Genomic DNA, 71,468 nt, shown 5'->3' with positions numbered 1-71,468 from the left:
AAAGGTTTGTGCATTGCAATCCGAATTCGGTGTATGTCATTAGTGGGTTTATTTATTTATTTTTAAATGTTATAAAAAATTGTATGATTTCCACAGCTATTGAATCAGAGTTTAATTTGACTTCATAATTTTACTGATATTTTATTTCTTCTTCCAATATTTATATATAACTAGTAAGTTTCCCGTACGATACACGGATACTATTGTAATGTTTTATGTAAATTTGTTTTTGGAAATTTGGGGATTTCACAATCGGAAAAGGGAATGTTAGAGTGACGAGGCCGAACACTGGTATTTATCACGGTCACAGAGAGAATCGGAGCTTTGGAGGAAGTTACAGGGATTACAGAGGCTCTTCCAAGTTTGGTGATCGCAAAGAGGTACAGAAGCCCTATCTTCTGTCTTGAAATTTATTACGTGCAAGCAAAAGTTGAATGATTGGTGCTTCAAGCTTGACTAAATTTATCATTGTTGTTGTTGTTGTTGTCACTAATCTATCCATAAAGACATGCATTTGAGTTGGGTAACGCAGAAAAGTGATTGAGAAGGTTCTGTATAGTTTTTGAACTGTGTTTATTGAATTTATTTGTATAAGTTTCGCGTTTTGCTATGATTCTGAGTATATTTTTTAAAATAAAAGTCGTTTTGTTTTTTTTTTAAATATAAAAAAATTAAAAGTCCTTATGGTCTTTTCCTTTGATAAAGTCCTTTTGGTCTTTAAAAATTACAATAATTTTCTAAGGTTTGGTCAAGACCTTTTGTAGAAGTTTGTAGAAGTTGTACGTGTACCAAATTAACAATGGAGTAAAAAAAAAAAAAAACCAACCCAACACGCATTCCCCACTTGACTATTTTCCCTTTTTTGCAACGTTGAATTCTATGATTGCATTAAATTTAACTATCCTTAAAAAAGAAACACTAATTTTGTTTTATTGGACAATGCATTCAAGTGTTTGAATTTAATTAGAGAACTTAATACACTGCATCTAAATTATTGTATCTAAATTTTACTCTAATTGCTGGAAGTGACAAAGAATGAGACTAGAGGATTCAAAAATGGTAGGGGTATTCCCACAACTGATTTCTCAAGTAATAAAAATGACTATTACTCAACTTTCTTCTCCAAGTGCAGTTTATAACTCTAGTGATACATTGAATTCTGTTAGCAGTAACAAACCTATGGTGAATTACATGGATATCTATTGGTTTTCCTTAGCAATTCTCGCAACATTCTTTCACCCTATGGATGGTAATAAAGGAAAAGCTACTCTCAAGACAATCTAGTAAAGCATGTGATGGAGAAATTAAAGGGCCACGAAAAATACAAACTTTATTCGTAAGTGGTTATTCTTGAAATTAGTCTGATTTCAAGGCTGGAAAATTTCAATAAAAAATAGTCTATAGCAATAAAGAGTTTGTTTCTCTCTTGCATTCTTCTTATGTACTTTCATTATACCCCCTTGTTGCGTTTATGTCCCTTTGACTATATATGATTAAATTACCAAGCAATATATACAAAAGGATGGAACTTGCTGGATTTAAAGATTTGAGGTACTTTGTAACTTTATAATTGCTCGAATTTGATCTATTTATATTCATTTCAGCAACTAGTCTGCAAGGTTTTGTTTAGAAGGTATAGTTATTAGTCTGGGTCAATTTTAAGCTGCAAGATGCTTATTCTTTTTTTCCTCAGAATTTTTTATTATCAATTTATCACTAGAGAGTAGAGAGCTTGAGTTGTGTTGGGGCAGAATTTGAAAGAGTGGGTGGGCTAAATGATGCAGAGGTTTAAGGCTGCCTTGTTGCTGAGGCGCAACAATCTTCGCATTCACAGTCTTTGTTTCCTCAACCAATACCACACAAGAGCTCTCTGTTCTCTTTTGGACACTACTATTACCGATGAACTTGACAACCAAGTCAGTTTCAACTTTCAAGAATACCCTTTTGTCTATTCTCTTTCTTTAACCCCCACACGCTAACTCTCTTTCTCTCTCTGTCTCTCTCTGCAGGTATTGGTTGAGGGCAAAGCTTGGTCTAGAACAGCAATTTTGAATAGGCCTTTGGTTCTCAATTGTCTTAGTACTGCAATGGTGTGTGTCTTTTACTAGATACTCTTTGTTACTCTGTGTGCGTGTTTGTGTTTTTGGCTATTGGGTTGGCACCCAATTTGTAAAAATTGGCTCAGTTGAAACATTTATTGTCTGGGTCTTTGTTTTTATGGTGTTTGGTTGAGAATCATTATGTTTAATTGGGTTTACTCCAATTGTGTAATATTATGTATTTGTGTTGTTGTATACCCTCCATTTGGTTCAACTGAAAACATTACTTGGGTTATTGTTTTTATGGTGTTTAAATTGACAACTATTGTCATGCATAATTATATGGCTTGAGTTTGCTCCGAGTAAAGCTAGAGACAACCAAATTCACAACTGGTTGAGGTGGCAAATTATGATTTGTACATTACAACTTGCAAACTCAACTGTTGTGAAAAAAGTTGTGGACTTTATTGTGCAAGTAGACTTATTGTTTCTCTCTCTACTCTCTAGTGATAATTTGTAGTAATTTTTTTTTGTAGATATATATATATATATATATATATATTTGTGGTATTGTGATAGTAGAGCTAAAACTATTATAGGTTCTTTGTAACAGGTTTGAACAATGTATTTGATGCAAAACAGGTTCTTTGTAATGGGTTTGATGCAAAGCGCATTGAAAAAAAAAAAAAAAAAAAACCTATAGCGGCGGTCAAAAAGCGCCGCAATAGGTCCACATTTTATCTATTAAACGTGGACCTATAGCGGCGCTTATAGCCCGCCGCTATAGGTTCAAACCTATAGCGGCGGTCAAAAAGCGCCGCTATAGGTCCACGTTTAATGGATAAAATGTGGACCTATTGCGGCGGTTTTTGACCGCCGCTAAAGGTGAACACAATAGCGGCGGGTACGACCCGCCGCTAAAAGTCATCTGAAACGAATTTGAACGTTGTATAGCGGCGGTTTTATGCCCGCCGCAATAGACTAAAACCGCCGCTAAAAAGCGTATCTACAGCGGCGGGTTTTTGTACCGCCGCAATAGAGATATTGCGTCGCGACAAGCCTGGCGGGTAGAACCGCCGCAATAGCCCCCGCCGCAATAGGTGAAATGGACCTATAGCGGCGGTTTTTGGGGCTTTAGCGGCGGTTTTGGCCCGCCGCTGTAGGCCAGTTTTTTTGTAGTGATAGAAGGGTATCGCCCAATACACTAGCAACCCCCATCATATGAAATGGGTTCAATGTCCAATTATGAAACCCTTGGAAAAAGAGAGAATCGAAATATAGCTTGAGTTTAGTACCTGAATCCTTTTAGAGGTTTGTTGGAGCCAAGATTGTTGAGAGAGTTTGACCCAATCATAGCCACCAATATATTGATGAATGGAGGTAAATATCATATTCTTCTCGGTAGGGATAGACCCAGGATTTCAAGTTTGGGGGGGGGGGAAGTGGAGATAAGCGAACAAAAAAATTCAAATACGCATCCATATAGGATAAATAAGCTATCAACCAAAACAAGTACCCAAAAATCATTGTTTCTTAATATATTAAGATACAATCATCTACCAACAAAAACAAAAGACACGAAACACTATTGTTTCTTAATACAATCATCTATGAAAAGGGAACTCGACGCTCTTTCAAATCTTCAAAATCATCTACAACTGAATCCAAACTAAATGTCAAAACTATATCATTTTCAATGTATAACATCAAAGAGTCTGTCAAAAAATCATTTTCCATTTTGTTTCGAATGTTAGTTTTGACAACTTTCATAGCTGAAAATACTTGCTCTGTAGTACTAGTAGAAACTAGAAGAGTAAGCACAAGTCTCACAATTCTATAAACAAGTTTGTAGTGTTCTGAATTTCTAGTTCTCACTAACCATTGACACAACTTAGATAAACTTTTCAATTTTTTGAACTCTGGATCTTGGACTACATTATACTCAAACGGTTGATTTTTTCATGATCTACAAATAAAATAAGAATCATATATATTATCGCACAAACGGTTGTTGTTACTAACTAAAGACAAATACTAGAATCTAGGTAATATGCATGATACATTTAATTATAAATTTAGTATTTCTCACTTCTTTTCAATTTATAAATTTATCTAATTTAGCATTATGAGTTAACAATAGGCGCAAGTAAATCACTGTTATTTTCTTAAATTTATTTGACAATTTTCTATATTATATGATTTGTTTTTTTCTTTATGTCTTTGGTCTGCCTTTATTTATCAATTTTATCTCTGTCTTTGTGTTGTCTCCATCTTTCTGACATTGACCCACTAACCCAATCCCACTACTGACATTATGACACTATAAATTTATTTAGCACTACTAACAAAAACTTTTCTTAGCTTTACTCTTTTTTTTTCCCTGTCACTTGTTCCTATTATGCCCAACTACCAGTCAACAAAGAACAAACAAACAGTCAAACAAATATTCTCTAATCTAAGTAATCTCTATAAACTCTACTCTCTCTCTATCTCTCTTATCTATATAATACAAGAGAAAGAGTCACAAACACAGAGTGATAGAGAGTCACAAACACAAAAAGCCAAAAAAAAACACCACAAGCAGCAGCAGCAGCACAGAATCACAAATTCAATTCACAATCACCAACATCAGTTCATCACTCATCAGTAAAAACACAAACAATCCACAAGCACAGATTCTGAGATTCACAGTTCACAAGTATTATATACATTTTATTAGGTTCTGAAGGAAAGGATAGATTAAATACCTGTGAATTGTGAAGGCTGGAGCAACGAAGCTAGGCTGGGCTACCTGGGCAGATTGAGCGACTGGCAGACCCTTTCCTACCATGTTGAAAGGTCTAGCCAAAGTATGGTTTGGTGAACTACCACCAAACACCATAACCTCGTTCCAGGAGTTAAGTAAGTTGTTTGTCAACAACTTTGTTGGGGGACAAAGGTAGAAGCGATCCTCATCTAGCTTGTTAAACATGGAACAATGAGAAAATGAAAGTTTGCGTAACTTTATTACTCGTTTTAACAAAGAAGCCCTATTGGTAAATGAGATGGATGACAAGATCCTTTTAGCAGCTTTCTAGAATGGAGTCAGTTCAGACTTGTTCATCCATAAACTGTATGACTAGGAGCCACAGATGATGGCTGAGTTGATACATTTAGCCCAAAGTTTCATGAACGTAGAAGACGCGATTATTGCCAAGAAAAAGAAGAAAAGTGAACGACTGAAAAATGGTTATATACACCATCTAGAGCAAGGTCCTTGTCCAAAGAAAGCCAAAGTAGGGGAGAAAAGGGATTGCGACAGCAAGAAAGCAGGGTCGTCCTCGAGACGATGCTCTAACTACACTCCCTTAAATACTCCGCTTGACTAAGTGTTGATGCTGATCAAAGACAATCCATCCTTGAAATGGCCCGAGAGGATGAAAGAAGATCCTAGCAAGCGGAACAAAAGCAAGTACTGTCGTTTTTACTGTGACCATGGAAATGATACGGACGAATGTTATTACTTGAAGTAGCAGATTGAAGCTCTCATTAAAAAAATTTCTTGGGCGAGACCATAAGGACGAGAGACAGCCAATGAAGGGCAAAGCAAAAGAACCAGCATGTCAACCGCTTGGAGAAATAAGGATCATTGTAGGGAGTACATTAATAGGAAGCTCGTCCAAAGCCAGGAAGATCTACCTGCAAGAAGTCCAGAATGTTCAAATATCTGGACGACCACCAAGGATGATCAGAGAAGATGAGCCGACCATTATTTTCATGGGCGAAGATGTAAGATGACTGCACCATCCTCATGACAATGCGATTGTCATTACTTTAGCGATTGCAAATTATACAACTAGAAGGGTGTTAATAGACAATGGAAGTTCAGCAAACATCCTCTACTATTCAGTCTTCCAGCAAATGAGGATTAATAAGGAATTACTTCATCTAGTGAATGTGTCATTGATCGAGTTTAGAGGAATAAAGGTTCTTCTAGTAGGCACCATCTCCTTGCTAGTCATGGTTGGCTCTTACCTACAACTGTTGACACCCCATTTCGCAACCTGCATTTAACCTCACATTAAGAATAAAAGGGTACTTTCACCTTGGAAATATACATCTTGATTTTGGTCAGTAGATCCTTAATCTCATTTCACCAAAATGATCCTGATGTTGTAACGATTAAATTAACTGGTCATAAGCCCTAATCGAACCATCAGATTGAAAGTTATCATCAAATCAAGTTTTAATGGTCGAGATGCACTATCACAAATTAAGTTCGACTATATGTGATTATAAACAATTGATTTCAATTGGTTATAATTATAATCAATTTGAGATTAATGACGTGTCGTAATTTGATTGGCTAGGATGACATTTTATGATAAGGTTGCACACACTTAAACAATTAGATAGTCAAACATTAATTATTCAATGATTAATTTGTACAATTATCTTTTAATTAGGGTAAATTTGGAATTAATTAAGTCTGGAATGGGAGTGATTGGAGCCTATTAATGTTAATTGGAAACTAATTTGGGACTTATTAATGTTAATTGTGCTGAAATTATTTTCTACAAATGACCTCTACTCACCATTTCGTTGATAGCTCTCAAAATATTTTGAATCTATGAATAAGGTTAATATTTCCAAAAATTAGACACCCGAGGCTTCAATTTGAACACAAGAACAAGACAACTCCGATCAGAATTGAGTAAAATATGATTTTTTGAATTTGGCTCTACAGGCTGTTACAGTAGTCACGGGAAAACCGAATTTTGCTTGCTCCTCACTCTCACCAATCTCTAAATTTAATGCACTTATCCCCAAAGGCTAAAATAAGGTCTAGGTTCATGATTCTTTGTCAACCCTCAATAAATGACATTTCATTCATATTTTCTCCACCACTACAATATAAATCCCCCACTCTCCTCCATTCCAAGACACACACAAAAACTCCTCTCTTGAGTTCCAGTGAAGTAGAGTAGTCTTGTCATATCTTGGTCTTCCTGAATCTTAAGATATTGAGTGAGACTGACTCTCCCTCTCCTAACTCTTCTTTTCCTCCACCCTTAGGATCTCTACTAGAAGTCTCCTCGTCCATCGTATGGATCTTGCATGAAGGTATAATCTATTTCCCTAACTTGTTTTTTGTGTTGCCATGATGAGAATTTAAGATTAAAGTATGATAGTAATTATTTAAATTCCCTTGAATATGTTTGGATGTTCTTAAATGTTCTTATGTGTTCTTCATATGTTCTTAGTTGTTCATCGCATGTTCATACATAATACTAGCTTTGATCTCAAATCCATATCAAAAATATGAAAAAGATGTTTGTTTCACCATTCTTTCAAATCCTTAAATCTAGGATATCACCATCCACGCACATTCACTAGAACTTATTTTTTAATCAAAATGCAATGCTTAATAAATTGAATTAGGGTTTATCACACGCACACACATTAAATTCAACATGCAAATTGATTGACATATTGGATGATATGATATGAATGTTGGCCACCATAGTCTAAAAGACCGGTTTCACCGGGCAAGATGGGTGCCTAACACCGTCCCACCTTATAACATAGCCTCGAATGCTTATTTATTTAATTTTCAATTTTTAGATTGTAACTAGGAAACAAAGTCATGTGCTTTATCTTAGATTGTATCTAGGACCAAAACCATGTATTTTCCTATGATCAATGTAAATTCAATTTCAAATTAATAAAATGAATAATTTTTCAATTTTGGTTTTCTTATTTTTTTCCAACAATTAAATAAGTGATGACTCCATTGTAAAACCCTTAATCTAAAGGGGTAAATATAATCAGTCAAACCTCAATTTTGAGAGGCAATAACACCACTCCACCCATTCATGTGGGTTTAGCCCAACATCCAAAAAAATGGGCCGGGGGCGCGGTCTCTCATAACAGCAAATCAATAAGGAAGTGAAGATCCTTGTTTTAGACTGTTCGTCCTTGTATAATGCCATTATTGGATGACCAACTTTGAATAGGTGGAGGGTTGCAATGTCCACCTATCAATTGTCTGTCAAGTTCCCAACGGAGTATGACATTGGAAAAGTACAAGGAGATCAATTACCTACTAAAAAATGTTACTTAGCAATGTTGGCTATAAAAAAGCAGATGCAGACAATGAACATTGAAGAAAGAAGAACATTGGCTGAGCCAATTAAGGTATTGGAAGATGTACCATTAGACGAGTCCAACCCGGAGAAGTTTACTAAGATTGGGACGAGTATAGGGGAGAAGACGAAGCAGGATCTCGTTGGATTCCTAAAAAAGAGCACAGATGTTTTTGTTTGGAGCCATGAAGACATGCCTGAGATTGACCCAAGTGTGATTACTCATCGTCTTACAAGCCCGTCTGCCAAAAGAAGAGAGTGTTTGCCCCATAATGAGATAATGCTATCAAAGAAGAAGTTCACAAGTTAGTCACCGCAGAGTTTATCCACAAAGTTTACTACCTTAATTGGTTAGCTAATGTAGTGATGGTCAAAAAGGTTAATGGCAAATAGAGGATGTGCGTAGGTTTCACAGATTTAAACAAGGTGCGCTCCAAAGATAGCTATTCTCTTCCACGCATTAACCAGCTAGTGGACTCAAGAGCTGGACATCAACTGATGAGTTTCATGGATGCATTCTCAGGATACAACCAGATTAAGATGGACAGGGTAGATCAGGAGAAAATATCCTTCATTATAAGCCAAGGTTTGTTTTGTTACAAAGTAATGTCTTTTGGTCTAAAAAGTGCAGTAGCTACCTATCAAAGACTGGTTAATCACAAATTTCGTCCACAAATTGGGCAAAACGTTGAAGTGTACGTGGACGACATGTTGGTCAAGAGCGCGAGGGAGACAGATCATTTGGACGACCTTCAAGAAACTTTTGATACGCTTAGGCGATATAAGATGGAGCTGAACCCAAGCAAATGTGTCTTTGGAGCTGCATTAGGGAAATTCCTTGGTTCTATGGTTTCACGGAGAGGGATTGAAGCAAATCCTGATAAAATCCAAGCGATCTTGAACATGAAGCCCCCGAAGAATGTCAAGGACGTCCAGAGCCTTACTAGACGAGTAGCTACCCTTAACAAGTTTGTTTCAAAAGCTACTGACAAGTATTTACCATTTTTTAAAGTACTAAGGAAAGCATTTGAATGAACGGACGAGTGCCAACGAGCATTTGAAGACTTGAAGGCTTATCTTGCTTCAACTCCACTGCTAAGCTCGTCCAAACCAGGAGAAGAGTTATATCTCTACCTAGTGGTGTCCCTTCATACAGTGAGTTTGGCCTTGATCAGGGAAGAAGGAAATGTACAAAAGCCCATTTACTACACCAGTAAAGCTTTAAGGGGAGCTAAAGGACAATATCCGCCCATGGAAAAGCTTGCATTTTCATTAGTGACAGCAGTAAGGAAGCTCAGACCTTATTTTCAAGCACATTTAATCAACATCCCAACAAATCATCTGCTAAAGAAGGCCATGAACAAGTTAGAGGTCGCTGGATGACTAATCCAGTAGGCAGTAAAACTTAGTGAGTTTGACGTGCAAAACAAACCAAGAGAAGCAATAAAAGCACAAGTCCTAACGGACTTCATTGTCGAATTCACTCCTACTAGTAGTTAGCAAAATGAAGACTAGGGGCAAAGTAGTGGGTCATCCGTATGGATGGTTTGTCCACACAGCATGCATAAGGAATTGGGATAGTTTTGTGCTCACCAGAAGGGGATCATCTAGAGTATGCAATCCGTCTACAGTTCCAGATAACCAATAATGAAGTTGAATATGAAGCCTTGCTTCAGGGCTGAGAGTTAGCTAGATCACTTGGAACAAATTCAGTCCTCGTCCAAGGAGACTTACAGTTGGTGATAGGCCAAGTGAATAGAAAATACGAAGCCAAGGAAGAGCAGATGAAGAAGTACTTAGGTAAAGTTAAGCAATGCATCAAAAGCTTAACAACAACTCAATTTCAATAGATACCAAGGAAGGATAATGTGGAAGTAGACATCCTAGCTAAGACAACATCTACAGATGAGATGGTGAGTGGTCAAATTAAAGTCCAGTACATCCCAAGTTTTGACATTCTACAATTACATCAGATAGACGGAGTAGCCAAGTGGACCACTCTAATCATGTATTGTCTTAAAGACGGGCTCCTCTTAAAGGATAAGGAAGAAACAAGGAAGCTCAGGGTGAGGGCAACGAGGTTCGTCCTTATGGAAAATGTGTTGTACAAGAGGGGTTTTTCCCAACCCTATTTAAGATGCTTGACTCCGGAAGAGTTTCATTACGTCCTGAGAAATGCCCATGAAGGAGCCTGTGGAAACCACTTGGGGGTCGGGTCCCTCGTTCATAAGATAGTTCGCATCGGATACTATTGGCCGTCCATGCAAGCAAATGCCAAAACCTATGTCAAAGTGTGTGACAAGTGTCAACGCTATAGCAATGTGCCTAGACGACCATCAGAATACCTCACCTCAATGGTGGCCTATTGGCCCTTTGCTCAACGAGGACTTGACATCCTTGGTCCCTTTTCCATGGGAACAAGGCAAATGAAGTTTTTGGTGGTAGGGATTGACTATTTTTCTAAATGGGTGGAAGCAGAACCATTGGCAAATATCGAGCGGAACGTCAGAAGCTTTGTCTGGAAAAACATTATCTGCTGCTTCGAAATTCTTAGGGTGCTCGTCTCAGACAACAGATGCCACTTTGACAATACATCATTCAGAGAGTTTTGTGAGTAGTTAGGGATCAAGAATCACTACTCCTCACCCTCCTACCCACAGGCTAACGGACAAGCTGAAGTTGCAAACCAATCCTTACTGAAGATTATTAAGACTCGGCTTGAAGGGGCAAAAGGGATATGGCTGGATGAATTACCCAGTATCCTTTAGGTATATAGGACGATAATAAGAATTCCAACTAGAGAAACTCCTTTTAAGTTAGCATACGAAAGTGATGTAGTGATACCCGCAGAGGTTGGTCTAACTAGTTATAGGATGGTTCACTATAACAATGAGGAGAATGAGAAATATCTTCATCTAAACCTTGACTTCATTTACGAGGTGAGGATGGATGCAGAATAAAGGGTGGCGAGTTACAAGAATCTAATGACCAAGCACCATATCGCATTGGTGAAGCCAAGGTAGTTCAACATTGGAGATCTTGTCTTAAAATGGGTGTCCCTGGCTACTAAGGACCTCGCTCATGGAAAGTTGGGACCTAACTAGAAAGGACCATATAGATTTATCAATTCCAAAAGGCGAGGTTCGTATTACTTAGAAGCCTTGAATGGACGAAAACTGGAGCACCCATGGAATGTGGAGCACTTGAGGAAGTACTACCAGTGAAGATAACTCATTAGGAAGGTCAGCATAGATGAGATTAAAGAATATTAGTAATCACTAGTAATTTATTTATGTTATCTTTCAGCATTTATGTTTTTCAACAGTATCTTATGTTTTCTAGCATTTGAATTCCCTAAAAATCACTAGCTACTAGCGTGTACTATGGACGATGTCATGAACAAAGTCCTTTTGTATATAAAGCAATTTGAATTTCCTAAAAAAGGACTAAGTACTAGCATGGATGATGTCCTCGGGACGAGGCTACGTACTAAGTTTTCTGATGTTTATGTACGATGTTATGTACGATTTTAAGTGTTGATGATTCTATGAAATTAATGTCCATATGAAATTAAAGACGTTTAAAATCTCTGGACGCAGAGATGTATCTTCATAAGTCTTCCTTGGACGAGGAAAAGGAAAATTGCCATAAAACCTAAGGCAATAACGTTAAGTACAAAGGGAAAGAACAAACACTTCCTAGTACACTCATCCAAAAATAAAGGGCGAAGAAAAGCATGCATGCAATACACTTTATATGGACAACACATCCAATCCACTGGGCAATCCAAGCTATGGAAGAAAAGAAAAATAGCCAAGCAAAATTCCAAGAATTAGTCTAAAGACGAGGAAAATATTCATCTATTCCAAAATAAAGTCCTAATTATGGATGAAGGACACTTGGAATTAAAATTGGCAATAAAAATGAAAATGAACGTTCAAACATGGATAGAAATATGTTCATAAATAAGAGGGTAGACGATTATCGCCCAAAACCCTTAAATGTGTCAAACCTAAAAAAGGCAATTGTATAAATGCCCGTCCTTAAAACTTGGAGGAGCTAATGTACTTATATAAATCTAAATGGTCCAAAACAACGGATCCTTTAAAAAAAATTAAAAACAAAGAAAAAGAAGAAGAAAAACAAGGAAAGTGAATGAAGACGATTACAAATTCTTTTACAAACCACTGGGGGCATTATCCCCAGACTTTGGATCGTCCTTGGCAGGTTATGTGGAGGCATCGTTTTCAACGTTTATATCTTCAAAACTCATCTAGAGAAGAGAACTCTCAGTAGCGACGTGAAGCTTGATGGGGCTGAAATCCACTCCAGGGAAGTGTTCAAGGGTGTCCATACTGAAGTCCTTAAACCCAACAACATAGTTTCTATCCAAAAGTTCAGTGAACTCGCTGGACACTTTGAACTCCCTGATAGCTGCTTCTCTAGTTTCTCCCAGAAAAGTGTAGAGCTCGTCGCTTCTCTTTTGGAGATGATCAAGATGAGTATCCTTCTTGACGACATTTGCTTTTAACTCTTTGACGAGATTCTTCAGCTCCTTTACCTCGTCCTCCAGCTTGGCCTTCACTTCAGCTCGATGACTAAACTCTCTCTCTATCTCGTGAACCTTCGCCTCCAGCCTAACCCTTTGTTGGTCCAATTCACAAGCTTGTGTGAATGCTACCATAAACTTAGTCATAGCCTGTATAAGAAGAAATGGATGTGAGACAAGTGGACGAGTATATTAATTTATGAATGACTAAGGACAAGAAAAAGTACCTAGAAGAGATTATGAACTGTAGAACGCTCAAATTCTTTCACAGACATGTCATAGCATATGACAACATCCTCCTCAGACATAGCTTGTTGAAACCTCTCCCAAGCAAGGCCTTTACTCCTGAGAAGAGTCATGGGACTGCCACTGGAAGGTTTGGATGGGGTGGCTTCAAGAGGGTTTGATAAAACTAAGTCAAGGATCTAAACTGAGGGTGGTTGTTTAACAGGAGAAGGAGGAACGACAGAGCCATTCTTAACGATCCTAGATTCGGAAGACCTTGCTTCCTTATGGCCTTGACGACTAGGAAGACTCCCCATATCTATCGTCTTGGATAGAGTCTTCATTTTCTCTAAACTAGATGGACGAGGTTGGGAATGGACTTCTTCCTCTTGCATGGCTTCCTCATCAACCAAATCCTTCCTCTTATTCTCCTTCATGGTTGTCATTCCTACAAGAAGAAAAATGTGTTAGAGTTTAGGTAAAGTAAACAATTAGGACGCAATGTAGGCAACTCACATCTGTGCATGGTAAGCTCGTGGGCAAGTGCCTCAATTGGTTAAGGTCCAAACCTCCAAGTAGCTAGACGACGTAAAGTAACCAAAGAATGGAAAGCCCTGTTCGTGAATAAGCGTGCCTGTTGGACGCAATCAAGGTAGAACTTACTCAAGGAAGGTCATCTTACAGCTGTAAAAAAACAAAGAGTTAGTTACATATAACAAAAGAAATAAAACGAGTAGTGAAAAGTAACATACTCTTTGGACGAAGATTCCCCATCTCACCAGTGTAGGGAAGAAATGGATCCCTGCCTACCTCAACAGGGTTTCCTGCCCAGAACACAGAGACGAAAAAAAACTCCGTCTTCCATCTCCTATCAGACGTGAGGAGGGACTTGACCAACCTACAGTTTGAACCCCTAGCAGAAAACTAGTAAAAGCCTAGGGATTGACTGATTTCTGAGGGTTTGTAACAATATAAGAACTCGTCCACAGTGAGAGAACGGTTCCCAACAAAGACTTCCCTCCACAAAACTTGCATGGATATGATAAGCCTCCATGCGTTGGGGTTGAGCTGATCAATGCCTATGCCTAACCTATGGAGTATTTCCCTAGAAAGCCATTAAGAGACGACCTAAGCTCTCCTAGAAGATAAGCCTTATATATACCTACCCCAAAATGAGGATTACGACACCATTTACCACGGATGGCCAAACGAGAGTTAAGGTCATCAGGGATCAGGTACCAACTTCTAAGGAAATTAAGTTTTTTCTCATCTGTCCTAGAAAGGATTCCTACAGCGCAACAATATAAAGTCCTATCTTCACTTAATGAGTTAGACGAGGGGGCATTGGTGGATGTTCTAGCAAGTGACCTAGAGGCCATTCTCGTCCTCATCTCTTCTTGGAGGACTGCTAGGGCAACTCTAGGAACCCCAGACAAGTATTGCTCATTTGTGGTGTTCCCCCTACTACTACTGCTATTACTACTACCACCACTAGAGCTACTCTCGTCGTGATACTCGTCTATCTCCCTCTCATCACTATCATTAGAAGAAGACACTATAATCTCATACATTTTGAAAAAGCTCTAAAGAAAAACCTAAAGGCAAGAAGAAGAGGATGCCTGGCTCTAAATGAGGATGATTAAGGACGGAAGAAAACTCCTAGACAAGGCGCTGGACGACAGAGGTCAAAGGAGAAAATGTGAAAAATGTGAGAAGGTAGGAGAGGAATTCTACTATTTATAGGTGACACACCTGGAAATTGAAATGACGTAAACTTGTCAAAATGTGCCACGTGTCACTTTTCTTGAAGAACGAAGCGACGCGACAAACAAGCCTTGAGATCACACCACGTGTCAACATCCTGGGCGCATCCCTTGAATATTACTTTAATAAAATAAATAATACTTGAAGAAACAATGATGACCTGGATGACATAAGGATAAAGGGGCAACTGATGGGGGCTCAAGTTTACAAAATTCGTCCATAGTGGTCATCTAGATAGTCAAACCATGTCCATAGCTTGACTGAATCCAGAAAACCTTAAGAGGAGAAGAGCCCAACAATGGTATCATGTATATGACCTATACTCGTCCACAAGATAACGAGACCACTCAATGATGGTCATCCAGGATTTACACAAGGGCATGGATGCCCAGGAGATACATGATGAATTCTACAAGAAAACTTCTCATAAGGCTCCATGTAATAAAACCATGATACATTACTCCTAAAACGTGGAGAGAATTCCCCATAATCCGCTCCACATTTCCCATTTCATCCATTAACCACCCACATCACCCATGATTGTGGTGGATCCGAACAAGTAGACCCACTTCTAACTCTCTATAAAAGGAACAAGCCCTATTCACCCAAGGTAAGTCCTATTATTCACTATTTTTCCTCTTCTTTGTGTTCTAGAAAGAAAACTGACTTAATTGTCAGAAAGTCCTTGGCCCAGTAACACTGGTCACCCTTAACAGTTCTTTCTTTCTTTTTAGGACCAAAAAGTCATCACCATAGTCCGAAGCATCCTAACTTACTGATTTTCGTGCATCATCAAAAGGTTTTGTAAGGATGAAATGACAAAAGAAAAATAGGTTGTGGGTGGTTGGGAAATGTAAAAAGTGCGTTATTAGGGAAACTTCTTGGAAGGTTTGTTGTGTACAATTACCCAACTTGTTAGCTTTATTTACCAAAAAATTATAAGTATGTTTTTTAGTTATATGCTAAATTTATTTGAGACTTTGTAATATATATATATTTCATACCAATATCAAAATATTTCATTCCCATAGACAAACTGAAACGATGTTTGAAACAATATTCATAATATTGCTAAGAACTAATTAATAATTTAATATCTTTGCTTGATGATAAAGACCAATCATCATAAAGTAGGTGTTATAAATTTTAAATACTATTTGAAACTGGTTGTAGGGAAAAAAAACCTAGACTATACAAACAAAGTTTTCAAACATAATTTTTATATACTAAATTTAAAAAAATAAAAATAAAAACTCAATCAAATTATGGCATGCATCTTAAGATTAATAAGACCATGCAATCCATGGGTAGAATTTTCAAACTATTGATTGAGTGAAAAAGTCATTAAATAATATAACATTAAAAAGAATTATAACTAATGTAACTTGATCCTAATCTAATATTGAAGCGATGTTTAATCACTAAAACTTAATATTTATTAATAGAAAATATATATTCACCCAAATTGAAAAAGACAAAAACGTACATATATGACAGTATGGCAAACAAAGTACAATCTTAAAATACAATAAAGAATACAAATCTAATATACTTGAATCTATCTCTTCCAGTGGTATTCCCATATCTTCGACTCCAAATTTATCTATAATAGCAAAATTGACATAAATTTTCCTATTAAAAAGTTATTTATAACACATAACAATTAATTCCTCAATTCAACTTGAACATATTATATACAATGGAGAACACAATCTTTTATGATGATAATAAAGATGATGAAGATGATGACAATGACGATGAAGGAGAAGTTAGAAAGGACTGATCAGGTGAATTCCGACAAAGAGGGCATGTAGCATTCATTTTTAGCCACTCATCTATGCAATTAGCATGGAAGTAGTGATTGCACTCCGGTATGGACCTTAATGTTTCCTTGGCTTGATACTCAGACAAACAAATGGGGCAAATGTTGTCATTGGGCTTGGGTAATCGTTTGCTCTCACCAAGTAGTATCTTTGGATATGATTCTATTGTGGGCCCATCAAGACCCATTAAAACAACAGACTGGTGTGGAGCGATAGAGGTGGAGAGTTGTGTGTTGGACTGGCGTCTGCGTGCATAAACCCGAACTCTACCACATATGAAACATCCGAGGCCAATGAAGCACAATAATCCAGGTATTCCCACGCCTATGACTATGCCATACTTGGCACTCCTTGGAAGACCTAAATGAGCAAAGAATAAATCATCTAGACGATATTGACAAAGATATCAACAAATATTCCATCAGTTGTTAAAAAAATGAGAAGCAAACTATGAATTCAATAGAAGATAAATGTATAAAGCACAAACAGGTGTACATGAATTGTTCAAGCTTTTACTAATTAGTTCCACACACCCTTTTCTTTTCTAAAACTTTTCGTTCAAGGGAGTTCTCTAGAATGGATGACATTTTCTAAATGCCAATGGCCAAAATTATCGTATATACATATAATTTTGCATGGATGGATGGTGTCAACGATTCTTTGGTCAAATTGCCCCATCCCTATTTTGAAGAGAGGGGATAAGCACAAGTTATAAAATTGAATGGGTGCAGAGAGGACTTTCAGATGGGTCATGGTTCATGATGACACTGACAAAGGGACTTTATAGGACTTAATTGGAAGTAGGAAACAAAGGAATAGTTAGCGGTCTCTTTGTTTTTCTCTTTTCCGAGTCAATACGCACCAGATGGCCCAAAGCCAAGGGCATTGAAGTTTCTTTAGATGCAGCATGGTAGTTTGTGTCAAGCTCCGTGTTTTTGTTGCTCTCTCTCTCTCTGTCTCTCTCAACAGAGAATGCCGACACCACCATTTGACTAATGACTAATAAGACACTATACCATTCGCTTGGTCCACCTTCTCCTTAAGGAGGATTAGGTAACAAAGCAATATTAAGTTTTATAAATGGACGTGAAATCCAATCACCAAATAAAAAAAATTATAACATTCATTTATTATATCATTAAATTTTATGCGTTAATAATAGTATTATTATTTTTGTTAAAAAAAAAGAAGAAGGTAAGAGGGGCAATGAGAGTGACTTTTTTATTTAAAAATTATTATAATAACATTTTATTCGTTGAGTTCGAACCTACAAAAAGAAGAACTAATAAGCTTTGGAATTTTTGCAAGTGCCATCGTGGGAATCTAAATTTTCACCCAAAACTAGTACATCAATGACTAGTAGACCACTACTCTTGGCGGTATGCACTATATCACATCAATTTATGTTTTTTTTTTATATAGTAAAATGTGCAATATCTATATTTTAATACGCATGTTGCTGCGATGACTTTATTCATGGTCATTGAAGAAAGCGATTTCCCACCAGATAGAATTAGAATAGTAGATGGTAGTGGGTGATCTAATCCCTCCGAAACCATCGACACTAGTGAGGGAGGGCTTATTCCATACTCTAGAAGTATTGGTAATTTGGTACTGAGACAAGCATAATTACAGAATTATGGAGGCCAAGAAAATTGTTTTCTAAGCCTAGTTTTCTAGCATTTACTCTCTCAATAGACTAATCCATAGTATATTATGATAGAATGCAGTGTTATTCTCCAAACTCTTTCAAGGCTTGAAATAATTCAAGCACAACTTCAGGTAAACTAATAGAACAGCAAGTCACTCATAAAATAAATAAAAATAGTGAAATTACCATATCACTCCGTCCAACTATTTTGACTTCATCAAAACATGGAATTTCATCCAACCCACCTTTCTTCTTCTTTCTCTGTGTTCAATTCGTGAAGTGTATGTTACACTAATTGACAAACAAGCCAAATCCCAGCGACACAAATCGTTTGCATCTCATTAGGCAGTCTACCATATATATATACACACACACACACACACACATATATATATATATATATATATATATATTTGTGTGTGTGTGTGAGATTAATGTTAACCTTTAAGAAAAAAAAAAAAAAAAAACTAATCTTCCATGTTTGCACTATGCATATCCCTCCTTAATTAGCAAAACCAATTTTGATGCAACAATTTAATTAAACATACCAGTAACGGTGCCAGAGTTTGAACCACTAGCTCTACTTTGAACATTATAGCATCCAGTTTTCAGACCCGTATCACTCACAACCCCACAGTCTCCACCATTTTCTTCACAATCTCCACATTCGGGCTCAGTCCAAACCAATCTAAGCCATGATGGTCCTGACAAACGTAGAATAGTACTATTCAATAAAACACTACATGAGGTTGGTATCCCTACCATATCACCATAGTTAAAACTTGGTGACATCCAAACCGAATAGTTATCTCCATTATTAAGACAATCAATTGGGCCAATCCCAAATATGGATACATTGGAGGAGCAATTATAGAAGGTGAAAACATACCCAGTACTCCCAAATTGGAAAGGAGAGTCCAATAGGAATTGGGTAAAGTTCTTTAGGAACCGTTTGGGAAGGCAGTGATCTGGGTCGGTGATAAGTAAAGATTGGCCAAAATAATCGATCTCTTGGACAATGAAGTCCCCGGAATAAGGTAGAGTGAGAATTGTTTGGCTTTTGGTGTTGCATGAGAGATTGAATCCTGGATAGCCACAACCTGGGGTTTGAGTTGTATTTAGTTGGAAAGGGAATTTAATAGTTAGTGCACTGTTGCCACCACAAGATGAAGTTTGGCAAAATTTTTGGCTTCTTGCTATGTGACATAGGAAGAACAAGATCAAGAAGGAGATGGAGAAGAAGATATGAAAGGAAGCCATGGGGGAAACTGGATAGTTTGGCTCAGGCAGTCAAGTTAATAGGCTACATGGGATGAATAGAAAGAGTTATAGAGAAACTTTTTAAAGTCAATAAGCCTCTATACTAATTTACTAATATACTACACACAGCTTGAAATTCTGCAATGAGAAAGGTGACAGCTATGGGGGAAGGAAGAGAGAGTTGAAATTTGATTATTTGACGTAATCCATTTTATTTTTTCTTTTGTCAAGCTAACAACTTCTTTTTTTCTTTTCTTTTTTTATAGTGCATATTAAGATACAGGTAAAACTTCTGTAGAGTACTTAGGTATTATTTCTTAAGTTCTCCTCTTAAGATTCTATCCTATGAATTTTTTCACATTAATAAAAGTGTATTTTTTAGTTAAGTAACCACATGACTGAATTTTAAAAGAAAAATCTAAGATCAATACTTAAGATACTGTACAAAAATTTTGTCCTTAAGATATTATTATAAATTTGACTATATAAATGTATATTCTTTTTTCATGCAAGAGTAGTATTCTTTCCATAAACCTCAAGAAGGATCATTAATGTATTTTATCATAAGAAAATTAAAGATAAAACTTAAGTAGTACACAATAATTAGATTCTTTCACCTCAAAAAAAAAAAAAAATTCTTTAATTATACTTAAGACATAATTGCATTATATGTATTTCTTCTTGGAGAATGATATGTGGTCAAAGTAATATGTGTAAATTTAATTGAAAAAAAAAATTGAGAAACGAAAAATAAAAAATTAATATATTAGGTCAAAGGATACTACAGCTAATAATTTTATTATTAATATTATTATTTTATGTTCATTCAGGCCTCGTGGCATACGCTAATTGTCGAAACTCAAAAAATCAAAAAAACTATGTACGTATGCTGTTGGTTGGTAATTGAGACCTCAGAAGAAGCCAAAGCATAATAGCATCTATGAAGATATATTTGAGTGGTGTGTTGAAGGGGAAAGATTGAAGAAAAGATTAGAAATGGTTTCAGTATGATCCAACGGCTGGCAGACAAAGTGAAGCAATCGTGCGGTAATATGGGCTTAGAATAATTGCCACAGATTCCATTAACGTGGATCATTCTCCGGCTCTGTTTTATTCTTTTGTCCATTTCATAAAAATCTCTTTGTTGTTAAATTTGAGCAAAATGACTTGTTCAAAGTTCAAAGTATATATGTTTTGAAAGTTAGGAAGTCTTTTTCAAATTTTCCTCCTTTGCTCTCTGTTTTTATATTTCTATGAGCACTATATCAAGTCAAAACCGTGCAGTTGAAGCTAAATAATCAAAACATTTGAGAACTGACAAGCAATCACATCGAGAGGGATTTTTTAGTGGGATAAGAAATTAAGAATAGCTCCATCGCATCTTATTTTGACGTAGTATCATAATATGGTATATACTATACGATTTCATTTCAAGAAATTATTCACCGGTCATTTCAATTACGTAATAAATAACAAAATTTGTTATCAACCGCTAATATCCAGGTATTTATTATTCTAAGTAAATTTTTTCCTTTTCACTTGTAGACTTAGGCTCTCTATCCATCCGTTTGTGATGGAGCTTTTAGCTTATTTTGGTATTGCTCCCAGGCAACTTATGCCCAATTCGTGGAAAATAGTGGTCAATTGTAAGGAAATATGGTTGGCCACTAACGGGGATATGGTCAAGGCGAGTGAACTCATCTATTTGTATCATTTGAAAAAGTCTAAAGAATATGGATATTATGAGTTAGTACCTTGGGAGAGGAGAACCAGGATTGTCAGGGGTTTACCTTCGTCCTTCAGGTACTGGAAGTCCATATTTTTCTTTATGTCCAGCGACGATTTTGAGACTCCCTCTAGCCGGGATTGGGGTGATATCCCAAGATTGCTTCGTCAGTGGGGGACCCCGACTTTAGGTGCGTCATTGTTCTTTCCTGTCATCTTTACCTTTGTTGAATCCGCTGTTATCGTCACTAACTCCTTTGCTTCTTGTGCAGTTAAGAGGAGGCCTAAGCTTAAAAGCAGGCACAAGGACCGTGTTGAAAAGGCAATTGAGTACGCTCAGACGATCGAAAATTGGGACAATCTAGTAGACTCGAGGATGCTTGCCTTTTACCATCTTGGCCCTGACCCGTCCCCCTACGTCCTGCGGAGTATTGACATTGAAGGAAAGAAGAGTAAGCCTTGAGTTCGTCAGTCTCGGTCCCCATATCTGCATTTGGTTCTTTTGTTCTTTTACAAGTGTTTCCTTCTTGCAGAAATGACAGAGAAGTTTAACAAGGATATGTACGAGAAGATGCGGTCCAAGAAGGACAAACCACTGTCCAACATTGGAAAAAAGGTGGTTCGTGTCAAGGGGAAGGTTTCCTCCGTCACTCCGACTGCTTCTGCCACTCCGATTGTTTCTAGCGCTGAGACGACGAGGACGGCTTCTCCTGCCACCTCGATTGAAGAGATCCCGACCCCCGCCTCTAAAAGGTCGTGCACATCAGATAGGGGGAAAGACGATGCTTGCCCGTCTACTATCTGGGATGACGAGAGGCTGGTGACGGACAGGGCTCATGGGGTCGTGACTGCAGAGGATCTGAAGGTGTTCTCGGGTTTGCCTCCAAATGAGCTGGTAGGTCGTCACCTCCATAAGCTCGTCCAGGTAACACGTTTGTGCGAAGTTATCTTCTTCATTATATATATTGGTGTTCTGAGGTTAAATTTCTTTGCGTGTTTCCTTCTTCTTTCTTTTTTTTTAGGTGTTGGGGGAGAGCATTCATCTTTCCTCGGAGTATCTCGCTCAGGGGGCTAAGGTCGAGTCTGCGCTCTTTCGGATAAAGGTCCTAGAGACAGAGAACTCAAAGTTGAAGAAGGATTTGATAGCTTCGATGGAGGATGTCCACCATGCTAAGGAGGAGATTCAAAAATTAAGCGGCGAGCTTAAGGTCAAGCAGCAACTGGTTTTGGAGAAGGACGAGTAGCTTGCAGCCGCTAAGGAGAAAATCAAAGTCGTCGCTACCAGGGCCATTGAGGGTTTCCAGCAGACTGAGGAGTACAACTCCGTGCTCTTCAGCTGGTATTTCAAGGGGTTTGAGCTTTTGAGGAGATACTGTATCAAGCACCCTTTCGGAGTAGATTTGGAGACGCTGAACATGGAGGAAGTGGACAAGGAGATTGCTGCTAACGAGGCTGCTCAATCAACGACCGCTGGGACTGACGCTCTCGGAGACGCTCCTGCCATTGACGCCCCAGTCGTTGAAGCCCATGCCGCTGGTGCCCCCGCTGGTGACGATGCTGCTACGGACGTTTGAACCTGATACTTGTGAAAATTTTCTTCTTCTTTTTTTCTTTTTTTGGGTGTCCACTGTGTTTTGGACTCACATTCAAGAACAATTTTAATTTGCTTTTGAGAAGAATATTTTTAGCCTGGTGTTTATGGGCTTTTAGATGTAAAAACAAAGGTAATTGTCCGTGGTTTTTGGGCCTTTATAACAACGTACTTACTTGCATATGTTGTACTCGTCCGTACTTTTGGTATGGGCTTTACTTTTTCCTTGTGATCGTTCCCTTGCGGTCTTCGAGGCTTGTCAACTTCTTTGACCCGTTAGTAACTTGTATCTGTCAAGGCTGAATCTTATCTTTTGGCTCAGCTAGTAATGTACATCCATCTAGGCGGAATCTTATTACTTTAGCCATTTTTTTTTATTATCTTCTTGCCTTCGTCCGTAATGTACATCCGTCTAAGCGGAATCTTATTACTTAGGCTTTTCCTTTTTCGCCTTCGTTAGTAATGTACATTCGTCTACGCGGAATCTTATTAATTAGGCATTTCCTTTTTCGCCTTCGTCAGTAATGCACATCTGTCTACACGGAATCTTATTACTTATTCATTTTCTTTTGGATTTTCGAGACAATGTTTTGGCTTCGTCAACAATGTACATCCGTCTAGGAGGAATCTTATTGCTTAGCCATATTCGGGATTTACAGCTGACAAGACCTGTATGAAGACATTAGTTGAATCTTTATTTCATTAATTTCAGGAATGAGTACATTTTTGTGTTACATTTGTTGATGGTATTTCTTTAAGTGCTCAATGTTCTAGGGTCGTGGGAGCCTCTGCCCGTCTAGGGTTTCCAAGTGATAGCTGCCTTGTCGGGAGTAGTGGATGACTCTGTAAGGTCCTTCCCACGTAGGACCGAGCTTTCCTTGGGCGGAGTTTTTGGTCACCATGGTGAGCTTGCGCAGGACGAGGTTGCCTATGTCAAGTCGTTTAAGCTTTACCCTCTTGTTGTAGTATTCGGCCATCTTCTGCTAGTACTTTACCGTCTTGCTAGAGGCCTTGTCTCTTATTTCGTCCAGGCAGTCCAGATTGATTCGCAACTGGTCGTCGTTGTCTTTTTCGTGGAATACTTCTCGCCTGATGCTGGCCACTCCTACCTCGACTAGGACTACCGCCTTAGTGCCATAAGTGAGCCTGAAAGGCGTTTCTCCCGTTGGGGTTCTTGCCGTGGTTCTGTAGGCCCACAAGACATTGGGCAATTCTTCTGGCTAGACACCCTTCACTTCGTCCAGTCTGGCTTTGATAATCTTGAGCAGTGTTCGGTTCGTCACCTCTGTCTGCCCGTTCGCTTGTGGGTGCCCTGGGGATGAGAATTGGTTCCTAATGCCTAGTCCCGAGCAAAATTCTTTGAAGCCCTGGTTGTCGAACTGCCGCCCGTTATCTGATATAATCGTCCTTGGAATCCCGAACCTGTAAATTATATTCTTCCACACGAAGCTACGGATCCGTGCCTCTGTGATAGTTCCTATTGCTTCTGCTTCGACTCACTTTGTGAAGTAATCAATAGCAACGAGTAGGAACCTTACCTGTCCTTTTCCCAGGGGCAACGGACCGACGATATCGATTCCCCATTGCGCGAATGGCCACAGGGAAGCTATCGTCGTCAGTTTCTCTGCCGGTAGTCGCTGGACATTCCCAAACCTCTAACACTTATCACACCTCTTGATGAGCTCCACTGCGTCCACCTGCATGGTTGGCAAGAAATAACTTGTTCAAATGACTTTGCTTACCAGAGATCTAGGGCCAGCATGGTCTCCACAAATTCCTTCGTGGACTTCTTAAAGGATGTACTTGGCTTCTTCTTCGTCGACACACTTCAAGTATGACATGGAGAAGCCCCTCTTGTATAAAATGTCATTCAGAATCGTAAATCTAGCTGCCCTCTTTTTGATCCTTTTGGCCTCCATGGCGTCATGAGGGAGGTGCCCATCTTGGAGAAAAGACACAATCGGTGTCATCCAGCTGTTTACGCTCTGGATGGCAAATGTTGGAACTTCTTCAATGCTGGGCCGTTTCTGAATCTCCATGTCTAATTCCACACTCGTCGGTCTTTCTTCTGACGAGGCCATCTTCACAATCTCGTCTGCCGCCATATTCTGGTCTCTTGGGATCCGAACGAACTCTAACTTATCGAACTCCCGAGCTAGATGTTTCGTCAACTTGAGGTACTTCTGCATTCTTTCCTTCTTTGCCTCATACTCTTCTCTGATCTGCCCTATTACCAATTTCGAGTCCCTCTGGATGAGCAGGCTCTTAGCCCCAAGTGCTTTCCCGAGTCTCAATCCCGTCAGTATTCCTTCGTACTCGGCCTCGTTGTTGGTTTCCGGGAACTTCAGTTGAACTCCATATCTGAGCTTTTCTCCGTCAGGGTGTTATAATGACCCCTACTCCCCCCCTCTTTTTAGCTGACGAACCATCGGTCTGGATCATCCACAGTTCGGTCTCATTGTCGAGGCTGTCATCTTCTAGGAGGGTGAATTCAGCAATGAAGTCCACCAAAGCTTGCACCTTGATGGCTGTTCTGGGGTGGTACTCGATGTCAAACTGGCTGAGCTCGACTGCCCACTGCACCATTCTCCCAGCTGCCTCAGGTTTGTTCATGGACTTCCTGATGGGCTGGTCTGTCATTACCACAATGGGGTTCGCCTCAAAATACGGACGCAGTTTGCATGAAGCTACTATTAAGGCGAACGCGATCTTTTTAATCCTGGGGTACCGCGCTTCTGCTCCTTGGAAGGCTTAGCTGACATAATAGACCGATAATTGTTTCTTGTCCTCTTCTCGAATCAGGGTTGCACTTACAGCCGAGGCTGACGCTGCCAGATATAAATATAGATTCTCTCCCTCCTTGGACAGACTCAAGAGGGGTGGATTGCTCAGGTAGCGTTTAAGTTCTTGAAATGCTGCCTCACATTCTTCAGTCCATGCAAAAGCTTGCTTCAATGTCTTGAAGAAGGGCAGACATTTGTCCGTAGCTCTAGAGATGAATCTATTGAGGGCTGCTATTCTTCCCGTCAGTTTTTGGACTTCCTTGACGGTCTTGGGTGATGTCATGTCTAAGATGGCTCGAACTTTCTCCGGGTTGGCCTCTATGCCTCTTTGGGACACCACGAATCCCAAGAACAGCCCTGAGGCTACGCCGAAGACACACTTGATAGGATTCAGCTTCATCCGGTATTCTTTGAGGGTAGCAAATGTTTCCTTCAAGTCCTCCAGGTGTGTCAGTTCCTCTTTACTCTTGACGAGCATATCGTCCACGTACACCTCCATGTTTCTGCCGATCTGCTTACTGAACATCTTATTTTCTAGCCTTTGGTATGTTGCTCCTGCATTCTTCAGCCTAAATGGCATCACCCGATAGCAATAGAGCCCTTGATTTGTGACGAAAGTAGTCTTTTCTTGGTCTTCCTCAACCATCTTTATCTGGTTGTATCCTGAAAATTCATCCATGAACGTCAGTAACTTATGCCCGGTTGTAGAATCTACCAGCTAGTCTATCCTCGGTAGAGGGAAACTGTCCTTCGGGCAAGCCTTATTTAGGTCCGTGAAATCTACACACATTCTCCATTTCCCATTTGATTTCCTCACCAGTACGACGTTGGCCAGCCACTCAGGGTAGTAAACCTCCCGAATGAAACCAGCTTGCAATAGCTTGTTGACTTCGTCAGTGATCGCTTGGTTTCGTTTAGGGGCAAAGACTCGTCGTCTTTGTTGGACAGGCCTTTTTTCTGGGTCCACGTTCAACTTGTGCTGGACGACTTCAGGGGATATACCGGGCATATCCTCGTGACTCCCTGCAAAGACATCCATGTTTTCCCTGAGGAACTGAATGAGTTTTATCCTTATCTTGGGGCTTAAGGTTGTTCCTATCCTCGTCATCTTAGTTGTTTCTCCTTCAACCAGTTCTACTGCTTCCAGAGCTTCTACTTTGTATTCTTTTTCCTCCTCAATTGTCCACGTATGATTTTCCTTTGCAGCCAGGACAGCCTGGTAGCATTCCTTGGCTAAGACCTGATCTCCTTTCACTTCACTGACACCATCCTTAGTTGGGAATTTCACCTTTAGGCTGTAGGTGGACGTAGCCGCCTTCCACCGGTTAAGCGTAGGCCTTCCAATAATTACATTATAGGAGGAAGGGCAATCTACTACCAAGAAGTCCAATTGACGGGTCAACTGCTTCGGGTAGGTCCCTACTGTGACTTTCAACGTCGCTATGCCTTTAGGGTATACCTTGTCCCCACTGAAGCTGACAAGGGGGGAGTTAAACGGGCGTAGTCTCCCAAGATCTAGCTTCAACTGCTGGAAGGCCGGTAAATACATGATGTTTGCGAAGCTACCGTTGTCTACAAGGATCCTCTTGGTATTAAACCTTTCAATTGTGAGCGTTATGACCAAGGGGTCATTATGTGGCTGTTTCACTCCCTTAGCATCCTTCTCATTGAAAGACATGTCCTGGTTCGTCCGTCTCCGTTTGAACGGGGGTATTATATGGACGCTGTTCACTTGCCTCTGGCAGGCTTTCTTAAGGGATTTGAATGATCCTCCCGCGAACGGCCCCCTTGTGATCGTACTTATCTCCCTGATCACATCTTAGGGTGGTTGGGATGGACGATTCTCATTTTTGGACAAGGATTCGCGCTGGCTCCTATTGCCGTCCCCGAACCTGCTGGATTCTCCCTTCTTCACATACTTCTGCAATTTCCCTTTATGTATTAGCTCTTCTATTTGTCCTTTCAGGTTTCGACAATCCTCCGTATAGTGGCCATGATCCTTGTGGAACCGGCAGTATTTGTTCTTGTCACGCACATTAGGAGACGAATTCAAAGGTCTCAGCCACTGGAGGTAGTGCTCGTCATTAATCTGCGTCAAAATTTTGTCAACATGCATAACTAGAGGGGTGAATTTTACCATTTGTGGAGCTTTTTCTACTTTCCATTCGTCTCCGTCACTTCCTCGACGGCCTGGGCGCTCCCTCTTTCGCCCCCTGCGTTCATCCTCCTTCCTTCCCTCTTTTCTCGACCTTCCTTCGTCCACTATGGCTGCCAGTGCGTCCTCTGCATTCATGTACTTTTGGGCCTTCAGGAGCATCTCTGCCATCGTCCGAGGCGGTTTCTTTACCAGCGAGACTACAAACTCTCTAGACTTAAGCCCCGCTTTAAATGTCGTCAGTTGTACCTTGTCGTCTGCGTCGTCCACTTCTAGGGTTTCTCGAGTGAAGCGTTTTATGTATGATTGCAAGGTCTCTCTCTCCTCTTGCTTAATAGTGAGTAGGTGATCCGCTGGTCTCTTAGGACGTTGCCCTCCGACGAAATGGCGCAGAAAGGCGCTACTTAACTGTTCGAAGCTGTCAATGGATAAGGTGGGCAATCTCATGAACCACTCTCTTGCAGCTCCCTTAAGCGTGGTAGGGAAGGAACGACACATTATTTCATTAGGGGGCTGTTAAAGGCCTAGTGTCGTCTTGAAGGTATTAAGGTAATTTTGGGGATCCTTAAGCCCATCAAAAGGCTCAAGCTGAGGCAACCGAAACTTCGTTGGCACTGGTCGTTCCAAGACTGCCATAGTAAAAGGAGAATCCGTTGCCGACCATTCTATCTAGACTCCGATTCGTCTTCTCCTTGATGGCATTTCTCAATTCGTCCATCTCCTTTCTCATTTCCTGGAGGAGATCAGAATGTTGTTCCTCTGGAGTAATGGTTCTTGGTCGGTCACTTCTCTCGTGGCTGTCTCCTTCATCCTCCTGGACAGCTCTGGATTGGTTCTCTTCCTGCTGAAGCCTTTGTCTCATCTCCTGATTTTGTCTGGTGAGTTCTTCCACAGTGGCCGCAAGAGCTTAGACTTGCTGAGCCAAGGCCGCTGAATCCTGGTTGGATTCCATCTGGCTATCGAAGTTGGTAGAAACTATGTTTTCGAACCATAGTATGAGAATGTCGTTCCCACAGACAGCGCCAAACTGATGAAGCAAAAGTTCGTCAGTTGTTATGAGTTCGTCCAGATAGAGCCGGACACACTCCTGCATCACGACGGAAGTAAGAGCTCACTAAAATGGTCACCGGTGTGGTGCCTGCCACAACGCCTCCGATGCCAAAGTCAGTACAAAAGAATGTTTATATCAATCAATCAAAATAACTTAGTATGTCGTGTGACTATGTGTATGTTCCTTGTGGTGGTGACGTGAGGGCTTTATATATGTTGCTTTGGATTCTAGCCATTGAGGTGTTAATGCCTTTCTTGGTAACGCTTATTGCCGAATAATGAGATTTAATATGTTCTCGACGGTCTGTCTGGCTAGCACCGTAACCGTCCGGGATATTAATGGCAGCATTGAATGATTCTGACATCCTCGTCAGTGACGTGGACATTTAATTAGGCTCGCCCCTGGGAGCGCTCTCATCTATCTTGTTGAAATCGTCTGTGATTGATTTCGTCAGTCCCGTCAGCTTGTTTTCTAATTAACTGAGACTAAAGAAAGATAGGAAAATAGTTTCAATGGTGAATATTCAAAGTCTGAATTGATATATATCTGCATTGATGATCAATTGTAAAATTCCGATGGTGGATGTTGATTTAGATCAAGGTTTGTTCTTCTGATTGATTTCGATATTTTAATTTGAATTGTTCCTTAATTCAAATTGAATGAACTCTCAAAAATTTCAAGTAAAGTTGGAAGCATTCAAAAAGACATTGAAAGATTAAAAGTCACTTGAATATGTTGATTTAGTAAATTTGTCTTCATTTTGAAATAAGTTTTTTGTTTTTTATTATTTTTATTTCTATTAATTTTATAATTGTTATGAACGGGGAGGTGTAAGTGCACAATTGCACCTGGACCCAAAGACAAACACGGGCTCAGGCCCAATGAGCCTTAAACAATAAAATTTGTAGAGTGTGGGCTTAAAACCTAGATTTGAAGTACTAGGAGCTTGATAACAGGCTTTTAGAAACAAATACAGGTAAATAACAAACGATAATTGTAAATGGATCTCCTCGGACTCGAGCCGAGGACTGCTTCTTTATTATTTCTCTTTCTTCCTTAAAGATTACAATTTCTTAATTTTCTTTCTTAGTTCCCGATCCCCCTTTCTTTTTGGCCTTTACCCCCCTTTTATACTTCTCTTTCTGATACTTTGTCCACATGTTGTTCTCACCCCCTTCCCCCTAGATATTTTTCTCCTTAGTGCCTCTGGATAGTGACCAGAAGTTTCCTTTCCACTGTTCAGGGGTCACTTCCCCATTAATGCGGCCAGGGAGGTAGGTGCAGAGTCTTTTATGTGGAAGTGGCAGCCTTTATCTTTGGTATTTCTCAAATATCGGTGCTTCTAGGACATTCAAGGATTCACCCCTTTTAACCATTGGTCTTCACCGAGTCGTCCCTTAACCTTTATAATGAAGTCCCTGGTTCTCCCCTATCCGTCCGAGGAGCAAATCACCCCTCGGATCCTCGGCGTATGGGCCGACCCATAGTACTAACAAAATCTTAACCCAGGAGCAGGTCGGCCCTCCTTAGCATGGCCCAAAGGCCCATATACCCACCTAGGTCGTTTCACTCCCCACAGGAGGTAAGATTCGTATGAGAGACAATAGATTACACTATTGAGCTACAAATCTCTTGGTATTAATTTTTTTATTTTTATGTGTTTTGCAATTTGTGTTTGTTTTGTACTTTTTTTAAAACATTAAAAAAAAACTGAATATTCATTCATAGAGGAAGTTGCAATCATTAGAGTAATTGGGTCTTAGGGCCTATAAATATGATGGAGAACTTGCCAACTGACAATCAATCACATTGATTATTGGTTTTCTTGAGTTAAGACGTAGGATTAAGAAAATGGAACAAGTTTTAGTGCCATTGACTAGACTTTTTTTTTTTTTTTTGATGAGAAGACTAATTTTTAGTATTAAGAGAATACAATTACGCTCTATTTGTTTTAATAATGATGTTTTTTAGAAAATGAGTTATTTTCTAAAAAGTATTTTTTATAAAACTATCTCATTTTTCAATGTTTGGTAGCAACTTTAAATGAGTTGAAAAATAACCTCCTAACTTCCCTTATTTAGTTTGCTATGAGATAGAGTTGTTTTTGTGGGGTCATGGATTTTGGGATTTGGCCGAAAGCATGTGGTTTTGGCCGAGAAGCATGGGTGATCCGAGTCCGAGGAGTACTATCTCCTCGGATAAAGCCAAACGCAAATCTAGTATAAATCCTAATGATCAAGGATGACCTTCCAAGAAGTTCTAATGATAGCAACGAGTATCATGAACGTACACGAGGGATAAGGACTCAAAAATATCTAAGGGAAAACTGCTACCACCGCATTAATGAGGAAGTGACCTTTGAACAGTATTATAGCAGCCTTACAGCCACCCCAGAAGACTTTTAGAGGGGGCTGATGGGACAACCATCAACTGTTCACATGTAGTCCACGTGTAGGGTAAGGATGAAGGGAGAGAGATAATATAAATAAGGGTAGAGATCCCAGAGAATGAGAGATAAAAAAAAAGGAGAAGAGAAAGCACTATAGCAATCTCAACAACTCCTGTAACCATGGTTATCCAATATACGCTAGAACAGAGCTCCTCGGACTGTGCCGAGAACCAACTTTCTCGCACAAACCAGGTTCAATTCTTGTTGGCTCATCATCCAAAACCATATTAACTGTTATCCAAGCACTAAAGCCTAGCTCTTTGACCCACTCTCTACAAATTTATTGTACTGGATTCACTGGGCCAAGATCCCTTACATTTTGGGCTTGGTCTGAAAATTATGTCCCCACAATTGGTGCCGTCTGTGGGAAGAGCTTGTGTGATAGTGAGTGCAACGGTTAAATATGATACAATTAGGCTCCCATTAGTAAGAGTCCCTGAGGAAAGCCATTATGGTGGCTAGTTTGCTATGTGAGCAAGTCACTAAATGAGGCACATAGTTGTTGTCCTAACTTAGCTTCCACTCAGGTCTATACTACAAAGTGTGGATTATACGGGGAGGATTGCTAAATGGGGCACAGTTCTGGGGGCTTTTAACATCAAGTACATGCCTCGTACCTCTGTTAGGGGCCACGTCCTCCCGAATTTGGTGGCCGAGTTCGCTGAACCTCCATTAGAGGAAGTGGCAGCAACATATGAGCAATTCAATGGGGCTTTGCGACGGGGCTAATCCTTGAAGGTATATATATTGATATCTTCTAATCTTTTGAAGTGGTTTAACAGAACCTTAGCTATGCCGAGTCCTCGGACCTCCTACTTTGGAGAAATTAACACACACTGACATCTTTTGAAGTGGTTAAACAGAACCTTAGCTATGCCGGGTCCTCGGACCTCCTGCTTTGGGGAAATTAACACACACTGACATCTTTTGAAGTGGTTAAACAGAACCTTAGCTATGCCGGGTCCTCGGACCTCCTGCTTTGGGGAAATTAACACACACTGACATCTTTTGAAGTGGTTAAATAGAACCTTAGCTATGCCGGGTCCTCGGACCTCCTGCTTTGGGGAAATTAACACACACTGACATCTTTTGAAGTGGTTAAACAGAACCTTAGCTATGCTAGGTCCTCGGACCTCCTGCTTTGGGGAATTTAATACACACTGGCATCTATTGAAGTGGTTAAACAGAACCTTAACTATGCCGGGTCCTCCGACCTCCTGCTTTAGGGAAATTAACACGTAATGACATCTCTCTTCAAAGTGTTTAAATTATAACTCAATCATGCCTCAGTCCTCGGACCAGATGATGTGAGAAAGTTAACACTTTATGGCATCTCTCTTTAAGGTATTTAAACTATAAACTTGATCATGCCTCGGTCTTCGGACCACATACTTTGGGAAATTATCATTCCACAACATTTATTTGTTTCTCACTAAGTGTCAAAACAAGCCCAAGATTATAACCAAATCCTCAGATTGGTAGCTCTAAAAGGAGCAATTCACAGTATAAATATGGGGCGCTTGAAACGACATTCCCACAAATGTAAATCAAATGATCAAAGCAGAATCAACTCTTAAGAATTCAAAACCCCACTTTTCTCCTCGGATGCGAGGAGAAGACCGGAGTTTTGAGGGGCTATTGTGGGGTCATGGATTTTGGGATTTGGCCGAGAGCATGTGGTTTTGGCCGAGAAGTATGGGTGGTCCGAGTCCGAGGAGTACTATCTCATCGGATAAAGCCAAACGCAAATCTAGTATAAATCCTAATGATCAAGGATGACCTTCCAAGAAGTTCTAATGATAGCAACGAGTATCATGAACGTACAAGAGGGATAAGGACTCAAAAATATCTAAGGGAAAACTGCTACCACCGCATTAATGAGGAAGTGACCTCTGAACAGTATTATGGCAGCCTTACAGCCACCCCAGAAGACTTTTAGAGGGGGCTGATGGGACAACCATCAACAATCCACATGTAGTCCACGTGTAGGGTAAGGATGAAGGGAGAGAGGTAATATAAATAAGGGTAGAGATCCCAGAGAAGGAGAGATAAAAAAAAGGAGAAGAGAAAGCACTATAGCAATCTCAACAACTCCTGTAACCATGGTCATCCAATATACGCTAGAACAGAGCTCCTCGGACTGTGCCGAGAACCAACTTTCTCGCACAAACCGGGTTCAATTCTTGTTGGCTCATCATCCAAAACCATATTAACTATTATCCAAGCACTAAAGCCTAGCTCTTTGACCCACTCTCTACAAATTTATTGTACTGGGTTCACTGGGCCAAGATCCCTTACATTTTGGGCTTGGTCTGAAAATTGTGTCCCCACAGTTTTCTAAAAAAATTTAATGGAAAACAATCTCCAAAAATAAACCATATTTTTTATGTTGACCAAAGATAATTTTTCTTTTACTCATCTTTTTTTTATTCTACTAAACATTAAAAAATAAAAAAAACTATCTTTACACAAGGTTTTCTATTAAAACAAACGGAGCGTAACATGATATTCTCTTATCATATATATTCTATGACGCTTCTAATATATGATAATAAATTTCATCACGTGAGGAGTTGTAGATTTTTTTTTTTTTTTTTTTTCCCTTAGCATGCTCTTTACACTTTGTACTACCCAAACTACCTGTTATAATTTTTCCGTCGGCACAATGTTATACGCAACACAAAGCTACGGCTTTGCAAGTGCCTTTTGGTAACTGGAAAGAGCAAGCACTGGCACCGTTCTTTTTTTTTTTTTTTTAATATTCCTGTTAAGGGGTAACAATCATGAATCATTATGAAAAGTACTCGTTGGTTTAAATCCTATTTCCTGTGGAGAACAAGAATTTTACAAAAAAAAAAAATACTTAATTGAGAGTTGAAGGCAAGCATTGCCTAATTGATTATTGATGACATAATTTTGATGTAATTTTATTTAATTAGTATTATTTTTGCCATGTGGTTTTTGCTGGTGAAGAACATCAAGAAACATGCCAAAAACATCTATTTTGTGTCATTTGCCAAGTTCTTATCTCCATGAATTTGGCCGCATAGGATATGTTCAGATACTCAGATAACGGCACCAAAGTCGCCTATTACAACTTAATTACTGCACAAATGAAAATCGTGAGTGTCCTCATTGACAATATAACTTACAACCTCGTCGCCGTTGGTAGAATTTAAGCACAAATAATGCTAGATAGGCAATATTTTTCACTCAATATAATACGTTGTTATGGACACGTGAAAGTGATACGATATTAACTTGTGCTCTGAAATGAACAACTTTCAGTCTTGTGTCCCATTTCAAGCATAGGAGGAGAGATTATACACAAATCACAACGTCCTAAGTTAATGGTCATGAAAAACGTTGTAAAAGAAATATTGGGTCTAAACTTATGGTTCATGGAATCCACACGCCACCCGTAGCGTTCACATAAAGCAATGGCCAGCATTTATCGGCGCTAGCAAGAATCAGCAAGCCACATTAATTACGGTCTCTTGGATTGGAGAGTGTAGTTTGTGTAGATGTTTACCTTGGTGACATTTTCAACCTGGATGGGACAGAAATTGAAAATAGCAAATTTCAAACCCTTCAGTTGAAGTTTATATGCCTTGCCTTTGTCGCCCACCTAACAAGTTGTGATGTTTGGCCAATTAGCCAAGAAGATAAAGACTTCTATGCTCTGTTGGATTCAAGCTTGTCGTTTAGTTAGCGTTAACTGCTTCCAAATTATAAGTGAGGTTTTATGCTTTTTAATTATTATTATTTTTTGTCAAAAATAAAATCACATTAATTTCTCTTAAGATTTAATGAAATGAGAATTATGTCAACACTTTTGTAGAAGTAACAATTCCCTCCCTGAGTTTTATTATTATTTATTATATAAATACTAGTGCGTAACTCGTACTTACGCACATGAATGATGAATTGTAGTGGTACTATTGATATTAGTTTGAATTATTAAATATATAGAATATTAGTTTGACCAGAACATTTGGAAGTACTAAAATGAGTTTTCCTTGCAATTTTAATGATATTGGTTACACCAAGTTTCTCATTATACTGCTATTATGTATGTAATTTTGAAAATCACTATTGAACATTACATATACAATATCAACTCACTATCACTGTCCATGAAATTCTACTAAATACAGTACAAAATAAAAGAACAAATTGGTTCAATAGTATCTCCTAAATTGAATGGGGATTGGTGCATGGAATTGTTTAACTCAATTACAGTTTGTTAAGTTCAAAATCTTCACGTGTAAAATATCTAAATAGAAATAGTATAAAAAAAATATACTCATTAGTTCAAGGGAAAAAAATAATAGCAAAATTTAATTTTGACTCTAATCAAATTGTCTCTATGCTTTGATTTTATTAATATATATATATATATAACTAAAGTTTAGAGAAAATTTGATTAGAGCTTACAGTTTTTGCAACTTACTCTACCACCACTAGCCAAGCATTGATGGAACAAGTATCCAAGTAAGGATCCGTGGCAACCCAGGTGGAGGGCTGGAATGAGGCCTTAGTTGCTATAAAAAGGAAGGAGGCTCCCTTAAGAGGGGAGAAAGAAATTGGACAAAAATAAAGATAAAGGGCAATAAGAAGCTTTGTAACCGAGAATTAAGTAATATATGAACTAGTGACCCTCGGACTAATCTGAGGAAGAGATGATGTAGATCTTTGCCTTTCTTATTGGTAATATTTTGTATTTTTAACGACCTAAGAATTTGACTTTTCTCTAAACTCTTTAACGAATTCATTAAAGCCTGAAACGTTGACCTTGGCAACCTACCTCTACAAATTAATTGTATTAGGCCTCCACACATTAGTTACCCACTTAACTTGGATTGGGTTGTAGATTACTGCCCCCTTAAATGGAGTAAATTTGATAGCTCAAGAGAAACATAGGTATTTCACTGAGAAGTAAATAACAAATTAGGACCATTGGTACTTCCAAAGGATTATTTTATTAGTCTATAAAAAAATTACATTTCTTTTCCTCTTATTTTATTTTATCTTTTATTTAATGTGATGAGAATGGCATTTATTTTTAAAACAAAACACCATAAATTAAATAGAGAAAAATTTCTTTGAATGTGGATTCTTGTCAAAAATCAAGATAGATCTTTGAATGTGGATTCTAATGATCTTTGAACCAAAGAAAAAAAAATCCCCCCATATTCCAAGTTTCCAACAGTACTATGCTCTCTTATTCCCCTGGAACAAAATTCATAATCCTTGACTCTTTTTTTACCATCGGTTTCTGCTAATAGTGCAAGCTATATACCCACTTTGGTCTTTGTTCTTGTCTTTGTTTTTTTATTTATTTATTATTTAATGGTTAAGCCTAGAACAGAGTCTGGCAATGGCTCGGGCAGCAACTTGGGGGTGGCGATTCTGGCGAACCAATGAGTTGTTGACTCATTACTGTCAAAGGCCTTGAGGCTTTGGAGAATACAAGCAAAAAGATTTTTTTTTCCTAATCAGATCTGGTATTTTTTTAGTAAAGATTTTTTTTGGGGGGGGGGGGAAGTATTATTAGGAGTTCTTATTTACATGGTAGGGCAGTCCTTATTTACAAATGACTTTTTTGGGGGGTATATTGCTATTTTTTAAATTAATTAATGCTGATTTGGGAATATCTTAAAGTTGGATTTATTTTCTTGTATTTGAAAAAGGTTATGACTTATGAGCTAAGGAATGGATCGGATGTATGTAACTACGTCTATATATTTTACCATTTTCTTTGTGGATTTTTTTTGCACCGATTCTAAATTTTGAGGATACCCAAATAAATCAGAGATTCAGACCTAAGGGGGCAGTATATGTATATTTTACAGATAATTTATGATTTTATTACTTCTTCAATTAGTAGTAAATAGAAATTTAAAAAAGTTACCCCTTGGCTCCCCTAGCTTTTTTATTTATTTAATTTTAAATCAAAGCTTTAAATTAGACTATTTACTATTTTTTAAATCCAAAATTTCACCACGCTAATGCCCTTATATATATATTGGGAAATTACAGTAAACCCACATGTGATTTGACCTATTTTCATTTTGTCTGCCAGTGGTTTAAAACTTAACATTTTGCTCACCTGAGGTTACTTCCATTTAGTTTCTGTTACCCACCTCTATTATCACTGTTATAAAACACATTTTTTAGACGAAAACAAACATAACAAAAATAAAAAATAGGTTTTGAAATTAAAAATAAATGTATATGAACATAACAAATAAAATTCCAAACAACTATAAATCAATGAAATGCCCATAGATTATGGAGAGAGTCCACATATTAAAAAACACAATACACAACACAAGATTTCAGAGAGAGACACACATATCACAACCCAAAAAGTAAGTTCCACCATGGGTTCAGTTTAGTTCAGAAAGAGAGATAATAAAAGCTTGAGTAATGGGTTCAGTGGTCCCGGTGAAGCTTCACGGAGATCCGTGGTGGATCGGTACGGTGGTCCTGGAGATCAATGGTAATGGGATCTAGTTATGATGGTCTCCTCTGCCTCATCTAGTGAAAGTTGCATGTCACTAAGTTCTTTAATAAAGCCTCAATCACAGTAAAGGCAAGATAATATTCTCAGCAACAAATTAAGCCGATTAGAACTCAACACCAAATCAAATCCACAAAGAAAGAAACCAAAGCAGAAAGGGTGGTGATTTAATCTCAAAATAATTATTCCTTTCATCTAGGTTATGAGTTTTTTTTTTTTTTTTTCCTTAAAAAAAACCTTTAACTTTGTGATTTCTACTTTTTTAGATGATACCCAAGCCTAGGTCGAAATAAGGATCCTGGGCCTTATACTTTGTGGTTAGGTGGACTAGGCTTGGTTCACCGCAGCTGTGTTGGGCTAATTACGAACCAAGTTATGCACAAAACATGATTCCTACAACATATACACATTTATACGTACAAAACATATACGTATCGTATGGTTAGGAACAGTAAAGGAATAATAAAAAAGGTAAATAAGGCATCAGGGATCCTCAGATTGATAAATAATATTTCATTATTTTTTGGGTTTTAGTACATTGGATCCTTTCTCCATTGAGATATGTCACAAGGTCCAAATAAGTTCAATGTCACAGACTTAGATAACTCTTTTTTAGTGGCTTGGTTCACCGCAGCTGTGTTGGGCTGATTACGAACCAAGTTATGCACAAAACATGATTCCTACAACATATACACATTTATACGTACAAAACATATACGTATCGTATGGTTAGGAACAGTAAAGGAATAATAAAAAAGGTAAATAAGGCATCAGGGATCCTCAGATTGATAAATAATATTTCATTATTTTTTGGGTTTTAGTACATTGGATCCTTTCTCCACTGAGATATGTCACAAGGTCCAAATAAGTTCAATGTCACAGACTTAGATAACTCTTTTTTAGGTTTCTAAGACTTGTGAGGTTTGAATCCCTTTGAATCTAAGTGTATCCTCTAGTGCCCGTCTCAAGATCCCTCAGAGTGCTTTCCATGTTTTCTTCTTTTTTGAATTCTAAATAAGTTTTTCAAAGGATCTTTTTGACCTAATTCCCTATTGCTGATTGGTTTTTGCTGATGGCTTCACCCCTTTTTATAATACCTTCCTAGGGTTTTTGGTGTACCACTGATTCCTCTCATTTGCTGCTCTCGGTACCAGAACCAATGTTGTGTTAGCAATAGTGGTGGCTGGTCCCTTCCTTATTTTCTCACTATTTTCCTCTTTGAGGTTTCCCCCTAAAAAGTCCCTAGCTAACCTTCATTTTTTAAGAGCTGACTTTCTATCTTCTCTTCTCAAAGCTTCTAGATGCTCTTTTTCATACTCACCTTTTTGGCTGCTTCACCTTTTGTCATTTTCTCTAAATGGGCAGATTTCTTTCTGTCAGGCTAAAAGATCCCCAACCACCTTCCTTCATGGTCCACCTTCTTGTGTTCCTCGAGGTACTAGGCTTCTTTTCATGAAGTGTAGATTTCTAAGTCATCAGCATTTTTCTGAACCATAGACGGCTAATGGGACATGCCTATCTTCGTTCTTTGTGTCCATGAGTATGCTCCCTTGAGCTGTCCTAATCTTAGCTAATCCTTTTTTGCATTTCCTGGGGATCCTAGGTTTTTATGAGTCCCAAGGTGTCTTGGTCCAGTCCCTTTCTCTGCTCCCCAGGAAATTGTCCTCACAAAGGTTAGGTTGAGCTCCCTTTTTCCTTTTTTTTTTTTTTTTTTCTAAGGCCCAAAGTTTGCCCATTCATATGTTTGGGCCTCTTCTTGCTTATTTTAAGTGGGCCTTAGTTAGCGGATTGGACCTTGCCTTTCTTTGAGCCCCCCCCCCCCCTGGGTTCTAGATTTCAATATTGTGATGTTTTGGGCCTCAACACAATACTTGTGATATTTTGGACCTCAACAAACTTCAATTTGGGTTCTCCAAATTTCCTTATATTCCTTACCCAAAAAAAAAGGAGAAAGAACGAAGCAAAATTAGATGAACCCACAACCAAGACCACAAAAAAATGAAACCCACGAAGCAAGAACGAAAGCATCACAGTCCGATCTAGACCTTCAGCATGGATTCCTCACAAAAACAATGGTGTCAATCTGGGCTTAAAGGAAATAATATTCTCTGTTGTGGTCAATCTAGCCTTTCGCTATAGTGGCTAATCGTCCTCCTTAACTCCTTCATCGAAGAGAGAGAGAGAGAGAGAGAGAGAGTAGAGGGATGAGAGAGAGAGATTGTTGTAGCAGAACAAGTGAGAGGAAAGAGAGAGGGAGAGCAGGAAAATATGATATTTATGGTGGTTAACTTAGGTTTGATTTTTTTGGATGTATGTTATTCGTGTTTATGAATTGTGAAAGACCAATACCACATTTTAATATTGTTTTTGTTTTGTTTTTTTCTTGTTTTGGGAGGAGAGATACATAAAATGCAAGTAAAAATACTTATTTATCCATCTTTTTTAACAAAGGTGGGTAACAAATACTAAATGGAAGTAACCTCAGGTGGACAAAGTGTTAAATTTTAAATCACGGGTAGGTAATGTTAAAATGGGTTAAACCATAAGTGGGTTTACTGTAATTTTTCCTTTTTTTTTTTGGCAAGAAAACATACTAAGAGCTTTTATTAAGGACGAATGTTCAAATCAGCTTGTAGTGCAATTTTAATATCTAGTGATATTTCTGCCATCCAGACTAACATGTAGTGATAAAAAATATGCAACAACATTACCTTGTCGACGTACTTAAGAAAATTGAATACTCTTCCTCAAAAAAAAAAAAAAAAAAAAATTTGAATACTAGTAAAAAAAAGAGGCAAGGTACTTTTAATGTCTTCAATAATGTGGCCGCACTGTGCAAGAGAACTAATGCTACTCTGAAGTGGTTGATTAGGACTTTTGAATCACCTTCTAAAACCACACAATCTAGACCCTCACGTGCGATTTCAAGTGCCCTTCTTGCTGATAAGGCCTCTACTTCCAAAACATTGAAAGGTAATGCCATTTGTTGAAACAAAGAGGCCATGATGAGTCCATCTTCATTTCGTATTGCTAATATTTACTAGGGGTGTGCGCGGTTCGGTCGGCTCGGTATTTTTTTAAATTTGTTACCGAACCGATAGGGATCGGTTTTGTAATAATTAAAACCGATGCATACCGATTATGGTCGGTTTTCCAATCTATAGCGGTGCGGTTTGAGCGGTGCAGTTTAATCGGTTTGGTCGGTTTGATTTGAAACATTAACAAAAAAAAAAGTTTGTTCACATATCTGTTCACCCATAATGATCCAAAGACATTTTTTTTTTTTAACTGAGAAAAATACATAGACATATTAAAGTAAGAGCCTAGGTGGGACTAAAGTCAAACACAAACACAGTCATTTATTTTATGCCTATGATACACAGTACTCACAACCATTGTTATGGATACCGTTTCGGACCCTGTTTCGGTTTGTCCAATAAAATTAAATATTTTAGATGCAAATTTCGGCGTCCGTTTAAAGTGTTTCGGGTTCCTAAAAATAAATAAATAAATATATATATATATATATATATATATATATATTCTTATACAACATAAAATTAGCAATTCAAAGAAGTAAATAACTAAATATCAAATAATACAAATTATTTAGTCTCAAGTCTTAACATCAAAAAAATGTATTACGTATTTTTATTTTTATTTAGTTAAATAATAATACAAGTTAATGAAATAAATATTAAAAAAATGCTTAATTAACTTATCAGAATCATCATATTAGTTTTTTTTTTTCTTATTCTTCTCTCTTTTTTTAGATTTACTCTTTTTTTTCCCCCTGAATAACCCACTAGTGCTATATTCATCATTGAAATTGTGTGAAACTTAGGCTACCTATCACGTGTGCCATACAAATCCCAATAATATAATTAAAAAAATAGATAAAAGCACTTGAAGTAACAGATTGTTGAATAAAAAAGTAATAAAATTGTTAAATATCTTCTCCCATTTATTACCTTACCTACCCAACAACCCATTCTGCATGTTTTAAGGTCAAAATCTGGTCTCTCTCAAAACTTTAAAGAACAATGGAGAACTGACCGAAACAGCACTACTGGGTCTGGGATCGGTTCGGTATCGGTGTAGATCGGTTTTGCCTTCTTTGATCCGATGACTACACCGCACCGGCGTTGGAACGTGCTTCGCCCTCCGAACGCCGGCCTCGGCTCATTCGGTCGGCGCCGGTGTCGGGACGGTGTCGTCGGCGCCGGTCGGTTGGGTCGGCTCCGGTATTCATTTGCTCACCCCTAGTATTTACCATCCCATACACAGGTCGTGTTACTTAACCCGATTGGCTCTCCTAGCTTGGCCACATATTACTGTTATGATTTTTTTTTTTGGGGGGCTAAGGTTATGATTTAAAAAAAAAAAAACCACTTTTATTACTTTAGCTAAATTGTAAAAAAATCCACTTTTATGATTAGCATCAGTCTCAATACAATTTTAGCTAAATTGATAAAAAAAAAAAAAATCCACTTTTATTACTTTAGCTAAATTGTAGAAAAATCCACTTTTATGATTAGCATCAGTCTCAATACAATTTTAGCTAAATTGATAACAAAAAAATCCACTTTTATTACTTTAGCTAATGTATGTTTTACAGTAGATGCATTAGCCTCAATACTTTATTACCATTTTATTATTGTACGGCACACGGCAAAGGGACATTTTCTCGGGCCCAAACTTGAAGAGGTCCATAAGGCAGTACCTTGCCTCCAGGCCCACCATTTCCAATGGTTAACCCTCAAGCGGCCCAAAAACGTGTGCCCATCATTTAGGAATTCGGTGAACGGCAAGACGGTCTCGGCAATTAGTGGGTACATTGATGATGCTCGATCATACCTCAATTGGCCAGGAGTGCCTTGGGGGACTTCGCTGCCGAGCAGATTTCGACGGCTAGCACCAACCCCAATGTCACAGCTCCTATTCCCAACAAAGCATAATTTTGTCAAGAATAATCAACTTGGGTCCCACTCACACGAGTGGTATCAGAGGACAGTCATAACCCAATCCACTATCTACTAGCTATAAATAGATGAAGAGAAGGAGGAAAAAAGGTTGGACGTTGGTGAGATAAGATAGAGAGAATAGTCGAGCCTATGAGAGAGAGAGAGAGAGAGAGAGAGAGCGAGAGAGAAGTTTGCTTCTGTATTATACTTTAACGAGCCTGCCTAAGTACTACCCATTGTAGGATACCCAAAACCCACTAAACAAGTAAATTGTGAGCTCAAACACTAAGCCCAACCTTCTGTGGAAAATTGGGCTTGTACAATTAACATTTTTTTTTTTCACTCAAATCAAGTTTTTAAATTAAGAAAAGGATAAAAATCATTTAAAATCTCAATAGATAAAAAAATATAATCAAATGATCAGTTACATTATTTTTTTTTTTTTATAATGATCAATTATTTTGCTTAACCAAAAAAATACGTTACACTATATTATATATATATATATATATATATATATTATAGTTTAATAATAGTTTTCATTTTCTCAAAAAGAATAAAATAATTTTCATAAATTATGATGTTATGTACTATAATATATTTATCATCTTAATAAGAAAAAAAGATTACAGAGAACTTATAGCTTGTTTGGATGGACAGGGAATAAAAGGGAGTAAAGTAGAGGGAGGGAGAGTAAGTTAAATTACCTTATTTGGATTTTTTAAGGGATGAGGGAGAGGGTTTGGAGGGGTTCTAATTATTTCTAACCCCTCATTTTTAATTTCTCCAAATTGGAGAGATTTGGAGGGAGAATAGAACATAGAAATACTTGACAAAATGAATTATTAAATTTACCCTTACTATATTAACAAAATTACAAACTATGAAAAATGCTAATTATTCCCCTCTCTCTCACTTAATTTTAAAAACATTTAAACAAGATGGTGGTCTTGGAGGATAACCATTCTCCTCTACTCTCTTCCTCACGACTCTTCTCCCCTTTACTGTTATCTTCCTCCAAATTTCCAAACATCGCATTAGAGAAGTCATATCTATGGGTGTGGCCACCTAGGGATTCTACCTTAGTTGTGAAAAATTAAAGGTCAACCATACATGTGTTCCATGGTATCTTGGAGGTTGGAGCAAATCAGCATGGAGAGAGAGAGAGAGAGAGAGAGAGAGAGAGAGTTAAAACAATAAAATATTTAAAAAAAAACACAAAAGTGTAACTTTGGCGTGAAAAGTGTCTCACCATATGTGGCGCGGCGGTGTTACTCACTTAATATTTTGTACCAATTTGGTGAGATTGATATGTGAGTTTTTAGCTATATATTTACTAAAATATTAAAATACCTACACTTATGTGAATACTCTTATGCTTGATTTTGTTGCTATAGTGCTTTTTTTTAGAGAAATTGAAGCATCTTTAAAGGGCTATAAATAACCTGAAGAGGGTATTCTGCTCATGGAAATAACTCATAAGCAAGCCCCTGATTCTTAAAAACATTATAAGGAAACATCTCTTTGGATTTACATTGGCATGAGAGCTAGATGAAATCCTTTATATGTTCTCTGAATTAGGAATTAGGTTTTCTTTTCTCAAAAGTAAAATTCATTTTAACTCAAAAAGTAAAATTCATTTCTTATGTGGCTGAATTTGCGGGGCCGGGGGGGACTAGGTTGGTCTAGTGGGCTGTAAACTTTCTCCAACCAATGGGCTTCATTTCCTCTTAATAGTGTTGTGGGCCGAAAACCCACTATATGCCTGTTTTCAACGTATAACATTTTCAAATAAATTGTATCTGTTCATCCTAGATATATTGGGTCATATCATCATATGTACATTTCTATAGTTCCATGACAACCCGGAACTATAAATCTTTGTACCCAACACTGTTTTTGAGATTAATGTACAAAATCAGTTCTATCATTTAAGATGAATGTTAAAATTTTTTAAAAATTAATATGTTGGTTGGGAAAAGCATTACAAATAAATAAGAACTAATGTGCTAATTTTACTTATCAGTAATCAACCCACTATTTTGTTAATTTCGATACTAATTCCAAATGGTTGAATTTTGTAAATTAATTTTTTTAATTGTTACAATAATAATATTAATAAATTTATAAGATAATGCTTCCTTTTTTTATTTTATATTTTATATTTGAGAGAGAGTTTCAACCTATAACGTTTACTCCTGATGATAGCTCTTTGTTATCAAACCAAGACACTAATCGATTTTTTGTGTAGGCAGGAATTGAATTCTAAATCTTTTATTCAACCATAAGATCTTTTACCATAAGATAATGCTTCCTTTTAATGTATTGAACAATATAGGAGCCGAACACATGGTTAATGGCTATCGACACAAGTTAAAGCCAATTTATAATATAAAATAAATACATATCTTTTTATATTTTACCCATGTTATATTTACCCCCTTAAAAAACAATTTTTTTAATAATTGATATCATACATACGTAGATATCATTATTTGGATTTTCTAAATAAGGTGTGCTCAAAAATACCAAAAATTACAAAACACCAAGAAAGTTTGGTTAAGCTACAAAACTCTTGCAATCAGGCTCAAAGAATAACACAACAAAAGTAGAAATCATTTATTTGAGTTTTGTAATTAAGATAAAACCAAAGATCTTGTAATAAATAATTGATAACTAGTTACACATGCAATCCTAAAAGAATTTTTAACTTTTAACTTTATGAGAATGCAATCCTAAAAGTTAAAAGCTAAAAAGAAGAAGAAGAAGATCAAATAAAAGCAGAAACTATAGTTCCACTATGAATGAAAATCCTATACAATATGAGCAAAACATAATGCATCCAAAACAAAACAACATTCACATTTGGAGGGAACACATCACAGATTTGATTTGTGAAACGCATCCAATTGGAAAGACATATGGCGGGAAAATGTCCTTATAGTCCTCGCTCATATATAAAACCCTAAACTCTCATTTCTCTCTCTTCAATCTTCACAAATCTCTCTCGCTCTCTCTCTCTCTCAAACCCACTTCCTTTGCTTCGATCTCATCGAACTCTGTGTGTGTGCAATAGAATCTCTCAGTCACAAACGTTAGGTATTTTTCTTCAAAACCTGAATTTTTCCCTCTTTCTTCGAATCTAGGGTTTCCTTTTTTCTAGGGAAAAGACACAATCCACCCATTTTTCAACAATTTCTTTCACTAACATTCATATTTTGTTTGTTTTCAGCGAATTTCAGGTACGTGGTGATAGCGTGGTGAAGAAAATGGCTGGTGAGCTTGACGATGAAGCTGAGCAGACCGTTTCTATCCAAGAGTACCTCAAGGGCGTTGAAGAACAAGAACTGGTCAGCTTCGTTTCCATTCATAAATTTTAGTTTTTTTTAGAATATTTATTTTATAACCTGTATGTATGATTTATGCACTTGTTGGTTGCTATGAAATCTGAGGAAAATCTATTCAATTAGGGTGCTGGATTTTATGTTTTACGTTTGTTAGGGTTACTTTGCAATTGTGATGTCTAATTTAAGATAAAAATAGATGCTTGTTTGAGTGGAATAGTTGTTGTTCTAGAATGAAAGTTATGAAAAATGGAAAATCTTATAGGGGCCTGTTTGGCTGGTAAGATTTTTGATTCTTGAGAATTTAAGATTCCCGTGAGTTTAAACTCCGGTCTGTTTGAATTCCTGAGAAATTAGGTATTAAGTGTTCATTCGGTCCTAGCTTAAAGATAGGTGTCACCCCTATTGATGGAAAAAATGGGGGATATTTGCTTGAGATAGTTTGGTCATGTTTAGTGCAGAGTGATTAATGTACTAGTGAGAGAGTGAATCGGTTGAAGTTGAGTGAACCAAAAAAAATAAGGAGGAAGAGTGAAAGTAATATTAGTTGAAGTAGTCAAAAAAAAAAAAGAAAAAAAAAAGATATCAATTAAGGAACTGAAAGAGAGTATGAATTTGTAGAAAATAGAACTGCGGAAAAGAATACACTGAGCCTGACTAATCTGTTAAAGATCCATAGTTGACCTAAAAAAATTTAGGATTAAGGCTTGGTTGTTGTTGTTGTTGTTGTTGTAGTGTTCATTAGGTCCTAAGAATCTAGTTTTAGAAATACCAAGATTTTAATGTAAGTTTATTGGGGAGAATGGGGAGAAAGCAACCCATGTGGACATCATGATAGGTGATGCTTGATAAGGAGTGTTAAGATGCGATTTGTAAAATTCTAATTTAGTGCACAATGCAAAAAATTAAAATTATCAAGTGGAACTTCAAATCTTGAGAGCATATCACATGCAATGTGGTAATATGAAATTCCTGCACTGTCTGATTTGGTCCAACCAAAATTAGCCAATTCAATTAAAAATTCATGTCATGCCCTCCCTAGGAATCACAGTTGCGGCTCCAGGGCCGCCGCACCCACACCTGACATGCATGGACGCGCCGTGCGGCTGTTGATGCGGCTGCACGCGCATCCGTGGTGAGTCCCTTTTTTTTCTTTTCGGATTCGTGCTGAAACGGGCCGATTCGGGCTGAATTGGCCGGTATCAGCCGGAACGGGCTTTGAATCAGGCCGAAATTCGTGTTTAAAAAAAAGGTTGTGTTAATGATGATAGTCTCATCTTAAAGTTATTCTGCCCCTTTTAAAGTGTGAACAAAGAAGGTGAAAAAAAAAAAAAAAAACAGGGGCAAGATGAAGCAGACGATTTTACTTGTGAAAGGAAGATGAAGAAGAAGGGAAGTAGATAGACCCATGGTAAAGATGTTAGAAAGAAAGGCTGGAAGAAACTAGAAAGAAAAGAGAGACAAAGGTTACAAATTTAAGTAAACAAAATGAGTAGGTGGGGATGTCAGGACGTGGGTCCTTTTCACGTGGGTGCATCTAGGAATTAGGAAAATGTAATTAGTTGGATTGTTTAGAATTACCTAATATGTGAGTCTTATTTACAAAAGAACCATGGTAAATGTTTTTCATTTTTAAAGTAAAAATCTTATTTTTATATATATTTTTAAAATTATATTTATGTGTGTGTGTATATATATATATATATATATATGTACGGTCATTGGCCCATTGCCAGTAGGCCCAAGTGTGGGGTGATTGGGTAATAGCCCCACGATGGGCCCAATTTATGCTGCTCGGCAGATTGGGCTGTGGAGTGTATCATCTTTGGGGGCAAGCCATGCTCGGGTCCATTTCGGTATTTCGGTAATGCCTTGGGGATATCGCTGCTGAGCAGCATTCAGCGTCTATTGTGAGTCCCAAGAATGGAGTTTCTATTCCCAAAGTGTGGCCCCTCACGTCAGGAATAATCCTAATGGGCCCCACCTGCACGAAAACATTAAGAATAATCATTGTCAATCCACCAACGAAAGGCTATAAATAGGGAAAAAACAGAAGGAAGAGGGGTTGGACATTGGAAGGAGTTAAAGGACAAAAAGAGAGAGCAAGTAAGGGAACATAGAAGTAAGAGTGCTCGGTCAGGGTAATCGGTCATCTTTGTGGGCCATAATCTTCATCTTAAGGCACTACACATTGTAGGATATTAGAAAGACCCACAAAAACAAGTAAGTTGTGAGCCCTATTACAAGGTTGGCCCAATAATGCCCAATAACCGACAATTGGGAGCGCACAATATATATATATATATATATATATATATATATATATATATATCTATCTATCTATCTATCTATCTATTTGCTATGTAATCCCTAAATTCATCTCAAATTTTGTCAATATACACTGTATTGTCTACTATTGCTCTTAAATGAGTATATGTTTACCATTATATGAAAAGATATGCTTAGCATTATATAGAAAATAAAAATAAAAATAAATTTAATAATTTATTAATAAATGTATCCTGCCGCACCCGTACCCTAATTTTTCAAAAATTGCTGAGTCGCCACACCGCACCCACACTCACACCCGAACTCGAATCCGCACCAGTACTTCCTAGCGTCCTCCTAATCCAAAAGTAATCAAACTGTCTCTTTATCCTCAGTCATCTCAAACAAGTTTGCTTTTTCTGTGGATGCCTTCAACCTTGTTTGTGATGTGTGGTTTGTGTTGTCTGACCTGAGGAAAATTCAGTGTGTGATTGAAATTGATAAGCCAAGCATTAAACTAAACATTTCACCACATCTTGAGGTGAAATTAAATTTTTTGGTGCTCATGTGGTGGACATGAGCCCAAGAGTTCACTTATCATTGCCAGAAAGATATCAAAGAAGTGTTAATACCACATCATTTATTGCCTCACTGGTAAGAATAAGCTAGTATAAAAGACCATTTATATCCAAGAAATCCCACAAATATATGTCTTTTACTCTGAAAGATATATTGTGCTGCTTATGCAAGCTAAAACTAGCTCATTTTGCATTTGCAAGTCAATTGCAACATCTATTCAATTTCAGTCTTGCACAGTATTTTCTCGGTTTAGACAACACCTAGGAAGCATAAGAAGAATCTAATACCCTTTCACAAAAAAAAGAGAGCATTCATTCTCTGAATAGTAATATTGCATTTGAAAATTTAATAAATATCTTTATTCTTGATTTTTATTCTAATTACCAAACATCCTTTAATAGTCAATGATTGCTTTATTATCTATTATTACTCTTAGTTTGATATATATATATATATATATATATATTTAACATTATATGAAAATAAATGATTAATTATATATAGAAATATGAATAAAAATATGTTTAAAACTTATCAAAAAAGAATAAAAATATATTTAAGAATTATTTAATAGATGTATTTTGCTGTACCTGTGTCCTATTTTCTCAAAAATTGCCATGTCGCCTTCATACCTGTACCTGTACCTGTATCCATTTCTGTGTCCGTTCTTCTCAGAACAACACTTACTACACATCACAGAGAACAGCAACAGTGGTTAATAACTGAGTCCTCGTGCTCTTCACATCACATTCTCAAAAGTACGCTGATTACATTCCCTCCATATGGTCCACATTAAACACAACGGAACCAAATTCCATATATTTGAAGAGTGTTTACCCATTTAGCTTCTCCAAACAAACATAAGATCAATCACTCTCTGTTAAAACCCGATGAATCCAGAAGGATCAAAAAACAAAGCTCCATAGCTCATAGGCCATTGTGCAATGAATCAAAAGATGCTCAATCGTCTCCGCACTACACTGACACATGCAATACCAGCTTACTAAAGAATAGACTCTCTTCATAAGTTTCTCACAAGTAAGGATCTTCTCCCAAACTGCTGTCCAAATGAAAAAAGATGCCCTTTGAGGGGCCTTCACACGCCAAATTTCTTTCCAGAGGAATGAAATAGAAGTGGAACCCCTCTAGGCATTGTAGAAATAATGAATATCAAACTCCCCACTCTTCTTCGACCTCTACCTCACCTGATCACCATCCTTTCTCAGGGGAATATATGAGCCTAGACGATGGAGAAAAGAAGCCACCATATCTTGTAGAACCTATTGTTAGATTATCAATTTATAGAAGCTTGATGTAAGACGTATTGTTGGATTAATTAATTTACAAAAGCTTGTTGTAAAACTTATTGTTAGATTAATTAATTTATAAAAGCTTTTTGTAAAACCATTTGTTAGAATAATGGATAGATCCTAAACCATGTTAAGCCTATTTTGAAATCAAGTAATAGACCTAAATTCTTCATGCAACACATGTCAAAAACACTCGATTATACTGTTTCAATACATTTATATGTATATAGGCAAAAATACCCACGGCCACTATTTAGCAAAAAAATTAGCAATCTATCACTGTTTTGGAAATATGTAGAGATTTACCACTTTGTTGAAGCTTGAGCTCCAAAAACTCGAGTTCTTTGAAAAAATATACTTTGAAAAATTTTGAAAATTTTTCCATGGTAATCGAGTTCCATAAACTCGAGTACCATGGAAAACTTAATTTCGCCAAACTCAAGTACCCAAAAAGTGGTAGATCCTTATATATTTCCAAAACAGTGGAAGATTGCAATATAGTTTGCAAAAAGGTGCTATTTGGCTATTTTCGCCTATATATATATATATTGATTTATGTTCGATATGTATAATAACTATATTTAGAATTTGGCGCCTCCCTTTTTATCGGGCTAGTTTCTTTTTGTTTCCTCATGCCTCGAGTGATACAAGGCTTTGGAGTGTTAAGGTTGCCTTTTGCCTTTGAATACCTTGCGCTGAGGTGGATGTGACATAATTTTTGAACTGAGGTGGCTAATTTTGGTTGGACCAAGTAAGACACATTGTAGGGATTGTGTTTTACCAAATTACAGGTGATATGTTCCTTTAGAATCCAATAAATTGTGGAAATCGAAATATCCCAAGACTTTCAAACTGCCAATATTAGCAAACTGAAGTTCCATACAACCATAATTTTGGTAACCCCCACAAATTTAAAATTTTCTCCCTAGACTCCTACCAGCTGACTACTGCCTAATTGAAATTATAAGGTATTGTTTTGTTAGCATTTTAAAGAAGCACCTTACTCTTAGGTCCTACTGCTAAAAAATTGTTTTCTTGTGGGTTAATAAGAAAGTCTCTGTCAAATTATGTGGCTCATTATCTTGACCCTCATTTTCGAAAGGTAGGTTGTTAAATTAATCTGCTGGCTTAACTCTTGCGACTAAGAAAATCTAATTATTCAATAATGGTTGCAAATGTAATAGCAATCATATGGTTCCTATTTGTTTAAATAATCAATTCCTGGTGGCTAATTTAGTTCCTGTTTGGATATAAGTAGATTAATTGTTTTGCATCCCAGCGGAAGAGAAGGTAGATTCTGTTATTGGAAGAATCAGAAGTACTTGGAAAATTAACCAAACAATATCCTTGCCTCTTAACTCCATTTTCTTAATTGCTTAACCATTTTGCTTCATCATTATTCAAAAATAGACTGTTACTTATTTGGTGGCTTCTGCTGGCAGTGTCTACTTGGAAGCTCAGAGGTTGACAAAATGCATTAATATAGCCCTCTAAACCACTTGAATGTAAAATGCAATAATAGCTTACCATTCTTCATGAGAGTTTCATTGTTCACGCTCATATTTTTTTTCCTTCTATATCCCTTTCGTTTTTTTGGATTTGATTGCTCTGATACCTTCAGATATAATATTTGCAAAGCATACATATAATTTGGCCCAGTGAAGTACATTTAGTTTCTTATCAGTACAGTCCTCATGTTTAACTCATTCTAGTTCATTAAGGAAACACTAAATTTCATGCTGGGCCTCAAAGCCCTTCATGCTGGGATAGTGAAGTTCATCTAATTTAGCCAAGTCATTGTCTCATCTCCTACCGTCTGTCCTAACCACACTTTTCCCTTATATTGTAAAGGAGTGCTGGCTTTTGATTGATGTCATTAATATATTGTACCTGTACATTTTGTAGGGATTAAATTAATGGGTGTTTTTTATTTCATTATTTATTGACTTATAGGAAGCGGACCTAGTTTTGGGGGGTGATGAGGGCAAGGAATGTACTTATACTAATGGTTATATGAAGAGGCAGGCAATTTTTTCATGCCTGACTTGTACCCCAGATGGAAATGCTGGAGTTTGCACAGCTTGCTCCTTGTCTTGCCATGATGGCCATGAGGTATTCTTCAGTACTCTTAAGAGTAGAGGATTTTATTTTGACTAATGTTAAGTACATAACTAGTAGCTATGCATTGTTTAATGACAACTTTTTTATTTTTATTTTTATTTCTGAATTGTACCAATGATTTTTATTGTGAATGAGAATGCATCACTATAATGGCAAAGCAAAATTAGATGTTCAATACATGAGGGTAGAGGGATCCTTTTTTTTTGTTATTTATTTCTTTTTGATTCTTTTGAAGAGTCGATGTTTCTAAGATGTGAGTTGGTTTTGATGGGATCAAGTTTCATGAGTTTTTCCTGTGGTGGTGGGGGTGGGAGATGTTCACTGCATGGTCTTAATTGGCCTCAGCAAAAGAAAGGGGTCATAGTTGTGTCTTTTCTTTATGTATGTTTGTTCTATTATGTTCTTATGGATTAAGATCTTCCAGAGTTTGAGGGTAACTCTATTGTGGTGTTCTTAAATTCTATCCATTTAGTCATGTTTGGATTGGATTTTGTCACTTCATTAATAGTTAATTTGATAACTAAAAAGTGTTATGAATTTTGTCCAACTTACATTTCAAACCACCATTTTTTTGTTTTTTGTTTTGTTTTTTTGGCTTTGGATCCTTTGAATATGGTCTTGAGAATGAGTTTATGGTCTTTTTGGGTTAAGTTGGTGGCCTGGATGGATATCAAAATTAATATGCTATCAGATAATTGGATGGATCATGGAAGTGACATCTTTTATGCTAGGACATCATGTAAACTGAATATATTTTACTTTCTTAATTCTGTAAAATTTTTTCTTGAACGATACTAACCTTATCTGTTGTCTTTTGTACATGCAATCTAATGATGCCTTTTGTTGTTCTACTGTAACAAGATTGTAGAGCTGTGGACCAAGAGAAACTTTAGGTGCGACTGTGGAAATTCAAAATTTGGGGAGTTCTTCTGCAAGATTTTCCCAAACAAAGACATAGAGAATGCTGAGAATTCATATAATCATAATTTCAAAGGTTCATATTGCACATGCAGTCGCCCCTATCCTGATCCTGATGTAGAAGAACAAGTAGAGATGATACAGTGCTGTATATGTGAGGACTGGTTTCATGAGGAGCATCTTGGTCTTGAGCCTTCTGGCGAGGTTGCTAGCTTGTGCTTTCACTATGGCTCTCAATTCTTTCTCTGTCTTTGTTTTATGTTCTTCTAACTTTATGCAAATCATATTATGGTTTTGCAAACAATTGGTCATAGCAAGATTCTGATAGTAGCGTTCAAATGATGCAAGGCCTTCTGATTCTTGCTGTCAAATTGAGTAGCCAATTTTTACATGTACATAATTATATAACATTGATGGTAGGGTTAGAAAAATTGATGAGTCACTTCATTGTCCTGTTATATACACATCTGTTTGCTTATGCTTACTGGGAAACAACTGTGAGCCAATCCATGTTTATGGGGCTTGCCATCTATCATAGTGGTAATTTTGTTGAACAATGATGTTTCTGGGGTTACTCTGCCTGTAGATGTCCCTTTGGTATTGCCCTCACCCCACCCTATTATACTGGAAAAAGAGACGTTCATCAATTAAACTTAACACTGATAAAAGGAAATATTTTTTAGCGTATTGATGTTGTATTCTAGCATACATAGACCCTGCAGAATACTGTTCTTTTGGTTTAAATTACCGTGTATCTACTATAGTTGCATGTCTTGTCTTGGAATGTGTCTGAAATTAATGCATAGGCTATGCCTTGTTCTTAATGTTGGAGGCTCTTGCCTTGTTGTGTGTAGTTTTCCCTGAGACCATGAATTTGTCTTATGTTTTTGCTACTTGCCTGAAGAAAAGACACAATTAACATAATGAAAACATTACCATCTGCAATTCTGTTCCATGTTGAACACTTCATTTCATATACACTTGTTTGCTGAAATTGAAACTGAAACTAACAATGTAAAAAGAGTTTAATTTTAATGTCTCTTGCATTGTGGATGAGGTATCTGCATACTGTTCATTATTGTGTCTGCTTAGTTCAACCCCATTCAACTTCTTTTCCCATTTAAGTTAAATTTTTGTTAAAAGATGTCCATTCTTGACTTCTCTTTCTAAATCACTCTTTGAGTCTATCTTCTACATTTTAAAGAGAAGCTACGGCTGAGAACTTGTGCTCCCCTTCTCCTGAAGGCCCCCACATACCCCCCCCCCCCCCAAAAAAAATAAAAAGAAAAGAAAAAAAACTCAAACATCATCTAGGTGCTTCTCTAATTTTGTGGTAGCATGTTTTCCACTTCCTCCAATTGTCATTGTTTAGTTGTTTGGTGCTTCACCCATCTTTCTGCCATACCATAGGTTCCAAGAGATGATGAAGGAGAACCTCTGTATGAAGATTTTATATGTAAGGCCTGCTCAGCCAGCTTTTTTTTTCTGGGACTGTATCCTCAATCCATTTGGGCAGCAGGGAGGCAGGGTGATGCTACTGTTGATACTAATAAGGATAAGAATGTGGTGGAAGATACATCTTCAGCTGGTGGATCTGGAAAACTAGATAATGATGTCAATGCTCATAATAATCCTAAAATGGATCAAGCTAATGTCTCTGATGGGAACAGTTTGTTTGTTGGAGAAAGTTCTCAGAAGATTGTGGTTTCAGATCCTTGCGTAAAAGATGCCAGTCCACATGCATCTACTTGTGTTCTTGGAGTTAACTTGGGGGTTGATTCTCCTGCTTTAGAGAGTAAACCACTGTTTCTTTCCAAAAACTGGCGGGATGTACTCTGCAGATGCGAAAAATGCATAGTTCTTTACAATCAGAAGCATATTGCGTTTCTGCTTGACAAGGAGGACTCAATTGCAGAGTATGAGCAAATGGCAACACAGAAGAGGAAGGAAAAGTTGCAGCAACAGGAGGGTGCTGAGCTAAGTTTATTCAATAAACTTGGTCATATAGAGAAAATGGAGATTTTAAGTGGCATTGCAGATATGAAGGATGAAATTCGTACTTTCCTGGTATGTTTTTGTTTGTCTTTTTAATGACTCATTTACTGGTTTTATAAAGCAGAAGGAAGAAAGAAAGGGTTTGGCTGGCTTTTTCTTTGTTACATTTTTTAGTGTACTATGCTCACATAAATTTTTATATGCATTTTCCTTTCTTTTTTTCCCTGTTTCAGGAGTCCTTTGATTCATCAAAGCCAATCACAGCTGATGATGTCCACCAGGTCTTTGATAATCTTGCAAAGAAGCGCCGGCGTGTAGAGTGAATATTTTGTTGAGTCTTAACCTTAGTGGCATGCATGTGTAAACTGAAAATTTCCTAGTTGACTATGGAGCTGTTCTAAATTAGAATGCTGGCATGCATGACATGGTTTTAGGTTGTTCTAAATTAGAATGCTTGTGCTGGCATGAACCAGTTTGCTTTGTAGAATTATGTGTTTATGCACTGTAATCTTAATTGGGGCTTTTCTTATAAAATGATCCTAGTGCAAATATTCTGAAGACAATTGGATCCTGCATGATGTGCTGCAATTTATGAGTGCAAGGTCCGATCTTTGGTCACTTGCCACTGGCAGAAGAAAGAAATATACAAAACTTAAATGCATGCACGTGTTTCCTGTGTGGGAGGAGTGATTATATAATACTTGGGAGTACAATAAATGTCTACTCTTTTTCACGTAATAGTGGGTTCCTCTAAGTAAATTTGTAGTAGGACTAACCATTCATGCGAGATGAGAGTACAATTTACTGTATTTCTGGAGCATTCTATAATTTTCTATTGCAATGCATTGTCCTAAATGTTTTTCTTCAGTTCTCATCTGTGTATCTCTTTTGTTTCGGTGAAATATGTTGGAAGATTCAACGAGTTGTAGGTTGGAAGATTCAACGAGTTGTAGGGAAGGTATAATTCCCTGCCTCAAAAATCTTTTCCTTAACTTTGGTTTGGGGTTAGCATTTCTTGTAGGGCTGTAAACGAGACAAGCTTTGTTGAGTAGTATATGTTTAAGCTTGGCTCGTTTTTTGAAAAATCAAAAGCTTGAGCTTGGCTTGAGCTTGTGACAAGACTAAAAATAGTGTTTGAGCTTAAGCTTGTTGAAAAGCCAAAAAGCTTGAGCTTAGCTTGGTTTGGCTTGGCTAATTAGTCAAGTTAAACTTAAGCTTAATATCAAGCTCATGTTAAGTTTTTGAGCTTGAGATCTAAAAAAATTACATTATTAAATGCTTAAATTTCTAGAAAAAAGAAGAAGAAAATAGTATACTCATTTTATCATGTATCTAGTTTTACTTATGACTAACCATTATTTAAATTAATAATTTACATAATTAAATTTATTCATTTACCATTCTTTGTTTATAGCTTTAGCAGTTGTTTAAAATATAATTTTTACATTCATATTAGATGGTGAAGTACTAGAAAAATACCTGTTTGTAACCATTATAAATGAGAAAATACTAACATATTTCATAACTTTACTTTAGATAATTGATAGGAAATGATCATATGTGGTCTATTTAATTAATTAATTATTTTTAAATGTAATTATAGTCTAAAGTAGTTTTTGATCAGTTAAAAGGGAAGGAAAAAATTAAGGTAATATAGATAGTGGTCTCATGTTGGCCATATCATTATTAAAATATATGTAATAAGTATATTTAACTAACACATATACACTTATACATGAGTCTATGTTTGAATTGTTGTGTATCAAGTTTAATTGCTCATGAGCCTGTTCGTGAACAAATTTTTTTGCTTGGGCTCGGCTTGTATATTAAACGAGCTTAAAACTAAGGCTTAAGCTTGACTTATTTATAAACAAATAAACATGAACAAATTTTTTATCAAGCCGAGTCCGAGTTGTTCATGATCGACTTGATTCATTTACAGCCCTAATTTATTTTCTAGTTGTATTGATGGGTCCATATTGGGTGTGGAAATTGAAATTCACATTGAAGTATGTCTTAGGTGGCACTTGGTTGAGCCCGATGTCCCACATGGAATGTATAGTTCTCTACTGCCCTTAAATGTAAACCTAGGTTCTGCATTTTCAAGTAATTACTTGTGATGTTTCGCATCTGACTTGAATGTCGTCGTGTTCATCTGGATATTACAGAAGTCAGGAGTCTTGCTACTTTGCTAGTACTTCTGGACCAGTGAGGATTGGGAAAACATTGATATCATCAAGCTTGTTCAGATTTTTCAGTTTGGTGTGCAAGTGGCGCATGAGATAATGTGGTCTCAGTTATACAAGGTCTAGGAATAGATTGGGGTATACCTCGTGATTAGTCTAAAATCATCTTGTGTCTGTCTCTATCATGTATGTTTCTCTTAAAAAACGATTGGTCAAGCCAGATCTACTATATTTTCCAAGAGAAAAGAAAATTCTACATTATTGCAAAACGATACTGCACAACGGGTAAGGTTTCTGTTTGGTGCTCTCGTATAAAATGGGATATGGTTGACATGTGGCCAATTGTACATGTTAGTTTTATCCCTGTTGCCTTCAATATGTCAATTATTGATTATATTTTAGGGGTTTATATCAGTGTTCATAGCTTTTCTAGCCCTTGATTATTTTTGAATCTATGAACTATGAAGTAATTCGATTTACGCACGCCAAATAATTATAGGAAAGAATTTCTTGGAATGGTTTTAAGATGTTGACTAGGAGTTTGAACCTCAACACTTCATAGTTTTCATAAGGTCTTAAAAATCACTAGACCAATCTTTTGAGTTATAAATCCAAGATTAAATCGTTAATAGTATTAACATGTTGAATCAAATGGATATATAGTTGTAGAATGGAGATAAAAAATTGTTGAAAGTAATGTATGTATGTAACTAAGAGCTCGATGGAATCATTAAGAAAAATTTGGTATGTGTCAATATTAGTCAATATTGGTGGGGGAGGTGAAAGTAGTGTGTGTGGGGGATTCTTAAGACCCCTTTGAATTAGGGATTTTCTCTTTCTCTCTCTCTCTCTCTCTCTCTCTCTCTCTCTCTCCTCAAATGACAAGCAGTAAATCTGCATCATTCATTGATATTTTATACATTATTATTAGACATAGATACAATAATTCTTCATTACTAGATCCATTGGCCATTAGTAAGCATCCAAGTAAACTGTTAGTAGGGCCAGTTGGTGACAGTTTGTATACTTGTAGGGTTACTATGTTGCTGTAGAAACATGTGATGTAAGATGACTGAATAAAATGTGAAGAAATGAAAGAGCAAATGAAGATTTGGTTGTCTAACAACCTTGTATCAGTTGTATGGCTAAGATCTTGAGCAAGATTAATAGCTGCGACTAAATTACCAGTTGGATATTGATATTTTATGCATGACTGGCAGATCCTAAAGGAGTTTCTATTGATATGACCACCGAATTATTTGTTCTTAGTTAATAATTTTACATTAAGATTGCTGTAGGATACTTAAAAATCTAATCGAGTAATTCTAGTATCACATATAAGGTTACAATTTTTATCATAATATTATTATCTTATATAGTGGACTAACTAGTTTATATGTCACTTTCATACGAATCTATTACTCACATCCCCCACGTACAGTAATAACAAAAATTGTGATTTTTTTACCTAGTCTTAATATTGTTGTTAAAATCAAAGTTTCAGATTTGTCTAATTAACTCAGACTATTTCCAATGTGAAATGCAATCTTTTCAAACATCTTTTAACGCTCTTTAACGAGTGGGGACAAAAAGGTAGGTTGTTGCTCCAATCCACTTGAAAGAGAAATAAAAAAAGACTCTGCATGTGTTCCAACTGTTTTGAGTTTGAAAATCTAAAAAACTAGTCAATTTTCCTACCTAAACTTGGGAGATTGTCGTGTGAACATTCTCGTTCTACGGATCTTTGAGACCAAAAAAAATACTAATTTAATCGTAATAATTGCTAACTGAGTATTTAATTGAATTTGTCTGTCGCTTAGAGGAAGAAGAAGAAGAAAAAAGAAAAGAAAAAACGAAAAGAAAGAATGAATGTCTGTCACTCATCCTATCTTACGATTTCGTTTCCGTTGAATTATTATTATTTTTTATGTAAATTAAGCGTCATTCATCGTCATGATTACATCAATGAAAACCTTCTGACTTCTCTTAATCTGGTCTTACGCTAGAGAATAAATTGGGTGCTTTAAATTGGCTATGACACATCATATCGAACAATGATATATGATACTCCAAAATCCGAATAATTGAAATTTGTTTTTGGGATAAGGAATAATTGAAAGTTTTTTTTTTTGCATAAAACGGGAGACTTATATTATAGAAATAGAAGTCTTACGAACCAATATATTACAACAAAACTATAGAGCAGAACAATACACTCTGACTGAAGCAGAGAAAAGTATCATTCGACCCTACCAGACCTAAGAGAGGAATGGTGATTTCCAAAATTTATGCCATTCTTTTCAATTTTCAGGTTGCATGAACATTACGTTCATGTTAGTGTAACATTCACACAGCAAAAGATGTGGGAACAAAAAAAAAAAAAAGGATCATCATTCAACAATCATATGATGAAGTTTAAGTGTAAGTGAATTTGAATGATAATCATTTCTCATGAATCCTAAATTAAAAATGAAATAATAAGAAATTTTGAGAAAAAGATAAGTGTTAGCTTGATCGACATGCAAGACATGACAAAAATAACGGTTCTACTAGTTTTTTTTTTGTTGATAAGTTACGGTTCTACTAGTTCTATCTATGTCTAACCTAGAGAAATATGCAAAGGTATATCTTAATGTTCACACCTGTAAGATGTAATATGTTGCCCACGTGGGGGACAGGTGTAGGACTAAACAGAGTATTGAACATGGGAATGGAAAAGTTGGTCATAAATGCTTTAAACCTCGGTCGATAGCTAGAGGAGCGGTGAGTACAATAATGATTTCCTTAGAACAAAGCCCCTTTTTTTTTTTTTTTTTTTTTTGGGAGAAGAACATAAGAACAAAGCTGGTTTTTCAAAAACAAAAAAAAAAAGGAAAGAAAAACATTATTGTATTCACCGCTTCTCTATCCACTGAGGGTTTTTTTTTTTTTTAAAAGGACAATGCTTTGGAAAATTTTAAAACTATTATCAATTTTATTATAAAAAGCTTAGTAATTTTTTTTATAAGAAAAAAGCTTAGGAAATTGATGGTGAATATAATTTTTTTATTTTTTTTTATTTTTATACATGCAATAGAATTTAAATTTGTAATACTCAATTGATACTTATTACTCTTAACTATCATTGAGAGATGCCTTTGCATAAATGGATTTCGGTTGTAATTTACTTATTTGACAGTAAAGACTGAATAATAAATGTGATTGATTTAACATTAATAACACATAAATAGATTTCATAATTATTATTTTATTTTTAGTTTTATATTTAAAAATTGACATATCAATATATAAATTTTAATTAATGTCCCTAACCCTCCTCAAAGACACAAACAAACAGGAATCATAGTGCTAGATTGGTCCAAAATTCAATTTTCAAAGATTTTTCGTATCAGTGATATACATATTCTAATAGTCTTGTAAGAAAATATAAATACATTATTAAAACTTAAAAAGGCCCTCTTTGTTTTGAATATCCATTATAAACAAAGTCCTGAATTAAATTAATCTTAATTACCCTTCTCATGAATCATGATTCAGTATCATAAATAGGCACAATACGTTAAAACCACAGTACTCAGAAGTCAGAGGAAATTAACATCCTTCATTAAATCTATCACTTTTTACTCTTAGATATGCTCCACACCCAATAAGAAAATTGATCTAATAAAATGCGCTATTACCAACGAATTGTTACGTAAATTGTCAAAACTAATCACTAAAGTCAATAACTAATGTAGTTTTGTCTTTTGCATGATATTTTTTTTACTAAAAACAAGCAAGTGGAGAATTTGAATCTGAATTCTCACTCACCGGAAAGCCCGGCAATGCCATTAAATCATTAGGTTTTAACATGTAGCTGTGCATGATATGCATATACAGTGATAATAAAATACTATAATATCATTATATATGTAATATTGATTCTACAAAGACGACCCAGTCAAAGAGACTCGTCAAATTAAATTTAGATATTGGAGAGAGAGAGAGAGAGAGAGAGAGAGAGAGAGAGAGAGAGAGAAACAATATTCAGTCATTCGGTATTGCAAAAATGTAAATTAAAGCTTGTTCTACTTTTGCTTGGGTTGCTTTCGATTTTCTATCTATCACCAAACAAAATAAAAAGCAAGTTAAAAGGGACATATGAATGCATTCACATTTTCATAAGTAAAACATGATTATGATATAGCATTCCAAGTGGAAAACAAAGAATCTTTAAGTAGGTAACATGAAGATGGTCTACGAAAATTATGTCACATTTGATACTGATCCAAGTAAGATTATACTATTTTAAGATAAAGTGCTGGAGGAGTAGACCATTAGGCAACTTGAAATTGTAAAAGATAGAAGTAGGAGATAGTGAATCTCTTTAAGATATGCCACGTGATAGCACTTGTAGTTTGCATCTAAAAGAATAGTGCAATGAGAAGAAATAAGTCTCTTACAGAAGTCTCTCCATATCAAAGGCCAATTGGGTTTCATCATAGGCGGTGGCTTGTCAAAATTAATATAAATACATGGAAGAGTAGTTTCAAGTTTTGCAAATGCAACAAGCACACAACGATTAGTTTCATGGAATATGTGGTAATTTCCTGAGAAAAACTTCCAATAGTATATATATTCTATAATCAGGGGACAAAAGTTCGAATAAATTAAAGAACTAAATATAAGTATTCTTTTTTATCTTAAATATAACTTTAACTTAAGTTAAAAATAAAAAATTGAATCAAACTTTTATTTGAATAAAATATTTGTTACCATTATTTGTAAAAATCTTTTGAAAGAAATGATTTAAAATGTTTTCATTAGCTTACAGCAATGAAATCCAAATTTATAACAAAAGATTATAAAATTTGAAGACAGGCCAAATGGAAAATACTAATTTATTACATGTATATTTTAAATTTATATTTACATATATATATATATATATCAATATAATTATCAGAGTAATTATTGAGTATCATAAACAAAATCACAATTATCCTATATGAAAAATTGTGACGGACCACTTATTATTTTCACATAAACCCACTACTTCTTCTTCTTCCCTTTTTTTTTTTTTGTTTTTTTTTTTCTTCTGCTTACAATCACGTGGATGGTTGTATGTAGCTGAGTCTGTGGTACTAGAATTTTTGTAATTATTATACTTCGTTTTCAATTCCTTAATTTAGCGTGCAAGGTATGGAAACTGGAAAGTGCATTTATTTTTAAGAAAGCTGTGAACCTAGTTTTTAATATCTCGGTGGGGGAGGGCGGCGGATGTGGAAACTGCTTTATAGTTTATAGTCCCGTGACTATGTGTGGGAATGGGATCTAATGATTCTAATCCCAAGAACTTGAAACTTCGATTTCAGTATCCAAGGCTCCTAGCTGATCAGCTCAACAAAAAAGAATTTTAAATCTTAAAAAAGGAAAATGCTATCTTATGTCTTTGGACAATGGTCAATCCATTTAGTTTTTATGAAAAAAAAAAAGTAATTAATATTTTAATAATTTTTTTTTATTTATAAAAGTGTTATTAAAATTTTTTAAAAATGAATTGTTAACCATTATTCTAAGGGCACCAGTTAAGGTGATCTTTGAAAAAAAAGGAGATTAGCGTAAAAAAATAAGAGAAAAGTTAAGGGAGTTTAAGAAATATTTTATAAGTTGTTTTATGAGAAAATAAAAATGCAATTTATTTTTTGAATAGCTTTTCATATTTTTTATGAAAATAATATTAAAACTTTCTTAAAACTGTAAAGGACCTAAAAGTGTTAATCATATTTAGAAAATAATAATATACTTTTTTATAAGCTAAAATTCAAAACTGACCTTCTAAATTTCACTAAATTTCATTTCAGTCCTTCAATTTTGTTTTCTGTCAATTTTGTTAGACCTCTGTTGACTCTGCCGTTAGCCCCATCCCAAAAGGCACGTATTTCTAATATTTAAATTAAAAAAAAAATGAAGCATAGCGAGAGAGAGCTAGCAAGTGATCGAGACCCCAGTAGATTTGAAGCTGTTTGATAAATCAAAATCCAAGCCTAAACTTTCAAAAGTATTGAGTCCAATATTCTCTAGCAAAAAAAAGTATTGTTCAGTAAAGACAGTACACGTATTGTGAAGAAACTTCCAGCAAAATTTTTATTAATCTTGCTTGTTTTTAATCCTTGTATTTGTGGATGAAACTTCTGGCGAAGAACTAACTTGGAGCTGATGAAAATGCTTAAAAAAATATCTGATTTCAGATTTCCCCATCTTTGACCTGGCACTTGCTCCCTCTCTCATCCCACTCTCTCTCGATCTCACAATCTCTCGCTCATCGAGTTAGGCTCTTGGGTATGTTGTTACTCTTTCATCTCGGTATTTTATTTTATTTTTTAAAATTTTGAAATAAATAATAAATTATTAATTAAATATTAAATAACACCAAAACAACATAGTTTTGAGAGTTAATAGAGGTCTAATGGAGGCCTTGATTGAACATTTTTGAAACTTAGAGGATTGAGTTGATAGAAAACAAAATTAAAGGACTGAAAAGAATTTTAGTGAAATTTAGAAAGTCAGTTTTGCATTTTAGCATTTTTTATATGTAATTTAAAAAAGAATATAGAATGGTATACTTGTGACTTGATTAAATTTGAAGAATAATGTTAGAAATACAAATTATTTTATAAAAAATATACAAACTGCTGATGTGGTGAATGATTATTAATAAATATAAAAATGATATTAATAGTAGGTTTAGATGAAAATCAATAAGAAATTAACCACATCAACATTTTGTAAAATAATTTGTAACCGTGGCATTACTCAACTTTTTTTTTTGATACAAAATAGAATTTCTACTCTCGCCTAATCTAAGTGTATATGTGTGTGAAGCTCATTTCTGGAGACTTGAATCTCGGCCCTTGCTCCTCACACTCTACAAGTATTTATACCTGTAGAGTGACCATCGCACCAAGAGTGTTCAGTGATTGGCATTACTCAACTTTAAATGGGTTAAATTTGATACAGGAAATAATGCACATCAAATTACCATATCTAGTGTCTTCTCAAATAAGGAAAAAAAAGCATCTAATGATGATTTCTTTTCTTCCAAGAATTTGCTAAGTTAGTACAATTAGGAATAAAAGCTGCTGTGGGTCGCCACATGTCTGTTGCTCAGAAATTAGGATGTGTAACAAGTACAACTTACTATTAATCAAATGGTGGGTTTTAAAATTTAATTTCATTACTTGAAAAGTCATTAAGCAAATTTCTTCTTGGTAAGTTAAGTCATTAATTAAGCAACTCATAAATAAACAAAGAGAACGGTTAATTGTCAACTTCACTAGCCTCGATATTGGATGCCAGATATACTTTAATCCGAGTTTTGATTTTTTGCTCTTAAATCTAAGAATAAACTTTGTTCTTTTCTGGACTAAATTAATAAAAAATAAAAAATAAAAAATAAATTATGATATGGTTAGATATAATTTTTTTTTATTCGATTTGGATTGTCTTTTTGTGCAAATATGATAAGGTTAGATGCAGACTCGTGTTCATGTCTACATGTGATTGTGTCTAATTCACATAAAATACTTTTCTATGTATAAAAAAAATCATATAAGAATAGGCCAAATTTAATTTATATCATTGCAGTCTTGCAGATATCACGGGAGTAATAGTCCAATGGTACCGACTGATATATATTTCCATTTTGAAATGTAATTGATACAATTTACAGAGGGGCATATGAGTGACATGACATAGTTGGTTTCTTCTTCGTGGTTTACAATTGTCTTTAGAAGGTATACACGGGCCCTATCACACAATTATGAGTGACAAGTTTTGTCACTTGCTAAGTGGAAGAATCAATCTTCATAAATAAATTAATAAAAAAAACTAAAATTAATACTCATTTTACTATTAAAAAAAATTACATTTTGACCTAAAACTAAATATAATTAATGACACTTAACAACATCAGAAATAAACTTTTTTTTGGTGTGGATACATCAATAGTTGAAAATTTGTGGATTTGTATTCTAATATTTTTATTGTAAATACTACAAAATATCAATCAATTGAGTTATAAAAGCCCCTTGTTGCGACAATAAGTGTGTCAGTTTATAAAAAATTTATATGTAAACTTATTGTAACAGTGTTATGAGGTACAAGTTTTGTCACTTAGCAAGTGGAAGAATCAATCTTGATGAATAAAAAACCTTTGGTACTTTTTTAACTTTTCTTATTATTCATACGTCTTTAGCTCTATAAATTCGTTGCTTTCCCTTCACTCCCAAGTCCCACACCTCACATGCACTATAGTTGAAACTCTGAAAAAAAATAAAGTTGTTCTAATTTAGTTTTCCGGGACCAATTAGATCCACTGAAGAATCATATTTTCCCAAGAGAAAGGCGAGTTCTAGGTGATTCAAAATCATGGGAAATTGCATGGAGACATGCAACACATGGCAACAAGCAAAGGAAATGCTACAGCAGCAGCAGCAGCAGCAAGGTGATCAAAGAGAAAGAGCATTTCCTTTTGTGCAGGAAAGTAGTTTTGGGAAAAGTGGCATAAGGGTTAAGATTGTACTAACAAAGGAGGAGCTAGAGTGGTTGATGCTTCAGCTGAAAGACAAAGAAGGAAAGAGTTTGGAAGATGTTTTCAGGGAAATTGAAAAAGGAAGAGAGAAAGCTGATCAGGGATGGAAGCCTTCTTTGGAGAGTATCATGGAGACTCCTGAAATCCATGATATGGAAAGATGAGTTTCTGTCTTCAAATTGCAGCCTTTCTTTCTTTGATATGGATTATGATCCAATTTTGTAATTAAATATTTCTTTACTAGACGACCTTATAGCAGTTGAGATAAATATTTAAGTACTTCAACTGCAATCTTCTTCTTCTTCTTCATAGTTCGTGAGATTTTTCTTTTTTAATCTGGATGATGACTCTTGAATTTAGGTAACAGTTCATTTGAGTGTAATTTTTTACTGGAAGTTTATTTGTCTAGTGTTTGAAAAAAGTGAAATTTTAAAAAACTGTATACAAGTAAACTTGTTAAAAAATCAAAAAAATAAAAATTTATGTGAAACACATTGGATCACAATTGGTTACAAAGTTTCACCTAAATTTTAAGCAAAAATAAATTTTTTCTATATTTCTGTCTCCAACAAACTTTGTAACTCTTCATCATGTCTTTATTATAATATGAACAAAGTTTAGCTCTAAACTTATTTGAAATAATATTTTTCAACTCGTTATATGGAAAATTATTAAACTATTTATGTGTATTATTTAAACAAATCACATGATTTCATTACAAAAATCATATAATTAAAAACTAAATATGAATGGTTTCCTCAATTGCCATATAGTAGGTTTGAGCAAGATACCCAAACTTTTTTCTAATATTTTTTTATCATTTATTTATTTTTTAAAGAAAAAGGGAGAGAATGTAAAGAGAGAGGTGAATATTTTATTTGAATAAAAACATATAACTCATCTACAATGGTTGTAGCAAATAGCAATTAGAAAAAATGATTGTTTGATAATTAATATATTGAAGTATAGTTTAAGACGGTGAAAGTCTATAGACCAAAAAAAAAATTGCAATTTGTTAATAGCAAGTCAAGAAAATGATATCTGTTTAAGTAAAAATCAGTAAAAACTTATCAACTTAATTATTGTGAAAATTATTCTGAAATTTTGTTTATATAATATTGCTCTTTAAGATATGGTTCTTTACAATTTGAGAAATGGGTCATGCTAACGAATACCCTTAAGGCATTGGTTAACATTTCATTTTTAGAAAGTTTTAACACCACTTTTATGGGATATGAAAAAAACTGTCAAAACATTAATTGCTTTATTTCCTTTTTCTATAAATTTTTTTTAAATGAATTATTAATCAATGTCCTAAAAAATTCATTAACATTTTTCTTATGTTAATAGATTCAAATTAGAACCATTATAAATTTACGGCTAGAATTTGTTGTTTTGCGTAGAGAAAAGGAATTTAACTATTCTGTCGGCTGGGGATGCTCAGAAGCACCGCCTTTTTAAATTTTTTGTAGGGTGTCCTTATCAAACATGGACACCTTTGAGAAAGGAGAACACCCTCACATGCATGTCTTTTGTCTGTTGAACAAAGAAATAAATATAGATTTTTTAATTTATTTGAAAGTCCCTTTAATTCAATATATATATTTTTAAAGTTTATAGTCATCATTTATTTTAAAATAAAAATAAAAATAAAATATTTGAAGCTATATGCTAATACAATAATTTTTTTTATCCACACTATATCGTTTCCTAATTTTTAGAATTGTCATAACGCGGTGTTGTATATGGTATCATACTTTATCCTCTACTCTTTCTTTAGAGGTCATCTGAATGTGCATATACTTTCTTGTTTTAATAATAAGGTAATATTTTTTTTAATAAAAATAATCAGTTAATATATATAATTTTTAGTATAATTTTTTTGTGTCATGTTTCTGACATGTAAGGAGATCAGATTCATAATTTCGTGTATCTAGTATTATCCTATTTGACATGTGATTTCACATGAACAAGACGCTTCCTATTTGACATGTGATTTGAACAGCAGCCTTTGGAGATATACTGCTTATTTCATTTTTGGTTTTGGTACTTTAAATATGGAGAATATTTGATTTTAATCCCTCAAATTTTAAATGTTACACGTTAATCACTCATAAAATGTTGAGACACTTCATTTTTAAGCGATCAAAATCCAACCAACCCTATATTTAAACTACCAAATTTAGAACAAACGTATATTTTAAGGAGCAAAAAATGCATGGTTTTAAAAACCGGTACGGTGAACGAACCGGAAAAGCAGCTAATTACCGGTTTTAAGGTCGGACCGGGGTCCGACCGATGGTCGAACCGGTGACGTCATAAATAATTTAATTATTATTTATTTAAATTATATAAATAATTAATAAATTTTTTAAAGAAGTATATAACATTTTTTAAAGAATTTAACATAAAACATTACAAAAAAATCATGCTTAACATAATAAACTATCAACAAAACCAAATAAATAAGTTCCTTAGTCATTATATTTACATCCAAATAGCAAATAACAAATAAGTTCATTACATCCAAATAGCAAATAAGTTTTAAAGTTTCAAACAAATAACTAATAAGTTTGAAAAGTCAAGCATCATTTGTTATGAAGAAAATTGAAATCAATATCATCATGTAAACCAAATGCTCCACCACTAGCATCATTATCATCATCCTCATCCTCATTTTCTTCATCTTCAATAGGAATAGGATGATTTTTATCTCTAAATCCGGGAGGAGCATCATCTTCATCACCAAATGATTCCAAATTGATGTCATCATCATCCTCAATCACTTCATTATCCATATCTATACAAATTCCAAAACCAAAGAACAATAAATGAAATAACGATTCTAATAATCATTTATCATAAATCATAAATAGTCTAATTAAAATATGCAATTAGGCAAAGAATTGTTATAAGCTAACCTCTTTGTACATGACTAGAAGACCCTTCTTCGATTGGATGAGCTCCCTCTTCATATAATGCATTCTCTATCTCCTCATGATCCAGAAATGGAGGTTCCTCATCTTCCACTACCCAAAATTCAGTTTTATCGATACTTGCATAATCAATAGGATCAAAATTGAACTTCTTCCTTTTGACTCTATATCACAAAATGAACATAATGAATAATTGATAACCAAATCACTTATATTTCACAATCACAAAGAACCCACTCAACCAAATTAGTGAATCACTCATATTTTCCCATAACAACGTTAATTAAAAGAGATTATATAATATATACCTTTCTTTCAATCGGTAGTTATAATGAACATACACAAGATCATTAAGTCGTTGATGCTCCAATCTATTTCTTCTTTTGCTATGTATTTGTTCAAAAGCACTCCAATTCCGCTCACATCCCGAAGAGGTTGTTTGGCTAAGGATCCGAATTGCAAACTTTTGTAAGGTTGGAGCACAAGATCCAAACAACTTCCACCACTCATCTAAGTTCCATATACAACACAAAACAAAGATACAATGAATCAATAAACATACTTATCCCAAAAATATAAAAAAGAGCTATAATCTTTAAAACATAATTAACTAAAGTAAATGATATCTTACCCGGCTGAGATGTCTTTGCTGATTCTTGAGCAAGTTGAGTTCCAAAAGTTTGTTCACGCTCTCGAAATAGCCTTAATTCCTCCACTAACTTCAATCGGCCAACTGAAACTTTTGATTCAATCACATCTGTCACAGCAGATTGTGTCTCTAGCCTCTTATTAAGAGTAGATGAGTCATATTGGAATGCAGGATTCAACCAATAAGCAGCAGCATGAATATCTCTATAGAATTGATTATCCCAACGATCCTTGATAATATTAACATAAGGCTCCCATAGTCGCTTCTTGTCCTTAAAATTTTTTTTGATTCCATCAATTACTCTATACATGCCATCATATACATAACCCATAGCTGGTTTTTCATCAGAATCAACAATGCGTAATAAACGAATCAATGGTGACATAATATGCACAATTACATGACAATCATTCCAAAATTGATTATCAAGAATGATTTTCACCACTGCCTTTGCTTTCTTATCTTTTGCATATCTTGATTCAACATAAAATTTGCTAGTCACCAATGCTTGTAAGTCATGCTTATGTTCCTTAAGACTCCCTAAGGCAATGAAAGTAGTAGCAAACCTAGTTGGCCCTGGACGCACAATTTCCGTCCAATTTTTTCTAGTCCTCAACCAAGCTTGTAAAGCCACATGATTATAGATGAACACTGTGATCTTGGATGCACGCTTTGCAAGTTTAGCTACATGATCCATCTTCCCAATCTCCTTAAAAATTAAGTTTAGGCAATGTGCTGCACAAGGTGACCAACTAATGTTCCTATATTTTCCACACAAAATTCTTCCAGCAGATACATAATTTGCAGCATTGTCAGGAACTAAATGTACTATATTTGCAGGACCAACCCAATTAACAATTTCATCAAACAAGTTACTCAAATTAATAGCATCCTTAACCAAGTCGAAGCATCAAGGAACGTATAAAAACAATTCCTTTAGGACAATAAACAAGGAAATTAATCAATGTTCTATGCCTAGTATCAGTCCACCCATCAGCCATTATTGTACAACCATGTCAGACCAATATAAACAATAAGAATCAACAATCAATTTGACTTCTCTTTTTGCTTCTCTCAACAAAGGCACTCGAAGGGCATGATAATTTGGGCCTCTATATCCAGGACCATAAGAAGCTACAGACATTGAGCATAGGTTGATAATAACTAGAATTCAGAGGCATTAATTGGAATGCAAGCATCATACATCCATCTTGCTACAGCCATATCAACCCTCAATTTCTTTTCTTTGCCAAGAAGAACACTTCTAATAGAAGGTTGAGCTCCCGGTGTTGTTCTAGGAGCGAAGTAATTACCAATATCACCAACCTTTCTCTTGCCAAGATTAGATCTTAATGGAAAATTACTAGGACCACCACTTCTATTTCCCCTACTTAACCCCTACCTCTAGGAGTAATTTCTTGAACATCTTCAAATTCTGGTGAGTCCTCTAATGGCGAATAATTAGATGCTTCTTGATCTTTTTTTGTTTGTTCTTTAGATTTAGCAATTTCCTTCAAATTCTCAACCATTTTAAACCTAACATCATAAGGTACACCCATACATGCAGCCACATGACCTTTAATTCCAGCTAGATGTCTTTTCATCCTATTAATGCCCCCTCCTTTATAACTTTTCCCACAATGTATACATCTATAGCTACTTTTTCCGTCTTTCAACTCTTCAGTCACATGATCCCATGCAGGATCACATTTCGCTCTCACAGATGAAGAATTAGCATTAGACCCGTAGAAGCATGTTCATTAGATGGTAGAAGGCAGTACTCCATTTCACTCAACAATTTCAGACTTGCAGCAACTATTTTACCAACAAATAAATTCATCAACACATCAATCAACATAGTGACATACATGTATAATTCTCTATAAAAAAATATTTCACAATCAATAATC

The 71,468-nt window shown here is 36.1% G+C and overlaps 7 protein-coding genes and 1 long non-coding RNA gene across 8 annotated transcripts in view; 3 read left to right on the top strand and 5 right to left on the bottom strand.

Annotated features, from left to right (window-relative positions):
• Window positions 1-2,655, top strand: part of LOC142624555 (uncharacterized) — a 4,755-nt gene extending 2,100 nt beyond the window's left edge. Inside the window, exons 3-5 of the mRNA XM_075798163.1 lie at window positions 262-380; window positions 1,785-1,916; window positions 2,010-2,655. Of these exons, the coding sequence (XP_075654278.1) occupies window positions 262-380; window positions 1,785-1,916; window positions 2,010-2,108 (350 nt within the window). The 3' untranslated portion in view covers window positions 2,109-2,655. The remainder of the gene's footprint in view (window positions 1-261; window positions 381-1,784; window positions 1,917-2,009) is intronic.
• Window positions 2,656-12,386: 9,731 nt separating this feature from the next.
• On the bottom strand, window positions 12,387-13,577 carry LOC142638061 (uncharacterized). The gene is made up of 3 exons (XR_012844967.1): window positions 13,455-13,577; window positions 12,941-13,386; window positions 12,387-12,863 (listed from the first exon to the last, which is right to left on the bottom strand). It is a non-coding gene; the product is annotated as an uncharacterized LOC142638061 (long non-coding RNA).
• Window positions 13,578-16,170: 2,593 nt separating this feature from the next.
• Window positions 16,171-19,557, bottom strand: LOC142639744 (putative RING-H2 finger protein ATL21A). The gene is made up of 2 exons (XM_075813884.1): window positions 18,725-19,557; window positions 16,171-16,885 (listed from the first exon to the last, which is right to left on the bottom strand). Exons 1-2 carry the CDS (start codon window positions 19,434-19,436, stop codon window positions 16,419-16,421), a joined length of 1,179 nt encoding a protein of 392 aa, XP_075669999.1. The 5' UTR covers window positions 19,437-19,557; the 3' UTR covers window positions 16,171-16,418.
• Window positions 19,558-24,542: 4,985 nt separating this feature from the next.
• LOC142624547 (uncharacterized) lies at window positions 24,543-25,392 on the bottom strand. The gene is made up of 2 exons (XM_075798150.1): window positions 25,199-25,392; window positions 24,543-25,113 (listed from the first exon to the last, which is right to left on the bottom strand). The coding sequence occupies exons 1-2, from the start codon at window positions 25,390-25,392 to the stop codon at window positions 24,543-24,545; spliced, it is 765 nt and encodes a 254-aa protein (XP_075654265.1).
• Window positions 25,393-27,354: 1,962 nt separating this feature from the next.
• LOC142624530 (uncharacterized) lies at window positions 27,355-28,188 on the bottom strand. The gene has a single exon (XM_075798128.1). It carries the CDS (start codon window positions 28,186-28,188, stop codon window positions 27,355-27,357), a length of 834 nt encoding a protein of 277 aa, XP_075654243.1.
• A 17,264-nt stretch (window positions 28,189-45,452) lies between these two features.
• LOC142622230 (uncharacterized) lies at window positions 45,453-55,778 on the top strand. Its single transcript, XM_075795672.1, has 6 exons — window positions 45,453-45,779; window positions 45,913-46,030; window positions 52,135-52,293; window positions 53,164-53,424; window positions 54,631-55,287; window positions 55,449-55,778. The coding sequence occupies exons 2-6, from the start codon at window positions 45,950-45,952 to the stop codon at window positions 55,536-55,538; spliced, it is 1,248 nt and encodes a 415-aa protein (XP_075651787.1). The 5' UTR covers window positions 45,453-45,779; window positions 45,913-45,949; the 3' UTR covers window positions 55,539-55,778.
• Window positions 55,779-65,810: 10,032 nt separating this feature from the next.
• Window positions 65,811-66,137, top strand: LOC142624522 (uncharacterized). Its single transcript, XM_075798117.1, has one exon. The coding sequence runs from the start codon at window positions 65,811-65,813 to the stop codon at window positions 66,135-66,137; it is 327 nt and encodes a 108-aa protein (XP_075654232.1).
• Window positions 66,138-68,755: 2,618 nt separating this feature from the next.
• Window positions 68,756-71,162, bottom strand: LOC142624515 (uncharacterized). The gene is made up of 6 exons (XM_075798103.1): window positions 70,961-71,162; window positions 70,571-70,692; window positions 69,541-70,450; window positions 69,218-69,419; window positions 68,905-69,073; window positions 68,756-68,773 (listed from the first exon to the last, which is right to left on the bottom strand). The coding sequence occupies exons 1-6, from the start codon at window positions 71,160-71,162 to the stop codon at window positions 68,756-68,758; spliced, it is 1,623 nt and encodes a 540-aa protein (XP_075654218.1).
• Window positions 71,163-71,468: the final 306 nt, after the last annotated feature.

Source organism: Castanea sativa, chromosome 1, assembly GCF_040712315.1.
Source record: "Castanea sativa cultivar Marrone di Chiusa Pesio chromosome 1, ASM4071231v1".
NCBI lineage: Eukaryota > Viridiplantae > Streptophyta > Magnoliopsida > Fagales > Fagaceae > Castanea > Castanea sativa.
Note: the sequence above shows the minus strand (reverse complement) of the source record. Positions and strands in the feature narration are given on the sequence as shown.

What these genes read in the sequence shown, in the direction of transcription:
- LOC142624515 (XM_075798103.1), bottom strand. Translation starts at nt 71,162, where the DNA reads ATGAAAAGACATCTAGCTGGAATTAAAGGTCATGTGGCTGCATGTATG. An exon ending in GTTTATATTGGTCTGACATG is followed by an intron (nt 70,451 to 70,570) that starts GTTGTACAATAA and finishes GACTTGGTTAAG; the next exon opens with GATGCTATTAATTTGAGTAA. An exon ending in AACTACCGATTGAAAGAAAG is followed by an intron (nt 69,074 to 69,217) that starts GTATATATTATA and finishes TTTGTGATATAG; the next exon opens with AGTCAAAAGGAAGAAGTTCA.
- LOC142639744 (XM_075813884.1), bottom strand. Translation starts at nt 19,436, where the DNA reads ATGGCTTCCTTTCATATCTTCTTCTCCATCTCCTTCTTGATCTTGTTC. An exon ending in AAACTCTGGCACCGTTACTG is followed by an intron (nt 16,886 to 18,724) that starts GTATGTTTAATT and finishes TTGCTCATTTAG; the next exon opens with GTCTTCCAAGGAGTGCCAAG.
- LOC142622230 (XM_075795672.1), top strand. Translation starts at nt 45,950, where the DNA reads ATGGCTGGTGAGCTTGACGATGAAGCTGAGCAGACCGTTTCTATCCAA. An exon ending in GTCTTGAGCCTTCTGGCGAG is followed by an intron (nt 53,425 to 54,630) that starts GTTGCTAGCTTG and finishes GCCATACCATAG; the next exon opens with GTTCCAAGAGATGATGAAGG. An exon ending in ATGAAATTCGTACTTTCCTG is followed by an intron (nt 55,288 to 55,448) that starts GTATGTTTTTGT and finishes TCCCTGTTTCAG; the next exon opens with GAGTCCTTTGATTCATCAAA.
- LOC142624522 (XM_075798117.1), top strand. Translation starts at nt 65,811, where the DNA reads ATGGGAAATTGCATGGAGACATGCAACACATGGCAACAAGCAAAGGAA.
- LOC142624547 (XM_075798150.1), bottom strand. Translation starts at nt 25,392, where the DNA reads ATGACAGACCAGCCCATCAGGAAGTCCATGAACAAACCTGAGGCAGCT. An exon ending in CTCGACAATGAGACCGAACT is followed by an intron (nt 25,114 to 25,198) that starts GTGGATGATCCA and finishes AGAAAAGCTCAG; the next exon opens with ATATGGAGTTCAACTGAAGT.
- LOC142624530 (XM_075798128.1), bottom strand. Translation starts at nt 28,188, where the DNA reads ATGTGTCGTTCCTTCCCTACCACGCTTAAGGGAGCTGCAAGAGAGTGG.